The sequence below is a fragment of the Watersipora subatra genome, chromosome 2, assembly GCF_963576615.1.
Source record: "Watersipora subatra chromosome 2, tzWatSuba1.1, whole genome shotgun sequence".
NCBI lineage: Eukaryota > Metazoa > Bryozoa > Gymnolaemata > Cheilostomatida > Watersiporidae > Watersipora > Watersipora subatra.
Genome location: NC_088709.1, coordinates 7,105,102 through 7,177,190, shown reverse-complemented (window position 1 = coordinate 7,177,190; position 72,089 = coordinate 7,105,102). Strand labels below are relative to the sequence as shown.

The window sequence follows — 72,089 nt, the reverse complement described above, 5'->3', positions numbered from 1 at the left end:
GTAGGAACAGATTTACAGAGTTGGAAATCATCCGCGTGTCGATCGCAATACATCCTAGGAAACCATTTTCCATATTCTTTGTAGTATATATCAGCGATCTCTTTTCTAACGATATTATCCATAGGTGCTGAAAGAGCCATGTAGGCACTATCTGTATCCACCGCCACATACTGGAAGTCCTTTCTGTCGAAGTATCTAAAATAAAAAATTTCAATCCTTAATTCTTGTTATCTTAGTATTATAATACTCCCATTTCAAAAATTATCATTCAAATGTTTACCATTATACATATTTTTTCTAAAAGATACAAATGAGATTACTTACCTATCCATGAAGTCATAGTAGAACTCCAACATCCGAAGTTTAGCCAGTTGTAATATGGAGAATCCGATATGTACAGGTATATCCATTTTCATCTGAATAAATATATACAGTCCTATTAGATTCCTTTACATATATTAGCTCAAGTAAATTTTTCATTATGATTCAATTATATCAATAAGATAATAAATATATACTACTAACCGAAGGCTTGTGTTGAGTCAACTCATAGAAGCTATCAATGATTTCCTCCAAAGATTCAAATCTGTGTGATCGTATTCTCAAGGATGCTTCATAATCTCCTTGAATATACTTGACATTTCGATGTTTTAATTTCTCAGTGATTGTTTTCCCGTACGATGAATTTCCAATGAGTTTATTGGTTGTGGCTATCAACTCCTGGTCAGGATCTTTGTCACCAGCTCTTCTAGCATTTGAGACAGATTCTCCAAATGACTGGAAAACTCTTCTAGGGGTGTATTCTATGACTTGATATATTTTGGTTATAATCAATCCATGATTAAGATACCATTTTGCTAAAGTGGTGAGTAGTAAAATTTTTTCTCCAAACATACTCCCCACCAAAGTTCGTTGTTCTTGAGGTAGCATTCCTTCCTTTTCAGCAAATTCTTTCATACTTTCACTAAGATGATTTCTATTCAAAGATGTATTCTTGAAAACGGGGCTCATTTCTGAAAACTTTTCGTATAAGTTTTCAGGAACAGATATATCGCATTCAATGAATCCATATATCTCCCCTTTTATAATCTGCTGAATAATCTCATCCTCGGTGGCAAAGGAATTGGAAGGATAAAACTCTTCGTTGAAGATACTAATAAAGTTCTTAATCTCGGTGTTATCCTCAATCATCTTGTTCCATTCACACTCCCAGATTCTTACTAAACGATATCCAAGTTCTTTAACATATTCTTCCTTCTTTATCGTTTCCTCCAGAACTTCACTCATGGGTCGATTCTTATATGGATGTATACTTATTCCTTTGGTCTTGTTACAGTTATGTCCATGCCAGAAACATCCATGAAATTGAAACACTGTATTCGTTTCTTCACAATATCCATCAACAGGAAGATTATGTTGTCCAATTCTAAATTCTTTATCGTTGTTTTCATGTAAGATTTGAATATTGTCCTTCCAAGTCAAAAATTGTAACCATCCGTGAGCAGCCATGCTATTTTTTCGAGAATGAGTGTATGCAAATCCATTTTCGAATCGTCTTATTCTAGGGTTTCCAGTAGGCATTTCTTGCATCATACTCCACAAATATAATGCATTTGCATCAACTCCTAGAATAAGTTCACAAAGTTTGGATTCCTTTCCAAACTTTCTTTCTCGAATCAGTGTTTTCTTCGACTCATGAAGTCTGTGAAAAACAATGCTAGGTCCACCTACGATATTGTCCTTGATAGTAAAGTAAATATCTTTATCACTTTCCTTGATCAGACAGACAGGTTGACAAGCTTTGAAATGATGTGATGAGATTGTCTGATGATGAGAACTCATAGGATGAGGAGGCGAATCTGAAAGTTTCAACATCCATTTTACTGCCAATCCAGGAAGTGAAATGGCATCTTTCAACATATCGATTCCCATGGTTCTGTAAACTTCTTTTTGTTTTTCTACAGCTTCAACAAATGGTACTACATCGAGATTGTTGTACCATACTAGAAAATCTTTTAACGTTTTCATCTTCTCTTGTTTCCAAATGTTTAAACAGATTTCATAATCAGCATCCGAAATATGTTCATCTCTCAAAGAACTGTAAAAGCATTCTTTAGCTGGTAGAAACGGTTGTTTCAACTTCTCAAGATCATCCATATATTCATAAGGATAGAATCCTTTTTGTTGAGAGCATTTGAAAGCTTTGAGATACTTTGCATAGGAAAATCCTGGAGCAATGAAGTTGGAAATATCCAAGAATTTGAATCTTCTTGATTGAATACAGCTCATCTTGTTTGTTCTTTTCACTACAAAATCAAAATCTTCGTCTTCTGTGTCTTGAAGACATCGAAGTAGAGGTCCTTTCATCACATTCAGGTCGTAGTTTTGTGAATTAAATCCTAGAATCGGAATACATGAGATGAATTTGTCGAAACGATTAAATAAATGACAAAATTCCTCTCTTGAATGGTATACTCGAGGATTGGAAAATTTGCAGGATTTAAATCTTTCTTCAACTTTTCCTTGCTTTTCAGCTTTTGCCTTCATCAACTGTCTAATGTAGTAAAGTTTTTTTTCAAGGATATCCCGGGCTTCATCAGCAATTTGGGAAATATACTGAACAAAAGAAGATATACAAGAATCAGTATCTCCCTCACTTACAAAACACTTTGGATCCTTAAATCCGGGTACATTTGAACAAACTGATATACTCATCAATTCGTGTCTCGATGTGAATGTAACCGAATTGGAATTTGGTGGAAGGTCGGATTTTGGAAGATAACACTCGATATCATAGGTGATTAAAAAGGGATAATAAGTATCTTCCTCAGCCACGGATATTCCTATCTCTCGTTTCAGTTGTTCGAAAATTGTAGGTGTTGCCTTAAACTTTCCTCCTTCGAAGATGAAGTTTGTTACTACTTCTTGACTACATTTATGTCTATTGAAATTTCCTCTTTTTGTAAAGCTCACTTCACAGGAAGGACAACTAAACCCTTTAGTATAAGCATTAACATCCTTGATGAAACTGAAATGAGAGTTCTGCAAATCGAGGAAGAGTTCCTTTCCCTCTTTTTGGGACGATGTCCAGATGACTGTTGAGGTTTCATCAGCATTCAGAGAAAATACGGTTATACGGAGGTCTAAACATTTCTCAAGAGAAATTAAGTCTCCTAACTCAATTCCAGGAAAATTATTCATCAGAACTTTGTTGGATGAGGAAGAAGAAATGTGATTCGAGTACTTTTGAAATAGCACCTTCACAAGTTGCTGTTTTGGTCTTTGTCTGGTGCAACTACATCGGTTTGAACACTTACACATTACCTTCAATGCTAAACATCTGAAGAAACAGAGATTGTCTGTGTAAGGAGTGCAGCTACGAGGAATGTTATGCATAGTGATTACATGTCGATTGTTAAGAATGTGAGTCGGAAGATCTGAAGCCATTCCTATTTGCCCCATTCCAATCAATTTATAGAAATAGAATGAAATATTGGTAATTACATTCAATTTCCAAGCTGTATTCGGGCGTTCTCGAATCGCTATAGCAGCAAGATCTTGTCTTGTCAATTCTTCAAAGAAATTCTGTAGTTCCTGTCTTGTTGTAATCAGTTTTGCTTTTTTGAAAATTGTAGCATTATTCGATGAAGCATGAAAATATCTTAATTCTCCTGAAGTTTTATGTTCAAGAATGCATCCCACACTACAATTTAACTTAGCTCTTGTTTGTAACCCATTCCAAGTTGTCAACATCTCGTTCCATATTCTTTCCGAATGGTTTGGAGTTGGAAGTTCTGCTTGAGGAATATTTCCATTCCATAAATTTACGTTTAACATTTCAACAACTCTTCCTCGTCGTCTTTTTGTTTTCATAGCATTCCAATATCTTCTTATTAACTCATCCCATTCCTCATCATCATTAACAGGAATGATATCCTGATTATCTTGTTCTCTTTCATTTTCGATAGGAACGATGGGCTCGACTCTATCATTAATACCAACTAAATTGTCATCATCAGCGTCCACTTCATTTTCGTTTCTTTCGATTTGATTTGTAGGTTGATCAGATAAATATCTATTTTCTTCGAGTTCATTTGTATTTTCTTCTTCTGATACATCTGATTCATCGGATTCATCATCAGCAAGATTTCGAGTAATAGGAGTTACTGTTATCTTAGATCGACTAAGATCTCCTCTTCCAATTTGAGTTGAAGCAGAACGAAATGAAGAATGATGAGAAACAATCTTTACTTTTTCGAAAATGAAAGGGGGATTGGAAACTTGTATAATAATCGAGGCATCATCATCATCATCATATTCGTGATATTGTTCCGAAGAATCATTAGTTGATGTTGTAAACGATTCTGAACTTTCATTCGATTGGAGATGAATGTGTTTAACATGTCTTTTGAGGTTTGATTTTTTGTTAAATGAAGTCGAACATTCTAAGCAGATATATTTATTAGCTGAAACGGATGATACACTTCTTTCCCTACTTCTGCTTCTTTCTCTATTATCAATTGAAGTGGAAGGAGCAGAATTTTCCGATGAAATTAAATTATGCTCTCGTGAAAGCTTGAACATCTTTGAGGAAGATTTCCAGCTGCCAAGAATTAAAAATCTCATTTTACTATTCTCTCTACATTTATTCATTCATTAAAAATTTTTTCCACCAATTATTGTAAATCAACTCACCTCATCAGATTTGCTCCAGTCTCCTTCTGAATGGGAAGATGCCGGATACATTTCCTTGATGTATTCAAATTTCGGAGATATATAATCCAGTGAAACAGAGATAATCCAAAGTTCTGAGAGAAGATTATACATAGATATCCAAATTGTAGAATTAATCCAAACTTTTGTGAGATATATAATCTAGTTAGTTCGGAGAAATATAATCCAGTGAAACAGAGATAATCCAAAATTCTGAGTGAAGATTATACATAGATATCCAAATTGTAGAATTAATCCAAACTTTTGTGCGATATATAATCCAGTTAGTTCGGAGAAATATAATCCAAAGTTCTGAGAGAAGATTATACGTAGATATCCAAATTGTAGAATTAATCCAAACTTTTGTGAGATATATAATCCAGTTAGTTCGGAGAAATATAATCCAAAGTTCTGAGAGAAGAATATACGTAGATATCCAAATTGTAGAATTAATCCAAACTTTTGTGAGATATATAATCCAGTTAGGTATAGAAATAGTTCGAAAAAAACTCTCGATAATGGTGAGTCCATCAAACTTGGCTGTATTTATACTAGTCAAGTTCAAGGAGGTGGAACCTGCACAAAAGCTATAAATCACTTCTAATCCAACTTGTCTCACTCAACTTTCGCGAAATTGGATTTCGCGAAAGTGAATTTCGCGAAATTGGATTTCGCGAAATTACACATTATATATATTATATAGTCAACTTTCGCGAAATTGAATTTCGCGAAAAGTGAATTTCGCGAAATTGGATTTCGCGAAATTACACATTATATATATTATATAGTCAACTTTCGCGAAATTGAATTTCGCGAAAAGTGAATTTCGCGAAATTGGATTTCGCGAAATTACACATTATATATATTATATAGTCAACTTTCGCGAAATTGAATTTCGCGAAAAGTGAATTTCGCGAAATTGGATTTCGCGAAATTACACATTATATATATTATATAGTCAACTTTCGCGAAATTGAATCTCGCGATTTTCAATTTCGCGAAAAGTCTTCTGATATTATGGATGATGCAACTAAATTTATCAAAACTCATTAATCATTTGATGAGGAGAATTGTATATAACCAGCAGAATTTTACTAAAACGATATCAGTTCTTCATTCAAACTCAGAGAATTAACACACTACACAACTATGGAGGATAATACTCAATCTGGAGTGATAAAACCTGGATCGAATAGTTCAGTGAAGATGACGAAAAAGAGAATTTCACCTGTAACTCTTTCTAACACGACTCCTTCAACGAAGAAGAAGAAATCCAACCAAATCGAAACAAATTTGGAGCAAAGGGTAAAAGATGTGGCAGACAAGTTAAGAACATTAAGTAAGGCTACTTTAATGGAAGCAAAATCACTGCAGAGAATGTCAGATCTTTCAATAGGATTGATTATGGAGGTGACAAAAACGGAAGAAGCTCATTCGATCCATGGAGCGTGCTGTATCATTCACTTCAACTATGTGGAAAATGGGATTACTAAATCTACTGCTGTATTTGCTCCAAAACGATTTCTGGATGGATCGCTGTCTTATCCAAGTATTATGGTATATCTTGGATTAAAACCTAAGGCTAATGGACAGGGAAGTTACCATGACTTAAGAAGAGTAACAGAAGGAACCTCAACTCCCTCAGACATGAAACGTACTCTAGCCAATCTGAGATCGAAGAAACTTGAAAAACTTATACAACATTTCGAGATTCGTCATCTCAAGGAGTTCAAAGCACCATCTATTTTCCACTATCACAATGTTGGAGCAAGTGAATACAAAGATGGTGAAGACAATGTGGATGTGGTACCAACTGTAGCATTTTCAACCAAAGTTGATGGAGAGGAAGTTCAAGGAACTTTAACGATGCCTTCGAGATGTGCCCTTTCGTTGAAAGAAAATTATCCGGGTATCATTATATACAAGGGGCTAGTAACATCTCACAATACTCGCGAATACTACGATGTAGTAGTCATGGGACATGAAGAAGCAAGCAGATTTTACGAGAGTTCGGTACAATGCAAAAAGGATCCTTCTATCTCACTTATTTCCGATGACGATGAGTGATTGATGAACAACTCGATACAAACTTCGTTTTAAAGAATGTACATGAACATTTTCTTATATATATTCAATGTTTCATTTATACTATATTATCTTTATTCTGACTTATCTACTTGTACACTTCGTTTTAAAGAATGTACATGAACATTTTCTTATATATATTCAATGTTTCATTTATACTATATTATCTTTATTGTGACTTATCTACTTGTACATTTCATATATTTCAAGTTAAACATAAACTATTTTATTTTTATTGAAACGAAATGATGATGGAAATAATGAATAATACATATAAATATATCTTTTAAAGTGAATAATTTTGTAATAAAACTGATCTTTCATTCAACATATATAAAAAACCGAAAATAAAAAAAATCCTTAAAATTCTTAACCATTCAAGAGCTTCAACATTACAAAAACATCAAATCTTCAAAAAAAAAATAACTTTGTACATAAACACTTTCTCATATATATTCAACGTTCTCAAATATATAACATTCTCCACTTTGCACATAAACACTTTCTCATATATATTCCATGTTTCAAATATATAACATTCTCCGGAAAATCATCCCCTCGGTGTCCCAGATATTAACCCCCTCACTCATCCGCTAGGTAATCTCTCGCTCTCCTCGATAATCCGCGAGATCCACTCCGGAAAACCATCCAGCCCTCGATGTCCCAGATATTCACCCCCACTATTCCACCGATAATCGGCGACAATTCGCCCGATTAATCCGCGACGATTCCCCCGACTAATCCCGCGATAATCCGCGTTCAATCGGATGACTCATCCCCCGCTAATCCGATGACTCATCCACAGATAATCCGCCGATTACGCCAGGAGCGGATCCGTAACCCCTCGAATTCAACCCCCTACTCTACACCACAATTCCCCCCCAAACCCCAACATCTCATTCAACTCCACACGATTCAATCTACACCCCTAGCCAATTTAATTCACAACCCCCTTTTTCTATCCCCCCGCTGGATCCGTCACTTTTGTGTGTAGATCTGCTCTCTATATACTACTGTCAATTTTTACCTCTAAACTTGTTGTTTGCTGCAAATAAATGATTACACTTTTTTGGGCTCAAACACACCTCTCCTTCATTCTAAGATGCCTAAATTTCAAAAAGTTTTGCTAGCGCGGGGCCAGGTGAGGGAATCGTCCTGCGCACCCCCTCCCACTTTAGATATATTACACAAATTTTGCACCACAAACTTTTTTTCCTAGATCCACCACTGAGTAGAAATATTAAGTCGCCAGCATTTTACGAAAAAAAACTGGACATTTCACCAGTCTATGGCATTGTTTAATTGTCGAAGGTTTGTGTAATTAACGTAGACTGTTTGAGGCGTAGACCGATTTACAGGTACAAAAATGTGGTACACAGTTTATCAGCCTACGTTTTTGTGCAACTACTGAAGGTTATTTATTTATAAATTATCTAGAACATTAGCCAGATTTCTTTACATATTATCTACAAGCTAGGGTAGAACTACAATGCCCCTTTATGACAAGAATATTTGTTTATTTCACTCCAGTTTGCATAAAACTTCCAGACGCGTGAATGCTAATGCTTGCTTTCTGTTACATATCGCTGTCAAAACCATTCTACATTCACAACACAACCAACTTTCAAACTGTATATTACACGGCAGCTTGCCGTTTTACTTTTAATATTGCATTTCAGAGATACAATAAATATATTTCTTTATTGTTGTTGTTAGTTAAATTACGTACAGTAGGTTAGGTCTACAGCTTGAATTTAATATTTATCCCACGACCAAACACGAGCGGAGCGATTGGTTGGAAGATTTATGAAAAATGCACAAGGGCACGCAACTCCCGAAAAATTATCCGTTAACGGCCGTAACCAAACCCTTGTAACGAAATCTTATCAACAAATTTAACTATTTTTCTGTAAAGTCGTTTAAGTATAATAATGATACAAAACGCATATAAACCTATTTAAATATGTTACCAAGCCTTTGAAAGGTTACCGCAAATTCCTAAAACTAACCCATCTGATCGGATTATACATAAATAGACAGATTTATTTGGCCGAAAATCGTTATTAAAACTTGCTAAGCCTTACTTTTATCAAAGTTAAGACCGGAAATTAAAACGCTGAGCGACAGAGAATAGAACGATTAAGTCGTGCGCATTTCACGGAAAAAATAACGGGCACATTTCACCAGTCTATAGCATTGTCGATTTGCCGAAGGATTCTGTAATTAATGCAGGAATACTGAAATCGTTTCATTTTTGCCGATTTCAAAGTAACTGACATTTTAGACACTTTTGAGTACTTTGGTAATCTAACTGATGTCCAACGCAGTGTAAGTAAAGGAAATGACGATGATATTTTTTTCTAACGATTTTTATGAGGTTATTACAGTATTTAATTATAAGTTTGGATGACTGCAGAACAATGAACACGTAGTACAGATTTTCTAAAAATCTATATAAATATCACAACTCCTTGATATTGCTAGCTATGATGTTTTGAAATGTAAACAAAATTGAGCATTGGTTTTATATTATTACTATGTTAATAATATTGGTTATTCTAATAATATCAGTGCATTTTACTTCTAATGTTGGCCAATATTGCATTTCTCCTATTGCAGGGAGAGAGATATAAACATATAATCTTTTCCTTTCACTATTGCTATTTGTTGTAAATAATAACACCCACACGCAGTACATTACAGCTACCATTGCAGTTATCCTATTGCACTGCAGTGCCATTTGACTGTTAATATTGCATTTCTCATCCATCAGTACCCTTTCTTTTTTTCCAATACTTTGGTCGTGGGCTGTATGACAGTGGAATTTCTAGTCTTATTGTTGTAAAACATAAGTTTGAGATAGTACTAGATTAGGTCTGATTTTTATACAAACTTTTGTTTTGCATAATTGACCTTTTGAATTTCATTTCGAAACAACTTGACAACTACCATGAACATACAACCTCCCAGAACACCGCGTCGTCGCATTGGCTGTCCACGTGTCTCCCAATTATTACGGAGGAGAAATAGAAGGTCCTCACAGCAACCATCAACATCAAATGCTAATGTTCAACAACACGCTACGCAAAATAATAACAACAACTCATCTGATTCAGAGAATTCTTTAGTAGATGTTGTAGGCGAAGCCTACAACATCTACTAAAGAAGATTTTTTAGTTAGATGTTGTAGGCGAAGCCTACAACATCTAACTAAAAAATTCTACTTTTGTAGAATTCTGACCTTTTGTAACTGCTTGTTCAACAACCATCAGTACCCTTTCTTTTTTCCATTATTACTTTGGTCGTGAGCTGTATGACAGGGGAATTTCTAGTAAAATAATATAATAATAGCATTTACAAAATAATAATAATTTTGAATACCCGAATGCACAATAACCAAATAAAAGAAAACTAACTCTACGGTGAACGGAGACGTACATGAAAATAATCACAACGTAATAATCTATTGATAATGATAAGTAACATACGCACATGTAACAAAAAATATAGATAAACGCTAACTAAAGATGATATACTCAAAAGCAATTTCTGCCTTTGTTTAGACAGAGCCAGACATTGCACTTTTGGCAGTGTACAGTGCTCTTGCCATCTGTGCATTGCTTCCACTTCTCTCTTTTGCCTTTTAACTCTGGCCAATGCCCGAAATTGTATCTTCACATATCATCGCGAGGCCCAACTCTCGGATGCTTTGGAGCTGACTGCTTGGCTTGAGCAGATGCTGACCTATACCTCTTTTGATGGCGTTGACTTGCGTCAGACTGCTAGCTAGAATTGCCTGAAACTTGCATCTACTTAACACCTCTTTTGCAAGCAGTTCCAATGCTTGGCAGTCGTGATAATACAACAACCAAGCGTTGACCACACCAATCATGATAAACTTCCAAAATTGGTAAGTGTACCATCTTCTAGATCGCATTAGAAATAGATAGTTGACCAAGTATGAGTCCAGCAAGTCATCCCACCCATGTAACTGTTATAATTGCTAATCAAAGCTGGCATGGGAATTGTCGCCTGCTGCTTTCGCTTTTTATCCCAGCGCTTGGCCTCTCCAATAGGTCCGACAGCAGCCTCAGTGGATAGAGGATTGACTGCACGGTTGTCGTACCATCTTTGCTAGTGGTGTCGATTGACTTCCTATTTTTCTGTACACCGTAATGGTTTGTTTGTTCAGCAATGGGTGCTATGATGCTAATGAATTTTTGGAAGTAAAGCAAGGGAGTGACAATGTCTATATGTGGTGTTGTGTATAGACTTGTATACTCTACATCAGGTGCAGCAAAATATCGTTTCCTCCACCTGTAAACAGGTCGATTTTGCTTAACTCTTTTGTCTTGTTTGCGGGCTTCCGGTACTGCCAATTCATTCAATAGGAGATTGTTTTTTCCTCGTCAGTCGAGTCGTCATCCTAAAGTTTATTGATGACAGCATCATTTGCATTAGCAATTATGAAAAAGTCATTTTTACACTACACTTTTGATCTGCAATATCATTGAACCCAACTTCTGATCCGCAATACTATTGAAAGCCATTCTCTATGTGTACATGCTGCCTACATGTGAGTTTGTAATACAAGTATGTACATATCTTTAGCATCATTGCAAACAGAAACTTACAGGTATGTTTAGTTGATTTTGTACAGGTAAATTATCTTCATCATCATCACTTGCTTCAAACTCTCCAAAGTCATTTTGATCTTCCATCAATTTATTCTAGCACATACTGAACAGTGAGCTGCTTTTGTTTGTCTGTCATTATTATCTGAAAATTAGATAAAAATGTGAAACTAGCATTACACTGTCTTGTAAATGGTTGCACAACAGCCTTTCAGGGACTATGATATCTAACTTTCAGTCATCAGTAATATTCTAGTAATGAATGGCTGTTTTATTCGTTCACCAAGTCGCCTCACATTGGAACAAAGAGTGACTTGTAATTCCCAATGTGCCACTTTTGGCACATCGATATTTCCCTAATTGTTAAGCATAATAATTATATTATTTCTGAGATAAAATTATGATAGACTGAAAGAAGTAAAGCATAATCTAATGTAATAAACCACAATTGTTGTAACACATACCTTGAAACTGGTGAATGGAAGAGAAGAATATCAAGGTGTTCACAGGTACAATTATTTTGAAAGAATGGCCAACTTCAAGGACTAAAAAAAGAGCCTTTGTATTCACGCTATTGATAGGCTTAGCAAAGGTTCAAAGTTGATGTGCCTAATATGGCACATCAGGGCCAGGTTAGTTTATCACCACAATGTTAGTTTTTCTTGCCGGACTTGCTTGCACTTATACATATCATATATACAATTTTCGCAACATTCTAGTTTGTCATGATAGATAGCTAAAACTGAGAACAGGATTGCTGCTGAATTGGTTGGTGCATGTGTTCCAGTGTCGGTCTACCAATCTAAATGTCACGAGTTGAAGTATTGTTGAAAGTTTTCTTTTAACCTACATGTAACTTTGACTCCTGTATACAGATTAACGATGAACGAGAATTCCGCGATTTTTAGTAAAAAGATTTTGTTGCTTTGCCATATTGTAGACGTATAAAATATTTGTAATTAGTTTTACTTTGCATAATTATAGTCTTAGCTGTTATAAAAAAACAAGCACATCATTGCAGATGAATGTCGAAGATGTTTAGTCTCCATCAGCTTATTGTAAAATCATGGCAATCATGGTCTATAAAACCAATGAGATCGATGAATTAAAAGAAATAAAAACTAATGAAATGCAAACCATTAATAATGTAGTTAAGTTAATAATAAGAATAAGTCAAGTTTTTCTTTTTGCATGGCTAAAAGGGTGAGCTTTGAACCGATTAGGCAATTTACCTGTATTTTACCGTTCTTATAACGTAAATTTCCTATAACCTAAATGTTCTTGGAACGGATTATTGTAAAGGAATTTGACAGCCTTTACTTGACACGATCTAGATTATTACATTAACAAAAGATAATGGGTGTAGTTTCATTCAGTTTTTATAACAGAAGAAAATTCCACTAGCCGAGAAGCGTACGGCTATCTGCTCTGCCCGACGGAGTGAGCACTCTCCGTTATGTACAATAAACTCACCCGTTCCGGCTAACGGAATCGAGTAAAAACCGTATAACATTAGTAATAAACAGAATCGCTAATCCATTGGCAGGTTATAACACAGCGATAAACGAAGACATAATAGCAGGATAGTATATAGACAAATTAATAATAATATAATAAAAAGAACAACACAGCATGCAAGATATAACATATAAAAATATTTACACGAACTACAGAGTTTTGGCCCGGCTTCCCCCACATTATTTACATTGTAAGAGCGCCTACTGTACATAGAATAGAGTGTTAGCGGTACTGCCACAAAAAGGGTGCACTATACTACGTCCCAGACAGAGTCAAAGACGTGGTCATTCAGGCTAACGCAAACACTGCATGAAAAGATGATAAGCAGAACATTGGCTACAAGCAGGTAGAATCTAAGCTAAAAGCTGATGAAATTTAAACTAAGAGCTAATAGATCCTATAGATGAAAGCTCAGTGACCCCAGCCAAGAGCTTATCGAACTAAGGCCAAGAGAGCCGCAGGAATCATGTTAGGACTCATTTGGATGGTTCTGAGGTTTTTTCTGCGTTTCCTGTTTCCATGCCATTATGGAACACTTGTTAACTTTCCGGCTGTGTTTATAGCTTTATTTCTCGCTTGACTTATTAGACTCAGAGGAATTCCATAAGTAAAATGTTTAACAATCTTACAAGATAGTAAAGCATTGCAGATTTGCTCATAGGATTCAATGTTAATATTATATGGTAGGTTGGCAGGTGATTGAAAATTGAGCGCAGGTACTCTCTAGTAGTGCAAATACTAGAAGTGCTATGACATGACAATTAGAGGTTTTAATTCATAGCTTTGTTCAGATTGTTGATGACAGTTTTACCGTTGATTAGTTATAGAACTCAGGCCATTTATTTGTTGCGCACTTGACAAGTTAAAACAGGCAGAAGGCTTTACACTAAGGTGCCCCCATACTGATGCACAGCTAAAAGATTAGAGGACATGAGCCCTTGCAACATTTTACAAAAATTGAAGATGTACAAATATGGCAGTCTCCACCTTGTAACACTGTTAACACCTATGTAAGTCCACTTCTTGTTACACTGTTAACACTTATGTATGTCCACTCTGTTTTATTCTCAACTATAATGCATAAATCTCTGCTAGTACAACAATCGCAAGAACAGTGTAAGCTTATAATTTAGTTGATTGATTTTTAAACTATGTGAACATAATTACTGATTTTTTTTCTAACAGTTATCTGGGATGATTTTTCTCACCTGCCTTTGGACTTTTATCAATAGTCTGGAGTTGTCAAATTTTGCAGATCGCTCATTTGATTTAATTGCAAGTATCAGCCAATGCCCAAATACCCCAAAGTGCTTCATACATTTCGAGAAATCAGCTATAATTGTGACTGTGTGAGTAGCCTGGGTTTATGGCTAGCGTGTGTCTGCCGTTGTTGTACTATAAGATAAGTCTGGTACTAATGATGACAAGTAACTGAGGCTAAGCTAAGGAGTAGACTATATCCACTCACTCGCAAAAGTGCTAATCATTGGCTGCTAATTATACTAATACAGACCAGAAGGAATTTGGTTCTTACATTCAAGCAGTTGTCTAACAAACAGCGTTTCAGTCTGTTATTAACTGAATTTCCGTTTCTGATGATATATTTGAGCCTGGGATCCTTGGGATACGACTAAAGAAGGGTGTAAGGGTGTTAAAAGGGACTTCTTATTTGGTAATCTGCCCTTTTTCTTTCACTTTATCTGAATATTATTGCTACTATTTCTGTCACAATAATCTATTAACCTATTAAGCAATAGATCGCATCCCATCTCTAAAGATCCAGGTTCTGAGTTGTCCCATCTCTTTGAAAATGACTGATTACTAAAAAGGCTGAGTCTCATTGACCTGAAGATTGGCAGTATATTTAGTTTATAAATCATCCTGTACTTAATCTGATCAATTTATGATTCAATTTATCACTCCATTATAGTCAGAGGATTTTAAATTATTAAAACTGAGGGTCTCTCAGTGATCAACACTTATCTAAAGATTTATTAAGTTAATAGAAATAATGAAATAAATGATAATAAAGCAAAGCGTTGCACTAGTGATAAGAATAAATATTTTTGCATAACTGAACTTACTGAACAGTCAAAAGAAAATAACTCTTATTTTTTTATAATACAATACTCTTTCAACCCATTCTGGATTGAAATTGTACGTTTTCTTTAAAGGTTGACTTGCAACAAAATTCACATTGCAGTTATTTGGTATCAAAAAATTCACCATGTCTTACTCTGTTGTATTGTAGGCGCCAAACACGTGGAAATGGGATTACAAGCTCATAAACGCTCAAAAACGAAAAGCTGCCATAGATTGGAATCTCTTTATTTATTTGACGTATTCATTACAGTTTAGTTATCGTCTTGTCATGTGATGTTCTCACGGGAATTGAAAGGCCAATAAAAAGCTCAATAAAAAACTTATTGTAGCACTAGTTTATGACAAACACTTCGGGATTTACCGAAGACCCCATATCAAATATAGATGCTCGCTACTTTACAGTTTTCTTTCGGCTTGGACTAATCGTCAAGTCTTAATCTGATCATGTGACCCAATACTTTGAAAATAGTTTTTGCAGCACTTATCGATTATCACAGGTAACCAACAGGTTTGTCATGATTATCAGACAATGATATGTACTCATTCGAGCTAAGGTTGAAAAGTTTAACGATTTTTTACGGTAAGTTATAAGATATCAGTGCTAAAAGTGACAGCATTACAATGACGATAAAACAGACGCGTAAGAACAATAGACACGGTTTTATTGAATGCGTGAAGTATATTTGTAAAAATATTTTGACGAATGAGATTGCATGAAAGTGTAAACAGAAAACATCTTGTAACAAGTACGTCCCATTTGAGCCGTTTTGGAAAGCGAATTTCAACTACTGCGGTCTTGTGTGGCTGCGATTAACTGTTCGTTTTTTAGCTTTTAAGAGCTTGCAATCACATTCCCACATATTTTTAACCTACAACACAACAGAGTAAGACATGGTGAATCTTTTCATATCAAATAACTGTAATGTGAATTTTATTGTAAGTCAACCTTTAAAGCCATTTTAGTGGCAGTAGTAATTTGACTACTAGCTGGCAACTGATGTTCAAATATGAAATGTGTATTAGTCAAAAAGTCCCCTTTTCAAAAAAATTCCAAGTTTTCAATAAAGATCGGCTGATAGATGAAAAATGTTATATGAAACTAAGGTTTCTCTTTGAATGATTCATGGATCTAACACTGACAGGTCTGAATAACATGTAAAAGAGAAACTAAGATTTTGCCACAATGTATATTTATTTGGGTTTGACAAGGATCTGACAAGGATTTTAAATATTGTATTGCGGTTTGTATTTTTGTCAAAGTAAAGGTTTGAACACTTTCTTAATTTAATTAAACCTATATATTGCTATAATAGTATACAAAAATATTTATAATGAATGTAATGACATCTACTTTTTATTCTATGCTAAAATAGTTATTTTATGTTGGCACTAAGCTGTGCGAGATCAAAAGCGTTAGTACCATAAAAATATGAGCAAAAGTGATAGTGCCAAAATGATTGTGCTAAAAACCTTTATAGTCTGATTTTCTAATCATTATAGTAATTAAAATCATTAGCTTCATCTCCTAATTTTCACAAATTGCTCTCAAAATTATGCGCTTTACAGATTTTTGTCCATTATTTGAGTAAATAATTTAAAATTTGTGATGAAGCACGGAGGTTCTAGCAATAGACAAAAGCTACAAACTGGAAGCCTAATTAATCCAGCTGGACCCAATTATAAATCTTAAAGTTGGCATATACTTTTCAATAAATTATCAATTCTAAGAGCCATCTATATACAATTTTAGTGTACAGACAAGATAAAAAAGCTTGTACAGGCGTCAATTAAACTGAAGCAAAAATAATGTAAAGATATAAAAGCTGAATAAATAGAATCTCACATTACTAAATACTGGAATAATTAATACCATCCTTTTGAGGAACATCAGAAGCAAAACAGAAAATAATGACAAAATGACTAACATGCCGTTATTTATTTTATAATCATAACTTTAGTAGCTTAGTCACAATAGTGAAACATTTCCCTAGTGGTAACAAAGTCGTCAGCTATTATGGCTTTAGATAGAATAATTAGAAGTTGTATTTTTTACAGATGATATAATCAAAAACCTTGATTTAAATCTCCTTTTAGGATAGATTGTGGTCAAACACCAAAGTCAGAGGGTATCTGCAAATGTAATTCAATTTTAAATTTATTATCTCATGTGATTCTTAATGACTTTGCACAAAAACCATAATTAATAATAAAAACCATTTCTGGAGAACTAGGTCATGTCTTTTGTTGCTGGTTCAGCATGCAAATTAGGTATGAAAATATATATTTGACTGAAACAAATCAATAGCTATTGTCAAAACTAATAGAGTTGGGAAACTACAATGATAAATATAAATAATCACTCTCCTGCCAGGAAGTTTAGAATTGTTTATGTATATTGTCTATATTCTTCAAACCAACGATATTCTATTCTACTACTGATTAGACAATTTCATTGTACATGTATAATCATTTTGATAAAAACTGTAAATTAATTATATAGATAAGCAGGTCATTACTCACTCAGAGAAAAAAACTGTATACTGAACGTAAAGAACAGGACAATAAATAAAGTTTGTCTTCAGCATTGTCTCGGTTTCAGACTCATCCAGAACTTTCTTGCATTGAATTAAACACTTAATTGCTGAATAAAAATAGTTTTATATACTGACAGAAAAGGTGCATTTGTCAGTTAAAAAATAGTATGTTGAAATAATTTTCTATATTATGAGTTTCAGCTAAAATAACTATAACATAAAATAACCAATATATCTATATTAATATAAATCTCTCTGTTGCATCGCTCATGTAAATGCTTTGTAAGCTCGTAACAAGGTTCTGCCTCGATGTGGCTAACTTATGATATATATTTGAATCAGCTTGTAGATGACCTTTATGACCATAAAAGGAGATTTGAGTCCACAAACCATTTTAAGCAGAAAGCTGCTGTGAAAAGCGAAACTATTAACGCAGATAGTAAAATACTCACCATGTGATGTACCCAATGAGTAATTGTAACGCAGTACAGTGTATAAGCTAGCTTGAGTATGATAAGGAGTTTATTAAATCATCAGAATTGGTGATCCCAGCAACTTATGACACAGGTTGTAATGATAAGAGTATATGAATAAAAAATTCTAATTTACAGAGTAAGGCAATGCTTTCAGATGTTGAGAAAGTGTCTTTTAAATGTGAGTGGAAGGTGTGTTTGCCTTTGCCTCAGTATTTACATGTATATAGAATCTGCAGCAGTAAAACTATGTGATGAAACTGCTGAGTGGGTGAAGTGTGATAGTCAGACACAAAGATCTGAGATTATATTGGCTTCCAGTTTGTTTGCCAAGGGGAAATATTCTGGTATGAAGAATGTTTTTAAAAAGAATAACAAAGGAAATAATTATCAATTAGTCTAGAACCGCTGAAATGGGTTTGGGTGAAAAGTTGATTGTTATTTAACTAGCTATGACGTCGGTTAATGGGTTGTTGTCCTTGACAAGACAACAAGGTGTTCTAACTGAAAATGCACAAGTCCAGAAAATTAGCATAAGGCCCATTTACTGTGGCAGCACCGGCAAAGAAAGAGAAGCAACTGGTAATGTTGCAGTAGAGAGAAGACAGTAGCAGTGCTAAAATGTAACTATAATCACCAGTGCTGAATCTCGAGGTAATACCAGCAAAAGTATTAGTACTGTTTTTGCTACCTTTAAAATGGTAAAAGGTATCCATGTCAAGGGTGTCTGTGATTTTATTGCTGGTCATAAAGGCTTAGAGATGTTACTCTGAAAACTTTGGCAAAGGCAAGACGACATAAAATTAACTCCAAGCAACTCCGTTTTACATTAGGAGACTGTGGAAGAATCTGAGGTTGATTTGGGGCTGGCGAAAGAGAAAAAGATGAGTCAGCCATAAAACCACTGGTATTAGGTGTCATCTGTGTACTCACCACAGGCTGATCTCCCTGCTGCCCTGGTATCTGATTGTTTGTTCCAAGCTGCTGCTGTACTGCATTGCTGGAAAGCACACAATGACAGAAGCGCTGGAGAAGTTGACAGATGAACTATAAGGTCTGTCCTACTTTTCCCTTCTAGTACAGAAGGGAGAAAAAGGATAGATACCTGTAGCCTATGCTTCTCATTCACTGACATGTACAGAATATAGATATGCCAAAATCAAGACAGCTCTTGCAATCTGCTAGAAGTGTGAAAAGTTTCACTATTAATTTATCTCAAAATCAATATGGACAATAAGCCTTTGTTAGCTGTTCTAGTTAACAAATTAACAAAGAGTCGGGCAAATTACTCATAAGAATTCAGAGGTTAAAGCTGAGCGTGCTGGCCTATTCTTATACCATTCACTACACCTCAAGTAAGAAACTGGTCTAAGCTGATGCTTTGAAAAGATAGTTTATGTGCTGAGATATCACATCCCTTAGTTAGTAGCAATACTCCATGTTTCAAGGGTCGTATCTTCACTAAGTTTACATGGAAAATGGGATACCTGATCTTGATGCATTAGAAAAGTCGACGACAGTTAGTCAGGACAAGAGATTCAAATTATTTACTATCTATTTACTATTTATTATCTTTAATAAGAATAATGATTTGCAAGCTGATCAATGCAGCTACCACAAGACGCCATTAGAAAAGGAATATTCACCAGATCAGCTGTTGTTATGTGCTGCTAATGTTTGGCTGAGAGCTCTCTTTTATGAGCATTTTTAACAAACGCATCATGATTCAAAGTTGGTTGATGTCTCTTGATTGCATGCTAGAGCTCAGACAAGCCACGGATTTCAATCGCAAGCCTGTGATACTTCTGAGAGATGTGAGAGCCATTGCACGCTTCACGGAAGGCGAAGAAAGTTGAAGGCAACAAAATGAAACGACGACTAGCATCAATAGTCAGCACTACCGGGTAAGATCGTCTGATTGAAATGCAAGGTCATATACTTCAAAGGAGCTGTTGCGAAATTCGTCTGCGAGCTGCATACGGTGAGAATACCAACACTGATGGTGTGCCAGATTCTCGTTGTAGCGAGTTCAATCAACTTTTAAATCTGAAACAGCCTTCATGCCTAAACCCTTTTTCTGCCTTTCTCAAATGAAAAGCATTTTATTCAGGATACGTAAATGTATCTCTAAGTAGTCAGGCTGCAGTGGTACTTTAGACTACAGATGCAGAAGCTTTACAAACTGCATGAGTTGCAGAAGAACCTATGCATATGAATGTAAATACATTTCAGAGAGCAAGTGTCACGTATGCACCACAGGTAAGGAACATAAAGGTGTCTCTTAATAATTGTGTTTATAGACTATTGCTACACTCATGTACATTAAAACTGTTACATATGCTACATTTTTACCCTATGCTATGCTTTCGCAGCATTTATTTATGGATGTTCGTAGTACTGGATAATTCTTTAGTCAAGAACCTGGTAATGAAAATATCAGTTGTTTATTTGCTCCGCAATGATTTAGTTTACTCATACCTCCTTCTTTCGCACTACAATTTTTTCTTATCTTCATCTACAAACGCTGTCTAGTTTAACTTGGATTTTTATTCATGCTGTGCTCACACATTACATATGACTCTGCTTCTTCCGGTCTGATGGTTGAGAGACAACTATCCAAAATTGTTATAAAACCTTGGGTGAAGGGAATACTGTAAAAGGCCGCTTGATAGTAATGGGTGAGGAACAACTCCTAGGTGAGACCAGCAAACGTGAGAAGTGCAACAGGCGACAAAGATATGTGGCTTTGTTTCTGGCAGAAGCAGGACGTTTATGATTGCTTACAATTGTAAGCGACAGAGAGGCTTGTAGTCAATCCAAATTTTATAGCTACAAGCTTTCAAAAAACATAAATATTCTATGTCCATGAAGATACGTTATACTGCAATTCATTTTCTTGTATATTTTTTTGCAAATAGGCGTTCTTGCCATTCCCAAGTCAGACTCAATGTGCAAATACTCTATTTCTATTATCTTTTTTTAGCTTTTCTTCCTCACAAACAAGTCACATCAAAAAAAGAGTTTTGGCCTTTCCTACAAAACATAGACTCTGTACTGAACATTACAACCAGTACACTGTATCAGGCAGACTCATGTCTGATACAGTACCGTCATTATTTCCTGTTTTTCCATCACACATGAAAGTATGTATACTTATATTTGTTGATGCTATTATTCTATGTGATAACTTTTATTTGATATTCTGTTGTGGATATTTTGAGTATCCTTGTATATGTGTGAGAATTGTTGACAGCGTAATCTACTTTGGCCAGAATGTATTTGGCACCGTGTGAAAAGATTTTATAAAATCGTGATCAAAAGTCATCAACTATTTACTATGTGATGAAGCATTCCCAAGTCTCACTGAATAGTTATTAGCAGTGACCAAAGTTGATGACTTTGTGTTGTCAAGGATGCAACCCGAGTGGTCAAATTCTGCTGGTCATCAGAAAGTTCAGTTACAACATGACTTTTCAGAATTCCCACTTTCAGGTTCTGGTTTGCGATCTTTCCTAATGATAATTTCAGCTGAAATTATGTTTGTATCAAACTATGTCTACTTGTAGAGACACACAGTGCTAGAGATTATTAATCTCATCTCACCATTTTCTATCATTAGTGATTTACTTAGCTTGTACCTTTTGAAGTTTGGTTTAAATTTTATTACAATTAAAAGGCATGCACAGAGTCTTCTGTAGATACTGTGTGGACACTATTGGTATATGCCTGTTATACGTAACATTTAAATTGTGATAGTTGTTAAATAGTTGAAGGAACTATTAGTACAAACTAATACAAAAATCTAATTTGCATGTTTCTGCTCATACAAATTGATATTGCAGAATAAATGAGTTAAATTTTGATAAATTTTAAGGAAGTCCACACTCATTACATTTTACTCAAGTTGAATGCAAGAACATCACGATATGCCCGAAGTCGATTTGTGATTTTTTTCATCAACAAAATTAGTTGAGCAAAAGGAAAAAGCTGGAGGAGCGATGAAGCCCATAATACGCAATAGCATAGTTAGTCGTGGCGTTGGGCTTGTCGTCATCGGTTTTATTCACATGTTAAAAGATACAACCTGAGTTCTCTCTTGAAACTGGCTACCTTCTCTATGCCTTCAATAAACTTAGGGAGTTGATTCCAAAAAATGGCTTGTTGGAAATCCACCCTGCGATGGCCTGCCCGAGACAAAGATTGTGGGAGATTTAGGCAGGAATTTGATAATCGGGTTTAATGTATTGTGCGAGAAATGTAATTACCATGAAATCCTTGATGAGCTAAAAGTATTATGCAATATGAATATAGTTTACAGATAGGCAAAGTCATTCAGCATTTTCACCATAATTGACCATTGAAATGCTACTGCACTTATAAGTCTGAACAAGCCCAATTCACTCACTACATAAGTGGCAATTAAATATGATAGTGTTGAAAGGTTTTAAATGCCATGTGAATAGATTTACACACTATACCATTAAGCGTATTCCTGTTGATTGTCAGTTACATTACTTTTACATGCTTTCCTCGTTTAGCACTAGTGATATAAAAGCTTCATTATGTTCAAAATACTGATGTGAATTGTTATAAACTTTGGAGTTGTCCCTAACACTACACTGAGTTTGTCTCTTGTTAACAACCATCTTAGTGCTTAGTGTTTTGAAAATAGTGTTTTGAGATTGAAATTTGAGGAGTTTAAAATATACCTGTATGCAGTGAGTGGATATTTATACAGCACCAGTGAATGCATTAAATTCTTTAACTTGTGTGGGTTGAATGTATTCATCAATACAGTGGTAATGTAGTAATTTTTCTAATTGTGAATCTAAAAACTTAGTTTAACCTGGACAATATATTTTCATTTAAAGGAGTACTTATTGGAAATATAGATTTTCTTAAGAGTTTTCTTGTTAGGATGGAAACCATTCTTTGAAAATCTTAAAATGCATGTATGCCCGGAGTCGTGCACACATTCTTGTATTCTAATTGTGGTCGTCTAGTAGCTGAATTCTTACTAGGTTACTGTACCTTACCTCATTGAACTCAAAACCCCTGGAAGGGTCAATCTCATTAGCGAGTACGGAAATCCGGCCGGCGCCATGTTTAGTTGGAGTTGGAGTAACTTTCATTGTGTTCAATGTGAGAAAGAAATATAGTTTCAGATTTAACAGCTATGGAAGATCATGAATACACCGATAAATCAAAGGGACAGATTACTGAGATTAATACTCATAATTTATGTAAGAGACAGAAGGATGTAAGTGCACGGTGCTATTGCTATTCTATGAACTGCAAAAAGCGCAGGAATGGACTTGTAACGGAAAGGGCATGACATTTCACAAGTGAGCCACTTCTACTACTAGTTCTATTACTATTGCTAAGGTCTACGACTACTACTAGTTGTGTTACTACTAGTTAGTACTGCCACTAGTTAGTTCTACTACACTAGTCACTTGGTGAGTGAGAGTCGATCAGTGTCACTACTGAGTGTACTAGTTTGACTGTATGTTGTCGGTGATTAGATGAATTTATAAGGTAGTGAGTGGACTTTTTCCTCTTTCAAAATGAAAGTTTTTTATTATCTAAATTTCAAATTTTTATTATATCAATATTTAGGAACTACAAACCATCGCGTTATTTCTAAATAAATATTTGAAAAAATGTTTGTAGTGCCTATAATATTATTTATTGTTGTACCTAGATATAGCTAGCAGTAAGGAGGTAAGAGTAATAATAGGCTACTATTGCTATTACTACTGTTGCTAACTAACTACTACAGTTTCATTTTAATTTTTTAGATTTCCAAACAAAGTAACTGAGAACTCTCATTATTTACAACAGTATTTATTTTTCAATGTTGAATGGTGATCTTCAATGATTGAATTCAAAACATTATTGCCAAGCACAGTGCTGCTAGGTTGTTCAACTTAAAGTAGATATATCTAAATTTTCTTTCAGAAACCTCAAACAGCACACAAAAAAGCGACGGCTCACACAGCAAGTGCTTATGAACATGTCTGCAGCTTAGCAGAAGATGTTGATGTGAATTTCTCTAGTAATGCATCTGTGGCAATGGTTAGTACTTCTTTGCAGTATTTTTTCAATTTGTTTGTTGTCATCTCTATTGAAATAATCTAATGGATGCACTCTATTGTTGATCCATACTTGATAAAGAAATTTCCATTAAGCATTATGCCTAAGCTGTATCTGAATGACTTCCAGTGAAAATTGCCACATTTTCATTTTACATAGCGATATGATTGCATTTTGACCTATTTTATTTTCAGGATCATGACTACAGATTTCTGCTGTAGTCATGATCATAGCTGCATTGTTGTATCTTAAGGGTACTATATTTATGTGAATAAGACATTCATTTTTGTTGATTTTATGTAATTGTTATAATTGATGCTTTTGTTTAGGTGGTTGGAATAATAATCCTACTGTTACTCAGTTTAAGGCTACCTTTCACAAACTTATTAGCAAATGTGGCGCAGAATCAGATCCTGGTAAGGCAGGTGATGTTACTGCTCAAAATGAGTTTCTCATCATACAGGCTACTCCAGAAGTTGATCAGTTTGTGGAGCTCACAATTATTTTAGATGACAAACTTCTATTATAGGTAACAATATAGTCTATATAGCTGGCTACATTGTGCAAAAGCTAACTAAAGCTCTGTCATGTGACATTTGCCATCAGTCGCTGGTTACCACTGAGTCAAGTATCCAGTACCGACATCTCTATACTCTACTCGAGCTACAAAACAATGGAGGACTAGTGCATCCATCAGACGGTGTCATCAGGATTATCCTGGCTGCAGATTGATACATTCATATTAATGCAAAGTGAGATCCACTCCTTTGTGTGGTGTATGCTATCAGTAGTGTAGGATCTAGTGATGTGCTATGCTTTGGAAAACATCTTACGAACACAACAGATGGCATATCCAACCACTGCTTCATTGATTAAAAGCCTTATTCAGTCGTTTTATGATTTTCGACAGCATCATTATGTTAAAATTGTAAATTTAAACTGCAAGATGTATCTTCGCAGCATAAAATAGTAAAGCAGTACTTACTTTTTAAAGACCAGTAACAATGTAATCACTGTAATATTCATCTGTAGCTGTTGTTGTACTGCTATTTTTAATCTGATTTAGTTCTAAGAAACTCTGATTCACCTTGGCTCAGTATCCAGTGATATACAAATCTCCTTTTACACAGTGTCTGTGATGTGTATGTATAGGTTTAATCATCTGATTACACTAATTCCTGCATTTCCTTGTTTGCATTATTTTGATTATCCACTATTACAACTCTTTTTAATTTCCGTTTAGTTGTTGCAGTAGCTAATTCCATTTTTCACTGATACTGTATTATACATATCATACATTCATGAGCTAATATCATGTAAATCTTGAAAACAGTTTCTGTTTTGGCAGTATATGTATTGTTTTTATTGAAATATTTCATGTGCTAAGTTTCTCCATTATGGTTTATGCATATATAATATAATCTGTAATGTAATGGAGCAGTTGTTATTTGTCTGAATATATCATTTGCTGAGTTTATGCATATGTAATACAACAGTTTGTATGAATAATACGGTTAATGAAAACCTATTTTACATCCACTTATCATTTATTATACCCTGCTCCATATGTTATAAATAGGTTTTCTTCTATCAGGGCACTCTAAACGTTGTGTAGGCAGAGTTTCCATTAACACCTAGGTAGAAAATGCCATTCAACATGTACATTTCTGTCATTTTTCACTGTTTGTTCACATACGGAACTAGTACGTGATTAGCTCTCCAATATGGCGCATGCATTACTAATCGCTGTCAATTTAAAAGTCACGTGATTGCCATTTTAGGGGTTTTAAGTTCAATGCCTTACCTACTGTACAAATTTGATTTAGCTCTCCTGTTAATTTTATGCATAACGGACAGAAAAGCATAGAAAGATCACCCCAAATTTTCTCTCCTGCTTTTCTGGTTTCGAGTCAGGTGTCCTCGAATTTTAGGTTTTTTACGTAATAGTCTGGTGGCCACAGGGCATTATCGTGTCAACAGGTGGCAGAAGATGGGGTCTATGGTAGCTTGACACTTTTAACATGTTTCTAATTTATACATTATCAATTTAGTTTCATACCGCTATTTTAGTTGATAAGCTAAGAGTAATTGGCCATTAAATGGTGAGTAGTTATACAAAAATAAATTTTTTCTTACGCCGTGAGCAGTCAGTCGGACCAGCTAATCAGAGCCGTAGACCAACATTTACGTCATGTTGTAGTACGGGGATATTAAATTAGCCCGATATCATGTAGGTTTGTAGTCAGTTTCCTGTCTCGCCGAGCGACCGTCGGCGTTTGTAGTAATGATGGAAAACTTTAATTTACTAATTATACCGATTTCCAAAGCTAGCTGTCATGGATTACATAATTCAATATAATCAACTCCCACATTCTAAAAGATAAAAGGTTGTTCAACGCACTAACACGTTCAACACTGCATCTTTATGGCAAGTCCGATTCTACAAGTGAAGCTGATGCCACATCCAGGTTGTTCTCATCAAGGGCATCTTATGAAAAAAACCTTCCACTAATAGGGTTTTCTCCGTCAGCATTTAATGAGGGTGAATTACTAAGCAGCAATACAGCAGTGGGAAATTCAACCATTAATGGTGCCCCCAGATCCCACAAACCATGTCTGGAGTAAAGACGATGATGAGATTTCTGGGCAATGCTTTCCTGATGAGCAAAGAGCTATTCCTAGGCAGCTTGTCCAATGGACCAGTTGCTCATACAAAAAGAGTTTGCACAAGTCTATGCGGCTGTGTAGAGTGCAGTAATGAAATGACTGACGAGATTGAGGATGGTAATCAATTAGACGGTGATGATGAGCTTCAAGATTATAATTATGTAATAGTTTTATTAAATACTTTGCAATATGCTTTCTAGAATCAATTAACAGTTTTTGATGTATCATGATAAACAGACTATGTAATCTGGTAAACATGCTATATAATAATCATACAAAGTACTAAGATACCCATACAAAGACATGATATAAATTAATCATCCAGAAAGTTGGTCGTCATCGAACACTGCACCATACTGGTTACATTCAACATTTCAACCATACATGGTTTCAAAATATTGCATGGTTTTAACATGCTACCAGTACAATAAATCTAAAGCTAAGCCAGAAATTTCGCATATAAATGTCAGTTAAATAAAAAAGAAATAACATGTAGCAACGGAAAGTACTAAGATAAGCATAATAAATACTTTATGCTTGTCACGTGCTGCCCAGCAATACAATAATTTCATTTAAAAGATTAAGTTTACATTAGATTCGTTAGTTAGTCTGCATCACAACCAGTGTACCCAATGAGGTATACAGTATAGTCTGTCAATCAGTAGCTGTACAGGTATCAATGTAACAAGTATGAAGAGGGTTTCTGGCAGATCAGTGGCTAAGGTGATGACGAGAAATGTTTGTCATATCGAGTCCCTGGCGGCCGACTACAATGTAAAGAATCACATCCATTACAATGAATTCAAAATACAAAATGATCATATAGACATTATAAGAGCTGACATACATTTATGGTGCAATATTTATTGATCATAGCCTACCGGAAAAACGATCTATTAAAGCATGTAGCAATAAATTTAAAACTTGAAAATAGGAAGAGCTACAAGACTGATTTGAACGTGTACGCAATGTGCATAGCCCTACATAAAAGTAATAAATGTACCCCCTTTAGCTTTAACCACAACAATACTTAGTTAACTCATACATCGCATACTTCTGCAAGGTAATAATTGATATGTGAGCGCTATAACAATACAATATAATACAATTGATTAAAATACAACAAAATATGTATCAATATATATATAATATCACACAACATAATGCAACATATCAATCCTATAACACAATTCAAATCAGTTCAATACAACATAATACAGCTATTATAATACAATACACCAGAATATAGTGTAATAACACAATACTATAGTACTGATAAGTTCTGCATGACACAATATAGTAACTTAAAACTAACCAAACCATCAGTTAAATAACAATCATACGGTTGCATGAAGGTACTACACTTTGTGTTGATATTGGTTTGACGTTTCAAAAAGCAATACAGTCTCCAATTTTGTAAATAGGCGCGCTAAGTCTTAATAAAAATCAGCAGAGGCATGCTATATTACAAATAGTCCAGTATTACTGGTTTATTAAAAAAATACCCAATCTAGGTATTCTATTTATGAAGCCCAGTAATATAAGTAGCTTATAATGTTATGTAGTGCTACCGTCTTAGCCTAAAAATTAAACAAATTGAATTAAGCTATTGAGTGTATGAAACACTGAGTGTCTAAATACACAGCAACAATACCTACGACAAAGAGTAGTTTATTGTAGTTTGTAACCAATATGTAAAATATAGACTGAGAAGTTTGACTTGAGAGTTTGATTCATTATAATCAACACCTATCACTCATTGATCCAGCTGACTACAGTAAACAGTGAAGGAAACACAAAATTTTCAATAAAGCAATGCATTTAATCTTTAATTAATCATAAATATTAAGTAAATGAGTTTGCTATCATCTCACCTTAGTTTTTTTCAGGGGTTTGAGATTCTTTGCAACTTGAGAAGCTCTTAGTTGTTTCGACTCACTAGCAATCTTCCTCAAGCATTCAGTGTGGCATTTACATACGACTAACACTGCGAGTTGCGATCTGACTGTTTGTAGATGGTGCTCTACATCTCATAAAACTTTGGATTATCGTTTTTTCCGTTAGTAAAGCTTTGTTGACTTCTTAGCATGCAAAACTTGATTATAATGAATTATGTAACCGATAATAGCTAGCTGTGGTAATCAATTTAAATAGAAGATACTAAATTTGCTCTACTACTAACCAACGTGGACGGCAGTTTCTAACAGAGAACAGCGGAAACAGACTAAGGGCACAAATGTTATCGGTGAAAGCAAATACGCCCCGTATTAAACAAATGCATAGATTTATGTTTACCTAGCTGATTGGCTGATTTGGCTAATTGCGCATGGCGCAAGGGAAATCTCATTTATGTATTTCTACCCATCTTTTAATAGCAAATAATCATTGCTTGACAAGAATAATTCCGGTAGGTATAGTAAAAATGTTATGAGATGCTTTATTCTATACATTAAACTTAAAATTCGTTATACCCCATTGTCGTGCCTCCTTGGCAAAAAGACGACACAAAAATGCCCTGTGACTATAACAGCGTCTAGCGCGGTCGAAAGGAGCTTATGATATTTCTAAGGGCGAATAAAAGGTTTATACAAGTTTGTGCGAGAATGTTTTAAACGCGTCGTGACGCCATTGAATATATGACTGTTTTGAATTATTTTTAAATGTTTTTTTCCTTTAATTTTTAAATGTTTGTAACGTATTTCTGAAAATCACTCTTTAATAAATTTTTTAGCGAACACTTAATACGAGGTTTGTTACCGAAGAACCTAAAGACATTGAAAAAACGCTCGACCTGCCGCCGAGCGTTTTTCCAACCTGCCTGAGAATTGCTTCTCAGTCTAAGTTGAGTACATGTACTCGGGAATTCCCCTACCTATCGGAGCCGCAAATTCAACCGATTTGAGATAGTTTTTTTAGTAAAGAGTTGAAATAGATTTGTTCATTGTCAAGATAGCTACTTGTTCAACTGTGATCAATAGTTTTATTAAGGATCTTAGAATGTTCATGCATGTTTTGATAAGTTTTAAAGTTCTTTTTTGAATAATGTCCATGCAACGCGTATTGTGTTAGGAACGTTGAGGGATTTTTTAGTAAAGCTGAGAGGTTTTTAGTAACGAATTTTGTAATAAAAGAGTTCTCACGCCTTTCCTTCTTTCTAGAATGATGTAGTGGGAAAATTTTAGATTAGATTAGATTTCGACTTCACTATTGACTATTGTGAATTTGTTGAAAGTGTGCCTCGATGATATAGCATCGTGAGAATGTCGAATGTTGTACTTTGCTATGTATAACGTGAAGCAGTTTGCGATATTTTTTTACAATCATGTAATTAATTAACCATATTCCTTAGCAACGTACTAACGTTATACATTTCTTGCTCAGTTAGTCAACACAGCTGACCTTAACAACATAATTTGCATTTTTTTAATTAGCTGCAAATAGCTCATAAATTTATACTTATTTGGTCGGTAATAACATTTTTTACATTTCGGCTTCTCACTTACAACACATAAGATGTTTACGTGTACTGTATTGCTCTATGCATGACATATAGGTGATATACAAATAACATGTATCTGTATTTTCTATTCGTTGTAGGCAATGACAAGGGCTCTAGAGCATTCCAATATGCCAATAGAGTGCGGGTATTGCATGATGGAAGGTGGTCAGGTGATTGATCCAAGGACACTCCCATGTCAACATATTCACTGTTATCCATGCTTGGTGGGAGGCTTTGACACTAATAGGATAGTTCGATGTGGAAAATGCAAGTAAGTTTAGCTGGAATGTGCAGATATGTTTTCTGCTGGTTAAATTTCTACGTTGTTCCTCCCTATGTCACTCCTTCATGAGTGTACAACATCGTTTAGCCACAGGCTTATAGTAACTATTTTACATTTTCACATGAGAAATTCACCGATAGCTGATGTCAGGTAGTTTTAGACATACATTTACCTGTATTTAGATCTATCTTGAAACAGATTTTGTTAAGTCAGTAACTGTTATACACTGACAGATAATCACCTTTAAAGATATAAAACATCATAAAACAAATGTGCCAAATATTTCATGCACAATACCTCTGTCTGAGAATGGAAAACAAGAGGTGAGTCAAAATTAGTTATTATTTTTTTCTTTTGGAAATGTGTGGAGGTTTGCCTTTCACTATTGATAGTGGACTCCGCTATTTGCTCCATCCGAAATTGAGAATGCATTCAATGTTCCAATTTAAACTCTACACACTGGTCATGCAGTCAGGTTTGGTTTGTATGTTAGTTATAAGCATGTTTAAAGCTTTTCAATTAAACTGCTGTTGACTAGACTCCAATTCATGACTCTTAATATATAAACCAACTGCTCTACCAACCAGCTCACCCTGTTTACTCAATCTGTAGTACTAACATACGTACTTGTAGTAGAATCTTCAAATCCATTCTGAAACTCTGCTTGCATATTGGAAGTCCTAATTTAAACTAATCAGTGTGAGGAAATTAATAAACCTGCCGTCTTTAAAACAGATGACATTCAAATTCAAAAGTGAGTATTACTAGCTAACATTATATATCATGTTCTGGGTGTTTGTATCGCATGGGCTGTTGCATATATTACTATTACAGAGATGTTTTTGATGTGACATTAGCAAGACTCCCATCTGCCATAAGAAGACAAGACGACTTACACAACTGTGATGTTTGTGTGAAGAAAGGAGAAACCAATGAACTGGCTGTAACCTATTGCTGTGACTGTAAAAAGAAGATTTGTACTAAACATGTTGAGGTGAGTTAACTCATCTCAATTTCCCATATTCAACATATTCATATGACAAGAAACTTCTGTTACTCACGCATATTTTATATTTGATTCAATTTTACTCTGAGCTGTTCTCTTGGCTTCACTCTTAGGGCTTTCCTTAAAATTCTAAACTATTTCATGTATTTGTTTCAACTGTAAACTATAGTACCTTATTGGTGGCACTGGCGCTTTATTTGTACAAAATCTGTGGGTTTAAAATAATGAATCTCAAATGTCAGAAGTGACTAGTTGTAATTACTTGAGATTATGATAGTTCAATAGTTGGCCATACTTCTGCATCTTCAAGAATTTCCTCTTTCCATGCCGGATTCTTGCAGAAAATGTTAATTGCAAAAGTAAATACCTGAGTATATTCTGTGCTGTTTTAGACTCATGAGGAGTTCTATCCTGACCACATAGAACTTCTTAAAATAGAAGAATATCAACAGAAATCAAGGATGTATGATGTAAGGAAATGTACAAAACACGAAGATAAACCAATCGTAATGGGGTGTTCTTCTTGCTATAAAGTTATTTGTGTGGATTGTATGGATGGTACCAAAGATTGTGATGAAGGTAGTTATCATTGTTTACTGATTATATGGGTAGTACCAAGGAATGTGATGAAAATAGGTGTCATTGTTTACTGATTGTATTTGGAGAATGTATAATATTGTGGTTTCGTTTGTGCCATCTGTATGTCAATCGATAGTTACATTAGAGCATTGGTTCTTAACCTTTTTTGCCCCATTCCCCTTTTTCCAAACCTAAAGACATAAATTGCCCCCCTCCAAACTCCTTCAAATAATGAACTGCAACTAGATAGTGAACTTTATTTACGTATATAACTTATATACATATATATACATGTATATATGCATTTATTAGAGTCATATTTACATGGAATATTAAAATTGAATGTATATTGAAACTCAATATGTCTATCATTGTAAGACACTCAGCAGACTAGTGCGATTTCTGTGTTTGTTTGGAGCTGACCAGAATTTTGATGTTAGAAGTTGTTGTAGATAGGGCACACCGTAGGTCAGCTTCTACTTCTAGACGGTTTCTAGATTTGCTCTTTATGGTTAGCATTGCTGAAAATGCTGACTCGCAAAGATATGTGGAAGCAAATGGTATGAGCATCTTGAAAGCGGCCAGGCTTATGTTGGGATACAATCTTTGGGCCTGAACCCAAAAGTGCTCTATTGATAACTCCTTGAAGTCATCTTTTAATGCAGAGTTGTTTGTAAGCTCCAAAAACTCCTCCTGAAGCTGTTTCGGAATCTCATGGACATTGCGCCTGAAAGGGTCTCGGGTCAGGCGCATCAATTGTTCTGTCCTAGGATCTAACTTTGTAAAATATCTCTCAAACTCTGCTATCAAGCTGTTCAAGTGGTGCTTTATGTCGGTTAGCAAAGAAGCGGAAGGAGCTTTCTTGTCAACTAATGAATGCAGAACTGGAAATGAAACTCGTACATTCCCAGTAGCCAGTCTTTCCACCCAGAGTTGAGCTTGTCCTTGAATGCATTGATACTATCAGTTACATTCAACACATTTCTGTCTTTACCTTGCATCTTTGTGTTCACTTCATTTATTGAACCAAATACGTCAACCAGGTAAGCAAGACACTGATGGAAGCTTTCCACCTGCATTGAAGCCAGTAGTTTGGGTTTGTTGTGAGTTTTCAAGAACTCATTGATCTCTGCTCGTAGATTGAAAAAGCGCAGAAGCATGTTACCCTTTGATAACTATCGAACTTTGGTGTAGAATAATAGTGATGAGTGCACAGCATCCATATCTTTGCATAACTTGTGGAAGAGACGTGTTTGCAAGGCAGAGCCTTTGATAAAGTTTACTACTTTAATCACTGAAGAAAGGTGCTCCTTCAATCCTTGGGGAAGAGTTTTTGCTGCTAGCGCTTGTCTGTGAATGAAGCAATGGGTACTCACCACTAAAGGATTCTTTCCTTTTACCAACTGTGCAAATCCAGCACGACAGCCAAGCATGGCTGGAACACGATCAGTGCAAACTCCAATTAGTTGGCCCCAGTCCAGATGTTCTTTGCTGAAGAAGTCGGAAACCAGGTTCATAACATCAGCAGCTGTGATGGTCTCTGTTAGAGGACGGCAGAACAGAAATTTTTCTTCAATTGTCTCTCTGTGTACATAGCGTGCAAACACCGTCAGCTGTGAAATGCTAGCAACATCAGTGGACTCATCAAGTTGAATGGCGAACATGGGAGATGGCTTGATCTTTTCAATTACTTGCCTCTTTATGTCCGCAGACATAAGTAGTATATAGAGAGCAGATCTACACATAAAAGTGACGGATCCAGCGGGGGGATAGAAAAAGGGGGTTGTGAATTAAATTGGCTAGGGGTGTAGATTGAATCGTGTGGAGTTGAATGAGATGTTGGGGTTTGGGGGGGGAAATTGTGGTGTAGAGTAGGGGGTTGAATTCGAGGGGTTACGGATCCGCTCCTGGCGTAATCGGCGGATTATCTGTGGATGAGTCATCGGATTAGCGGGGGATGAGTCATCCGATTGAACGCGGATTATCGCGGGATTAGTCGGGGGAATCGTCGCGGATTAGTCGGGCGAATCGTCGCCGATTATCGGTGGAATAGTGGGGGTGAATATCTGGGACATGGAGGGCTGGATGGTTTTCCGGAGTGGATCTCGCGGATTATCGAGGAGAGCGAGAGATTACCTAGCGGATGAGTGAGGGGGTTAATATCTGGGACACCGAGGGGTTGATTTTCCGGAGATTGATATATATTTGGTTGAATGAGAGATAAGTTTTTATTATAAAATATAAACTATAAATGTTACAAAAAACTCAAAATCATTCTGTCATTCGTTTTAAAAAGGAAAGTTTTGGAATACATCTTTCATCAATTTCTGTGTCACATCGAAGAACTAAAATAACAGTTGATTTTCCCAAAGAATTGAGAAACTGAACAGGAAGTAACAAATCTAATCCTTCATTATTTCCAATATTATCATATATGAAGGTATCTTTAGGTGTAGTAGAATTTGAAATAGGTTGAAGATTACAGATAAAGTCAATATCTTGAAAATTCGATCCTGGAGGACATTGCAACATTGAAAGAGTAGAGTTATATCCACATAATTCTCCTCTGTAGAATAATTTGAAATCAATTAGAATATCGATTGTGGAATTTTGAACTGAATATTCACATTCAGAATATGTTAGAACTTGCTCCGATGAAGCTGACACTATAGGATTAAGGTATAGGTTTTTTCCATCTGTTTCATCTTCATTTAGTAGTTCTTTACACGCAAATCTGTGATTGCCTGGTAATGGATAACCACAATGAATGTAGTCCAATGGAAATATTCTTCCGCATGTTTCATTATTCTTGTGATATAAAGTAGTTTCTTCGAATGGAAGTAGTAATGAAACTTCAAATTCATTGAGTGTTCTGCTTAAGCAGTTATTCGCATCGGTAACATATTGAATTCTTTGATTTCCATTTATTATTCCCGTAAAGCGTAAAATGAGAAATATTATAATGTGCAAATTCATTATAGTCATAGTGTCTTTTTAAAATACTACTCTCTTGACTGAAGTAGGCAAAGAAAATGCATAAAAAAGTATGTCAATATAATATATATAGTTCATTCTTCAAAATTATCTTGAAATACTATACAAAAAAAAGTTATTCAATTCTATTTGATGAGTCAATCCTTCTTGGATATAAAGTGATTAAATATAAAGAATTATGCAAAGTCTAACTGTGATGATTATCAATTCTTCCCATTGATATGTAGGAGTTCACTGAAGTAACGATTTGTAACATGTTGATCATTGGCTTCTCCTCTCAAATATGGATAAAGTCTTGTTTCGGTTAATATTATGTTTGAAGGTGTGTTCCAATCAAGTGAGGATAATAATGATAGTTGGACTTTGTCACTCCTTGGTCCGATTTGAGCAGATTCCAAACACGTTCCAATATCGAGTTCGGCAAAAGTCTCATGAAGTTCTTGTCGAGTCAATCCTTCATTTCCATATCGTATTTGCATTATTCTAATACAATATTGACATCCTCGAGCTCCCTCGAAGCATCCACACCGACTTTCTAAATATGTTACGAAACGTTTATAGATATAGAATCCGATAACATAGTAAAAAGTTTCTTCAGGAACTCTTCTGATGAATTTTTTTGTGTTTTTCTTTACAACCACTCTTGATAATTGTCCATCCTTAAGATGAGCTGGAATAAACTCCTCTAGAAATATAACCGACATTGTTTCTGTTTTCTTCGTTTTTTTTTTTTTTGGTTCCTTCACCAACAGAGCTAAATTGAAGAATGGTGGAGAAATCTAGAGGAGTAGACTTAATATCATTCCGAATCTTTTTATTTTTATTTTCATCCAACAGATTTTTCATCTATAATTACATCATCAATTTCATGCTCGATTTCCTCTTCCACGCTTTCTCCGATTAATGGAAATTGTGCTATATGAATGAGTCTTCTGAAGAGCAGTTGTTTCGTTTCATCACGTTGAGTAGGATGAGTCATGTAGTGCCGAATTCTATTCCAAAACACGGTTTCAAAAATCGTTTCTTCCATCGTTTTAAAATCGGTCGCGATAAATCTGTTAATCCATTCTAAATCAACCTCTTTTCCAATTTTACCTTCTCGAATGGTAGCTTCAAGATCAACCCATTCAAAGGTCATCTTCAAATCTGAGGGTGTTATCGATATTTCTTTTACACATAATGTTGATTCCAAACATTCCCTGCATTCCAACGCACTGCAGACACAGTTGGACTTTAATCTTTTCAATGACACAACTTTTCTAAAAGCAGCTGTTCCTAGAATGTAGTATAAACATTCCTCGGTAAGATGTGTACGAATTTGTTCATTTTTGTCAAGATGAACCAAGATGTTATCTGGGATTATTTCTGCAACCTCGAATGGAACAAAATCTTTAATCAGAATGTTTTGAGTCATGTTACTATGAGAAAGTCTACATTCGAAATGATTTTACATTGGATAGTATATTGAATTTATATGAGCTTAGTTATATATTATTGATATTGTATATACGAAAAGAAGAGCCAATGAAGAAAATAAAATTTTATAGTAATAATACATCGAGGAGCAAAACTCTACTATCATATATACTTAACAACAAATTCACTTCTAAAAATTATGCTAAAATATATTCTGTGCTCACTCCATCGTTACATACTCTTCTTTTTGAATAAAAATATGTTAATCCAGTTCTAAGTTGAGTGTATGAGAACACTCTATTGTCTTTTTTTACAAAACCTTTGTTTACCCCTTCCTTAGGAGATCTTGAATGTAATACTTTTAAAAAAGTGTCTTTTGTAAAACTATTCGTAGTTTTACTTAATCCTTTACTGCTATGCTTTGTAGAATGAGTTTCATCATTCCAGCAAAAGTAAGTCTTAGAATTTAAGGCTACTATTCCATGTCCTGAAAATTCTACTTTGAATAAACCAGGAGTCCTTATATCATATTGATATACTTCTTTGCAACAATTTTGTAATTCCCACAACTTTGTAGGAACAGATTTACAGAGTTGGAAATCATCCGCGTGTCGATCGCAATACATCCTAGGAAACCATTTTCCATATTCTTTGTAGTATATATCAGCGATCTCTTTTCTAACGATATTATCCATAGGTGCTGAAAGAGCCATGTAGGCACTATCTGTATCCATCGCCACATACTGGAAGTCCTTTCTGTCGAAGTATCTAAAATAAAAAATTTCAATCCTTAATTCTTGTTATCTTAGTATTATAATACTCCCATTTCAAAAATTATCATTCAAATGTTTACCATTATACATATTTTTTTCTAAAAGATACAAATGAGATTACTTACCTATCCATGAAGTCATAGTAGAACTCCAACATCCGAAGTTTAGCCAGTTGTAATATGGAGAATCCGATATGTACAGGTATATCCATTTTCATCTGAATAAATATATATACAGTCCTATTAGATTCCTTTACATATATTAGCTCAAGTAAATTTTTCATTATGATTCAATTATAGCAATAAGATAATAAATATATACTACTAACCGAAGGCTTGTGTTGAGTCAACTCATAGAAGCTATCAACGATTTCCTCCAAAGATTCAAATCTGTGTGATCGTATTCTCAAGGATGCTTCATAATCTCCTTGAATATACTTGACATTTCGATGTTTTAATTTCTCAGTGATTGTTTTCCCGTACGATGAATTTCCAATGAGTTTATTGGTTGTGGCTATCAACTCTTGGTCAGGATCTTTGTCACCAGCTCTTCTAGCATTTGAGACAGATTCTCCAAATGACTGGAAAACTCTTCTAGGGGTGTATTCTATGACTTGATATATTTTGGTTATAATCAATCCATGATTAAGATACCATTTTGCTAAAGTGGTGAGTAGTAAAATTTTTTCTCCAAACATACTCCCCACCAAAGTTCGTTGTTCTTGAGGTAGCATTCCTTCCTTTTCAGCAAATTCTTTCATACTTTCACTAAGATGATTTCTATTCAAAGATGTATTCTTGAAAATGGGGCTCATTTCTGAAAACTTTTCGTATAAGTTTTCAGGAACAGATATATCGCATTCAATGAATCCATATATCTCCCCTTTTATAATCTGCTGAATAATCTCATCCTCGGAGGCAAAGGAATTGGAAGGATAAAACTCTTCGTTGAAGATACTAATAAAGTTCTTAATCTCGGTGTTATCCTCAATCATCTTGTTCCATTCACACTCCCAGATTCTTACTAAATGATATCCAAGTTCTTTAACATATTCTTCCTTCTTTATCGTTTCCTCCAGAACTTCACTCATGGGTCGATTCTTATATGGATGTATACTTATTCCTTTGGTCTTGTTACAGTTATGTCCATGCCAGAAACATCCATGAAATTGAAACACTGTATTCGTTTCTTCACAATATCCATCAACAGGAAGATTATGTTGTCCAATTCTAAATTCTTTATCGTTGTTTTCATGTAAGATTTGAATATTGTCCTTCCAAGTCAAAAATTGTAACCATCCATGAGCAGCCATGCTATTTTTTCGAGAATGAGTGTATGCAAATCCATTTTCGAATCGTCTTATTCTAGGGTTTCCAGTAGGCATTTCTTGCATCATACTCCACAAATATAATGCATTTGCATCAACTCCTAGAATAAGTTCACAAAGTTTGGATTCCTTTCCAAACTTTCTTTCTCGAATCAGTGTTTTCTTCGACTCATGAAGTCTGTGAAAAACAATGCTAGGTCCACCTACGATATTGTCCTTGATAGTAAAGTAAATATCTTTATCACTTTCCTTGATCAGACAGACAGGTTGACAAGCTTTGAAATGATGTGATGAGATTGTCTGATGATGAGAACTCATAGGATGAGGAGGCGAATCTGAAAGTTTCAACATCCATTTTACTGCCAATCCAGGAAGTGAAATGGCATCTTTCAACATATCGATTCCCATGGTTCTGTAAACTTCTTTTTGTTTTTCTACAGCTTCAACAAATGGTACTACATCGAGATTGTTGTACCATACTAGAAAATCTTTTAACGTTTTCATCTTCTCTTGTTTCCAAATGTTTAAACAGATTTCATAATCAGCATCCGAAATATGTTCATCTCTCAAAGAACTGTAAAAGCATTCTTTAGCTGGTAGAAACGGTTGTTTCAACTTCTCAAGATCATCCATATATTCATAAGGATAGAATCCTTTTTGTTGAGAGCATTTGAAAGCTTTGAGATACTTTGCATAGGAAAATCCTGGAGCAATGAAGTTGGAAATATCCAAGAATTTGAATCTTCTTGATTGAATACAGCTCATCTTGTTTGTTCTTTTCACTACAAAATCAAAATCTTCGTCTTCTGTGTCTTGAAGACATCGAAGTAGAGGTCCTTTCATCACATTCAGGTCGTAGTTTTGTGAATTAAATCCTAGAATCGGAATACATGAGATGAATTTGTCGAAACGATTAAATAAATGACAAAATTCCTCTCTTGAATGGTATACTCGAGGATTGGAAAATTTGCAGGATTTAAATCTTTCTTCAACTTTTCCTTGCTTTTCAGCTTTTGCCTTCATCAACTGTCTAATGTAGTAAAGTTTTTTTTTCAAGGATATCCCGGGCTTCATCAGCAATTTGGGAAATATACTGAACAAAAGAAGATATACAAGAATCAGTATCTCCCTCACTTACAAAACACTTTGGATCCTTAAATCCGGGTACATTTGAACAAACTGATATACTCATCAATTCGTGTCTCGATGTGAATGTAACCGAATTGGAATTTGGTGGAAGGTCGGATTTTGGAAGATAACACTCGATATCATAGGTGATTAAAAAGGGATAATAAGTATCTTCCTCAGCCACGGATATTCCTATCTCTCGTTTCAGTTGTTCGAAAATTGTAGGTGTTGCCTTAAACTTTCCTCCTTCGAAGATGAAGTTTGTTACTACTTCTTGACTACATTTATGTCTATTGAAATTTCCTCTTTTTGTAAAGCTCACTTCACAGGAAGGACAACTAAACCCTTTAGTATAAGCATTAACATCCTTGATGAAACTGAAATGAGAGTTCTGCAAATCGAGGAAGAGTTCCTTTCCCTCTTTTTGGGACGATGTCCAGATGACTGTTGAGGTTTCATCAGCATTCAGAGAAAATACGGTTATACGGAGGTCAAAACATTTCTCAAGAGAAATTAAGTCTCCTAACTCAATTCCAGGAAAATTATTCATCAGATCTTTGTAGGATGAGGAAGAAGAAATGTGATTCGAGTACTTTTGAAATAGCACCTTCACAAGTTGCTGTTTTGGTCTTTGTCTGGTGCAACTACATCGGTTTGAACACTTACACATTACCTTCAATGCTAAACATCTGAAGAAACAGAGATTGTCTGTGTAAGGAGTGCAGCTACGAGGAATGTTATGCATAGTGATTACATGTCGATTGTTAAGAATGTGAGTCGGAAGATCTGAAGCCAATCCTATTTGCCCCATTCCAATCAATTTATAGAAATAGAATGAAATATTGGTAATTACATTCAATTTCCAAGCTGTATTCGGGCGTTCTCGAATCGCTATAGCAGCAAGATCTTGTCTTGTCAATTCTTCAAAGAAATTCTGTAGTTCCTGTCTTGTTGTAATCAGTTTTGCTTTTTTGAAAATTGTAGCATTATTCGATGAAGCATGAAAATATCTTAATTCTCCTGAAGTTTTATGTTCAAGAATGCATCCCACACTACAATTTAACTTAGCTCTTGTTTGTAACCCATTCCAAGTTGTCAACATCTCGTTCCATATTCTTTCCGAATGGTTTGGAGTTGGAAGTTCTGCTTGAGGAATATTTCCATTCCATAAATTTACGTTTAACGTTTCAACAACTCTTCCTCGTCGTCTTTTTGTTTTCATAGCATTCCAATATCTTCTTATTAACTCATCCCATTCCTCATCATCATTAACAGGAATGATATCCTGATTATCTTGTTCTCTTTCATTTTCGATAGGAACGATGGGCTCGACTCTATCATTAATACCAACTAAATTGTCATCATCAGCGTCCACTTCATTTTCGTTTCTTTCGATTTGATTTGTAGGTTGATCAGATAAATATCTATTTTCTTCGATTTCATTTGTATTTTCTTCTTCTGATACATCTGATTCATCGGATTCATCATCAGCAAGATTTCGAGTAATAGGAGTTACTGTTATCTTAGATCGACTAAGATCTCCTCTTCCAATTTGAGTTGAAGCAGAACGAAATGAAGAATGATGAGAAACAATCTTTACTTTTTCGAAAATGAAAGGGGGATTGGAAACTTGTATAATAATCGAGGCATCATCATATTCGTGATATTGTTCCGAAGAATCATTAGTTGATGTTGTAAACGATTCTGAACTTTCATTCGATTGGAGATGAATGTGTTTAACATGTCTTTTGAGGTTTGATTTTTTGTTAAATGAAGTCGAACATTCTAAGCAGATATATTTATTAGCTGAAACGGATGATACACTTCTTTCCCTACTTCTGCTTCTTTCTCTATTATCAATTGAAGTGGAAGGAGCAGAATTTTCCGATGAAATTAAATTATGCTCTCGTGAAAGCTTGAACATCTTTGAGGAAGATTTCCAGCTGCCAAGAATTAAAAATCTCATTTTACTATTCTCTCTACATTTATTCATTCATTAAAAATTTTTTCCACCAATTATTGTAAATCAACTCACCTCATCAGATTTGCTCCAGTCTCCTTCTGAATGGGAAGATGCCGGATACATTTCCTTGATGTATTCAAATTTCGGAGATATATAATCCAGTGAAACAGAGATAATCCAAAGTTCTGAGAGAAGATTATACATAGATATCCAAATTGTAGAATTAATCCAAACTTTTGTGAGATATATAATCCAGTTAGTTCGGAGAAATATAATCCAGTGAAACAGAGATAATCCAAAATTCTGAGAGAAGATTATACATAGATATCCAAATTGTAGAATTAATCCAAACTTTTGTGCGATATATAATCCAGTTAGTTCGGAGAAATATAATCCAAAGTTCTGAGAGAAGATTATACGTAGATATCCAAATTGTAGAATTAATCCAAACTTTTGAGATATATAATCCAGTTAGTTCGGAGAAATATAATCCAAAGTTCTGAGAGAAGATTATACGTAGATATCCAAATTGTAGAATTAATCCAAACTTTTGTGAGATATATAATCCAGTTAGGTATAGAAATAGTTCGAAAAAAACTCTCGATAATGGTGAGTCCATCAAACTTGGCTGTATTTATACTAGTCAAGTTCAAGGAGGTGGAACCTGCACAAAAGCTATAAATCACTTCTAATCCAACTTGTCTCACTCAACTTTCGCGAAATTGGATTTCGCGAAAGTGAATTTCGCGAAATTGGATTTCGCGAAATTGGATTTCGCGAAATTACACATTATATATATTATATAGTCAACTTTCGCGAAATTGAATTTCGCGAAAAGTGAATTTCGCGAAATTGGATTTCGCGAAATTACACATTATATATATTATATAGTCAACTTTCGCGAAATTGAATTTCGCGAAAAGTGAATTTCGCGAAATTGGATTTCGCGAAATTACACATTATATATGTTATATAGTCAACTTTCGCGAAATTGAATTTCGCGAAAAGTGAATTTCGCGAAATTGGATTTCGCGAAATTACACATTACATATATTATATAGTCAACTTTCGCGAAATTGAATTTCGCGAAAAGTGAATTTCGCGAAATTGGATTTCGCGAAATTACACATTATATATATTATATAGTCAACTTTCGCGAAATTGAATCTCGCGATTTTCAATTTCGCGAAAAGTCTTCTGATATTATGGATGATGCAACTAAAATTATCAAAACTCATTAATCATTTGATGAGGAGAATTGTATATAACCAGCAGAATTTTACTAAAACGATATCAGTTCTTCATTCAAACTCAGAGAATTAACACACTACACAACTATGGAGGATAATACTCAATCTGGAGTGATAAAACCTGGATCGAATAGTTCAGTGAAGATGACGAAAAAGAGAATTTCACCTGTAACTCTTTCTAACACGACTCCTTCAACGAAGAAGAAGAAATCCAACCAAATCGAAACGAATTTGGAGCAAAGGGTAAAAGATGTGGCAGACAAGTTAAGAACATTAAGTAAGGCTACTTTAATGGAAGCAAAATCACTGCAGAGAATGTCAGATCTTTCAATAGGATTGATTATGGAGGTGACAAAAACGGAAGAAGCTCATTCGATCCATGGAGCGTGCTGTATCATTCACTTCAACTATGTGGAAAATGGGATTAGTAAATCTACTGCTGTATTTGCTCCACAACGATTTCTGGATGGATCGCTGTCTTATCCAAGTATTATGGTATATCTTGGATTAAAACCTAAGGCTAATGGACAGGGAAGTTACCATGACTTAAGAAGAGTAACAGAAGGAACCTCAACTCCCTCAGACATGAAACGTACTCTAGCCAATCTGAGATCGAAGAAACTTGAAAAACTTATACATCATTTCGAGATTCGTCATCTCAAGGAGTTCAAAGCACCATCTATTTTCCACTATCACAATGTTGGAGCAAGTGAATACAAAGATGGTGAAGGCAATGTGGATGTGGTACCAACTGTAGCATTTTCAACCAAAGTTGATGGAGAGGAAGTTCAAGGAACTTTAACGATGCCTTCGAGATGTGCCCTTTCGTTGAAAGAAAATTATCCGGGTATCATTATATACAAGGGGCTAGTAACATCTCACAATACTCGCGAATACTACGATGTAGTAGTCATGGGACATGAAGAAGCAAGCAGATTTAACGAGAGTTCGGTACAATGCAAAAAGGATCCTGCTATCTCACTTATTTCCGATGACGATGAGTGATTGATGAACAACTCGATACAAACTTCGTTTTAAAGAATGTACATGATCATTTTCTTATATATATTCAATGTTTCATTTATACTATATTATCTTTATTCTGACTTATCTACTTGTACACTTCGTTTTAAAGAATGTACATGAACATTTTCTTATATATATTCAATGTTTCATTTATACTATATTATCTTTATTGTGACTTATCTACTTGTACATTTCATATATTTCAAGTTAAACATAAACTATTTTATTTTTATTGAAACGAAATGATGATGGAAATAATGAATAATACATATAAATATATCTTTTAAAGTGAATAATTTTGTAATAAAACTGATCTTTCATTCAACATATATAAAAAAACCGAAAATAAAAATCCTTAAAATTCTTAACCATTCAAGAGCTTCAACATTACAAAAACATCAAATCTTCAAAAAAAATAACTTTGTACATAAACACTTTCTCATGTATATTCAACGTTCTCAAATATATAACATTCTCCACTTTGCACATAAACACTTTCTCATATATATTCCATGTTTCAAATATATAACAATCTCCGGAAAATCAACCCCTCGGTGTCCCAGATATTAACCCCCTCACTCATCCGCTAGGTAATCTCTCGCTCTCCTCGATAATCCGCGAGATCCACTCCGGAAAACCATCCAGCCCTCGATGTCCCAGATATTCACCCCCACTATTCCACCGATAATCGGCGACGATTCGCCCGACTAATCCGCGACGATTCCCCCGACTAATCCCGCGATAATCCGCGTTCAATCGGATGACTCATCCCCCGCTAATCCGATGACTCATCCACAGATAATCCGCCGATTACGCCAGGAGCGGATCCGTAACCCCTCGAATTCAACTCCCTACTCTACACCACAATTTCCCCCCAAACCCCAACATCTCATTCAACTCCACACGATTCAATCTACACCCCTAGCCAATTTAATTCACAACCCCCTTTTTCTATTCCCCCGCTGGATCCGTCACTTTTATGTGTAGATCTGCTCTCTATATACTACTGACATATCATCGATCCTCGATTTCACTGTGCTCTCTGAGAGGGATAAATCAGCTATCTTTTGAGCGGCTGTGTCTCCGAGAATAATTTTAGTACACTCCAGCAGACAAGGTTTAACTAATGTTTCACCAATGGTGTGTGGCTTCTTATCTCTGGCGATATTGTAAGACAGAGCATAGGATGCCTCGGTAATGGCCTATGCCTGGATATGAAAGCTGCCAGTGGATTCCAGTTTTGCCCACTTGAGTTCTCTCTCTTTAGCTTCAAAGAACGGCTTTGATTTATCCATGTGTTCTGCATGTTTATTTCTTAAGTGTTGCTTAAGTTGATGTAGTTTTATGGAGTCATTAGCGAGCACTTTCATGCACAAAACACGTTGTGGTACTTCAATGCTGCTTTTAATCATACAAGTGAATCCATAGTTAAGGTAAGAAACATCATATGTTCGTCTTTTTGTCTTTGACATTTCCAACACCTACAATATGGGATATACAATCAAAATATTTGAATGCTTTCAATATCGACATTAGCAAAACATCATACATACGTTAGGCTACAGAGCAAATTGTCCAAATGTTATACGTTTATGAAACCAAATCGGTAACTGAAAAATTAATATTACAGGTATGTATATGCATGTAGTGTAGCAATCCTTACGTTTTCCACAGTTTTAGATCTTGGTTTTGTTGAAACTACTGAAATTCATTCACTCCTCGCTGCCTTTTATACAAAAAAAATTGGTGCCGCAGAAATCCCTTTGGCAAACTGCTAAATTCCCCCCTGAAATCCCAAATTCCCCTTTGGGGGGAGGGAATTCCCCCCTGGTTAAGAACTACTGCATTAGAGAATATTACATGAACTTCTTTGGTAGGCTTTATCATCATGTGTAACAACCATGACAACCAATGGCAAATAGTTCAGAACTTATTTCCTCTTGTTCATTATAACAAGAGAACACATTAGTCGGCCCTTTCATTTACTACAGAATATTATTTGTTTTCCGCTGCTAAAGCTTCAGGTCTACATGTAGGGTTGATCCATCAACCAATGTCCCTAAAGGAACTGATAAAACTGCTGAAGGTTAAAAAGGATGAAGTGAAAGTTGAGGCGCAGGTTAAAGATGGAGAGTTGTCTGTTCTACTCAAGGATGCTACTAAAGTACTCTCAGAATATGAAAGGAAAACAGAGAAACTGATTAAACAGCTTCATAGTACTAGAGATGAACAGGTAAAGACTGGAGTACTTTGTGATACAGTAGCCTTAACTTTATAGTCAGAAGTTATTCATACCATTGTCTTCCTCATCATTCTCCTGGAATTCAACAAATTCTTAACAGATTATGTTAGAGAATATTACATGAACATTTTTTGTATGTTTTTTTCATGATGTGTAACAATCATGCTAATCCATTGAAGTAGTTTAGAAATGATCTTCTCTTGTTTATTATAACAAGAAAACACAGGTAGTCAGACCTTTCATGTACTACTGAATATTAGTTGTTTTCTGCTGCTAAAGCCACCGATCTACCTGTCTACCAGGTAAGAAGATTGATGTAATGAATAATGGAGGTTAATAATAACATAACAAGGTTTACTTGTATGTGAGCCTATTTACCCCTGTAACAGAAAGGTGGGACCTTGTGTTAGTGTTGCTATTTAACTTGGTTATTGGTGACATTTTATCATTTTAAAGACAGCACATCTGGCGTGTCTGTATAACAAGTATGATATTTTTATAACAGCAGATGTGAACTAAACTTTGTATGTCAGGTAAGCTAAGAATATATAGACATGATCAACTGGTTGGTCATGTAATCAGTGGTTAGTCATGGTAATTCTACATATATTTTGTGTGACATACTTGTTACATCGCAGTGACCAAATGCATAATCCATTAGCTTTTTCTAGTGTATTATCAAGGTCAATAGCTCATTTTTCTTATTGTAAATAGATTAAATATCTTATTAGAAATAAATTTATTTTAGTCGACTTAATCAAGGATAGGATATAGCTCATTGGCTTATTTTATTTTCAAGAATTTTTTTTCCGGAAACATGATTTGTTGTTGATAAAAATTTAGCATGAAGTCATTTAACGGTATCATTTTATAGCTTTCAGAGTTACATAGAAAATATGATGACCTGGAGAGAGAACTACTAGAGAACAGAAGAAAGTCGAAAGAAAAACTGGTCGAATTTATGGAGAGAGAAGTTGGACTCAGAATGACAGAGATAAACACACTACTGCTCATACAGGATGCTAGGTTCAGAGATGCCCACCAGGTAATTGGAATTATCTTTCCACGGACTTGTAGACCTGCTTGGAGATGCGTAGCTTATGTGATGCGATGTTCTGTAATGATGTTTACTTTTGATATCACTGCTAGATATTTTTTATTTGTCATCCTGGTTCTGCGTTCTTATGTAATTGGCTATGAAGGTGGAGTTTCTCTTTGCGCTGTTCAATCAGTCAGCTTTGTTGCTTTGTCTTCCTCAGCTTATGTACATGACAACGCATCTCCTAGAATTTGATACATAACTTACCATATTATATATCTATTGCTTAGGTTGACTTAGCAGAAGGCTATGCTGCTACAGCCAATGAACTCAAAAGGTTTATTAGTGAAGATCTGCCTTCTTTTATACTGACCAATCAGAAGGCTCTTTCTACTCTAGGTAATGTAATATATATACAGAATGTCTGAGAGTTCATCAGAAATGAAAGCTGTAAGATTACTATATACTTGCTAGTAGTAAGTATGTTGTTAGTTGTTTAGCGGTTTTATCAGAATATAAGCAACAGAACGGTTCAGTTGTACAATGCTAGCTGCTTTAAGAATATCGTGGAATGAATTCAAGTTAGAAAAGTTATTAATAAGCACATACAGTGAGTGTAGTCTGTTTCTGTTTGAGTCTCTCACGTCGCAACTCAGCCGGTCACAAAAAGACTTTATTTTAGAGAGACTTCAGTGATTGTACTTAGATGTGGTTTCAGTTAGAGTTGTCTGCTGGTTTGATGGCAGCAAGGTCTGATATTCTGTTTCTATTTTTGTTATTCTTCTACAGCATTTTGTTCAAAGTTGTTCATAAAATGTTTCATCACTTCTTTCTTGGAGGCAATTGTGCCTTTATGTTAAATTATGAAAGTTCAATACTTCTGGTTGTTATTGTTGATTTCATTTAGCTGTGTTTGTTCATTCATTCATAGAGTTATTTTTAGAGCTACTCGTAAGTAGTAACATTTCAGTAATTCACCAGTGATTTAGTAGACTTATACATAAAAAGTGCGGAACCACTTAAATTTGTGATTAAACTGAAATGCCTCTGCAAAATTATTTTGCTACAACATCACATCGTGTGCTGAATAAGATCAAATATTCCATATAACCAACATGTGAGTCACTCCTAAGTACTATATTAGATTGTCAAAGAGGTTTTGTGCAATAGGTGATGTATGGGTAAAATTAATGTTTGTGAATCTCCAATTATTGGAAACTCTCACCTATTCATCTTCCAACATATGGCTCTATACATACAATGGTGACACACTTTCATTATTTGTGACTTTGACATTAATATCATTACTAGTAGAAGTTTGCCTCATCAGTTGAATTGGAAGTGAGATTTGTTTTTTGTTTAGGGTAATTTTAAACATTCTACGCTGATATACATAATTTCAGGGGCTTATTGTCATTTTATTACATGTACATTTGATTGGCTGTAAATTTAACCCATAATTATTACAGAGTTCACTTAAAGATGTAGTTGCGTCAAAATTTAAGTTGATCTTAAAAGAAAGCATTTTTTTTTCTCTATCAGTTGATATGTTGTTTGTTGTGTTACGCGATCGCATTGCCAAGATATTTGAAGATTAAAACCGAAAAAATCTGATCGCCGTAAAAACGCTCAGGCCACAAAAACGTGCCCAGCCTCGCCAAAAATGATGTCACGCGTTTGGCAGCCTGTCTCTATCTCTCGTATTCACATCGGCTATTTGCGATAGAAGTCTAGTCTTACGCGGCTCTATTGGCATATATCTTATTTTGTATTTGCTCATGTTGGCTAGAATAAAATTTTAAATCCTGCTACAGATGCATTATTATGAATGTTTAAAAGGCCTCAAATAACGAAAATTGAAAATTTGTTCTACTCACTTTCTCCAAATGTTGTGTAAACATTTGGGTACCGACTACCAATTCTACCGGTCTACGGTAATTCTGTCAAGTCACTTTATGTAGAACGCGGTCTTTGTATCAGCAGTTCTGCAGCTACCCATATAAACGATATACAGCCTCCCATAAGCCCCGCCCACATTATGTCGCCTATTACCTATTGCCTACGTACTAGTTTCTTACTAGTATTCTTACCGAATACTAAATAATTGAAATAAGCAAGCCACCTCTTTGAAAAGAATATAGACAGGGATAGAGTTTTAAGGATGAGAAGTCTGCTGCAAACTGGATTTGAACTCACATTCTCCAGTTCTGCGGACACCCATATACCATATCCGATTCACTACAATATTCTGCAAATCATGTTTTGCATTATCTTCAACAATATTATTTTATTATATAATTTTTACAAGCAAAAATATTTTCATCTCGGCATAAAGCTTTTATTAAAAATATTCATCAAGTCGTGGCCACTCACATAGTATTAGCTGATACAATAAGACAAATTCATCTACTGCAACAAACTCAAACAAAACATCATCCAGCACGCATTCAAGTCTCGCTTTCTCCTTTATGGCAGTTTCCACACTGACAAAGCTTCTTCGGCTGGTGGGACGACATAAACATTCTGTAATCAGTAAAACAAGTAAATGTAAACAAAGTAGATGCAATAAATATGTCATTCATAGATATGTCATTCTAAAGCGTATCTATTGACAGCTTCCAAATTGGGAGTTAAATAGATTGCGAGTGTAATTTTAAAAACGAATAAACATTTAATAAAGGCACAAGTACGCCAAGCCAACGATTCGAAGCTTTGTTTCTGGAATATAAAGATTTGCAATGATCAATCGATTTTACCCACTTCCTGCGAGTGAAAATAATTTGTAATCATTACTCTAATTTACCAAAGAAAATTCGAAAAAATTATTATAGCTAGGTAAAACGGCAGATAAGCTATGAAACGATGATTGGAGATAGCAAAGAATTATCATTTTATTAATTAGTATATGTATTTATGACTATAAAAAATATTACATTTACTAAAGTATAGAAGACTCTAAGTTAATTTACCTCCATTCTGTCTTCTTCTGCAGCAAAACTCTGCTGACGCCTGTCAGCTTTGGCCATAGGCTGTCTACTCTAATCTTTTACTAAAAGTTGCTCAGATAACTCTGAGTAGCGGTCGCTCGAACTTGAAGCCATTTTAAAACTATGTATAACTTAGTAATTGTTGAAACGCGTTGAATCAGTAACGATGAGAATGAATTCTCTAACGATGAGATTCTTCGAGATCACAGACAACGCGTTTTACGAGTGATAACATTTATTACGGCCTATATAAAAATTTCGCACGCATGATTGGCTAACGAATCGACCTCATATTTATTGCTCGTGGTTTCGTTTCAGATACCTTGCTTGTGACGTCACGAAATAGGCACCCGCTAGAACGTGAGCTTTTTAAAAGAGGGCCTCATTCAAACGCATATATCTCTGGACAGGGTTGGTCTACAAAGACAAAAATGGCATCAAATTGTAGCTGATGTTTTAGCCTTTTATGGATCCTAATTTCATTTTTGACGCAACTACATCTTTAAGAAAATAGACCATGAACCTGCAAATTTCCATCACATTTTTAAACGATCCACAGTGACACTTTACTTCTCCAATTAGAACTAGTCGTTTGGCTTGGTGATATAAGAATCTATTAGTATAAATTTGAATATACAATAGAACATGCAATATGTAACAACATTCTACCTCAGAGGCTCTGGCTTTCTGGGGCATAGCCACTATATTTTGTACTGTAGGCCTTGCCTACTTCGTCTCAGGTGACGGCGGTTTTTCCCGACACTGCCAGCATCTGGCTGATCACATTTCCAGCCAGGTTGTCTATTTTCGCTCAGTGCGATTGAGCCTTTTCTCTTTTCTTGTCCAGCAAGACCAGGACATCTTTCTATCAACCAGATAATGCAGTGACTGGCCGGTGCCTCAAGTATCAAGGCGAGACAGCAGTCATCCGCTTCTTCCACTCTCTCTATAAGAGGTTAATATACAGCCCCGAGGTGCAATCAGCTTGGCCCAGATGAAATGTTGTCAGGCGCCATTATCCAGCTGCTGTATCTCCTGCCACAGCGTCTTTATCTTTCTCACCTGTTGACTCAATTATTTGTTTGACATGAAATGGAAAGTAACCTTGTCCGTGTCGACTCATAGGGTGCTGTTTGTCAACAGCTGGCTGGCCCTCTTCTGCACAAATTTTGCCTGTGGCCGGCAAGATGGCTCTAGGATCCGGACAAAGGAGTTGGCAGGGCTGGTCTGGCTGGGTTCCCTTGGCCGGTGTGTCTTTTCTAGAGACCCATGCTTTTCCTCTTTGGCTAACAGCTTTAACTGAACCTTGCGGACTCGGTGAGTCGCGGTTAAAAACTTGCTCCTTTAGAGAAACTTGAAAAACTTGCTCAATTGGGGTCAGTCTATGTTGTACCTTATGTCTCTATACTGGCCATCATCCCATCTCCCAAGTTGCTGCATCACCTGGTCCCTGGACACCTGCTGTCACGCCCAGGGACACACAAAGACTGCATAGTGCAGAAGAACATGGTGCCGACTCCTCTGGTTTTTGGCCCCATGGCCGCAGATGCTACATCACTCTCTTTTATCTTTCAGTGCCACTGGCACTCTATCCCAGATTTTTTGGAAGATGTACCTTTTGGTCTGCACTATAGACTTTCAAGCTGGCTTGGTATCTAATTCCAATCCAATTCAATATTTAGGGCAAGGCTATCAGTGGAGATATCCTCGGCCTTTCGATGGCTGTTGGCAGAGACCTGGTCGTCAGTTCCGCCTAGGTTCTAACTTTTTGTTATCCGGTAGACAGTTTTTTCTGGCTCGGTGCACTCTCTTCTGGGAAAGGGCAAGTTACAGTGAGAACTCTTAGCCGAATTCTCGAGGGTTTGTCATGAGTGACCTGACCGGCTTCATGTCCTCTAGCCAGTAGAGGTCTTCAAGTATTTTCAGCAGTGCCAACCTGGCTGAAGGGGGATGAGGCGGCTTAGCTGGTCATGTCCAGCCAAAACCATTGTCTCATTTAAGGGGCGATGTGCAATGGTTTGTACTAGCGTTAGCCGGAGGTTCGAATGCTGGCTGGGTAGGGCTCAACAGGAACATCAGCTTCCTTAAAAGCAATACAATTGATCTTTTTCGTGCCAGCCTGGCCTAGACCTTCAGCAACTCCTGTCTCTATCTTCTCTGGGGGCCCTCTTGCCGTTTCCAAGTCAGCAAAGATCATGCTACTGCACACTGCATCAGACTGCTTGCTCTAGCCTAGAAGGCACTCAAACCATTCCTTCTCATGTCGTTAGTGGTCCTAGCTGGCTTAACATATCCTCGAAAGAATGGTTAAGCTTATCTTGATACGGATTCATTTCGTAAAGGTTAGTAGGTAGTTGTGTTTAGCGAGTTGTATTGCGCAGATCTGGCTCAGTAGTAGGCCGTGGTAGAAATAAATTTTCACAAAATAGTCGTATTTCTTAGCGACTTTTTGGCATCATTGCATTACTCTGACTGGATTGCACAGGATTAGGCCATGCAACTTTTTGGCACGCCAATATCGATAACATTCCGGTTTTTAGTCATCTTGGCGGGCTGAGGGCTGTGCCATACCATTGCTGATGCCGGCTTTCTTGAACTCGTCAAGCAAACTGGATGTCTCCAAACTTTAGGGTCTTTTTCTTTGAGAATTTTTGTAACCAGCGTTGCCGATTTTTCCTTATGCTTCTTTGGCCCGTGGTTTGTTCAAAGGGATTTTAAATGTCCATCTTTGGAAGTTGGAATTTTGTTCTTTAATTTAGCTGGTGTTTCGTATCCTTTCATGCAGGTCTAGTTACCTTCATGCTTGGGCCCCTCTTCTCCATCATGGCTAATCCTCAGCCCAACGCTTCTGGGCTTGCATGGTAGGACTCGACTCGGCCTGCACCCTTGATTGATGACTGACTCTGTGGCTCTACCATATAATTACCATTATGCGTGATTACCATACCATTATGCGTGGTTAGGACAGGTTTTCACTACCTGGTATAGTTCCTGGCTTAGGATTGTCTTTTTGTCGTCTTCGCTTATTGACCATACAGAATCAGTTGCCTCTTAGCTGATAGCTATTCGCACCTGGTGGAATGTGCTGTGTATCTACTCCAGCTTTCTTTGCGTTTCCACCACATACTCAAATGGTGGGAGGAACTTCATTAGAGGATGTTGATCTTCTAGCTGATCTAAAAGCCGTTCCTACCGCCCTAGCTTGAGCATGGTTGTTGTCTCTCCCATGGCTGAGTGTGACATGTTTCGATATGCCCTCATCAACTGCAAAAACCACACATCACATTCTTCCTGGCCTTGGTTTAACAGCAGCCACCCGAACGAGTCATCCAACTTCATGTTATGCTGCTCAGCAACTTAGTTCTGGGGGTGATACCAGAGGGTGTGTAACTTATCTACACACCACGCTTTGTACAACTTTGCCATCGATTGACTCTTAGACTGGGTCTCTTGGTTCATGTGGATCTGTTCTGGCAAACCCATGTAGCAGAACACCTATTCGTTATAGGTGTTGGCCCTAGCTGATACAGTGACTTCCGAAAAAGCCATTACATCCTGCCACTAGGTGAAATAGTCTGTCAGCTCGAGAGTCCATTTGTTTTTCTTCTGCGTCAATGGTAGGAAACCTGCAGAGTCCACTGCCACTTTTAGCCATGGCCAGCCAGCGAACAACCTCTGCCTTCTTCTAGGTGACTTCGTCACACCATGTTTTGCGGTTTGGCACATCTCGCGCCCTTTGATCAGCCCCTCATCGTTGCTGTCAGACCTGGCTAATACAGGTCTTCATAGTGGGCCAACGCAAAGCATTCACCGCCCAGTGGTTTCCCGGACAACAGGTAGGCAAAAGGCACATCATTTGGATTCATCATAGGGGGTGTCTTTGCTTTCATCACTCTATTCAGTGGTATCCTAAGGGATTGCTAGATCTCATGCAGTTTCCAGAGTTCCTGCTTCCCAGTTCCAACCGTTTTTGAGTCAGCTCTTTGCTAACTAAGATTAACTGGTAAATAGTAGCTACTGATTTCCAGCCTGTAGTTCTGCCTGCTCCCTTCCATGGCACCTCAAGTCTTCACTCAAGCTGTGTCAAAAGATCTCTGGGCAGCCTTAGTGGACCCAAGGACAGCCTGTTCAGCTGCCACTTGTAGTGCAAAGGGTTGGCCCAAATGGCCAGTCGTGCCTTGCCCGAACCTTGTGACACCTTACATGGTTTTGAGGCTCTCTCGACTCCGTATGGTAAGGTCTGGTTTTTCTTAGCTAGCTCCCTTTTGATGTGTCCACCATTTTTCAGCTCGCGTGGTGGCAGATTTCACAGGTCTGCTTGCTCAGCCCATCGGCATTGCTGTCTGTTTTTCCGAGGTATAGCTGGATTCCCCAAGATCTCCAGTCACCGAGCTACTTGGCTGGCAAGCTCTTTCTTCTAGCACAGCCACAGAGATTGTGGCCCATACAAAAAAGCCAGAAGCCTTTGACAGTCTTGACCACCACCAATAGCTTTCTATAGGTTACCCAGTAGTTCTTTTTTGCAGGTGCCAGGGATTCACTGCAGTAGGTCGTCAACCTTTCAGGCTTGCACCTGATACAACGGCGCCCTACTCCTCATCCGCTAGCATCTGTATTCAGTATGTATGGTTGACTAAGATTGTGATACTCTAGGATGGAAGCAGAAGAGACGCTGCCCTTGAAACTCTCAATGACTGTCTGCTTTTTGTCCACAATTCTATGGCTTTCCGCTGCTCGGCTGCTTGTGCAAGGGCCGAGCCGTGGTAGCAAAGCTCAGGATTTACTGACGGCAATACCCTACTGTACTCAGGAAGCTTTGCAGCTCTCTGAAACCCTGTTCAGGGCAGGCCAGTCCTGGAATGCTCATGTGTTCTCAGAGTCAGTAGCCACCTTTTCTGTGCTAACCACATGGCCCAAATAGCAGACTTAACACCGCAGAAGTTTGCACTTAACTGGTTGGAGCTTGAGTCCCATTTCCTTCAGCTGTTGAAACACTCCTTCAGTCTATGCAGGTGATTGTCAAAGTCTGGTTCAATGGTGCTGATGTTGTCCAGGTATAACAGCTGCTTTCACCAGTAAAGTTTATGCAGAAAGTGTTCCTATACATCACCGTAAGATGGCAGGGGCTGAAGTCAGGCCAAAGGGTAGAACCTTCTACTTTTAGATGGCTGGATTGTGTTGAAAATGCTGATTTCTTGTGTGCGTTGAGACTTTTAGAATGGCTGCTGGCCAGGTCCGGTGTGCTAAAGAATCTGCTGCTGAAGTGTTTTGGGGTGTGCCAAGTTAGTGCACTCTTCCCACCAAGACTGTTTTTAGGGTGCTGGATTCAAGCTTCCCCAAGCCCTGTAATTGTTGTGGATAGCCACAAGAAGTTCCTCCCTTCCTGCTCCACTCTTGAAGTTCTCTAGGCATTAACCTACACTGGCTCTATTGCTTCTGACCCCTACTTTTATTGGTGCCGATTGGCACGCCTGTTGCCGAGGCTTCGAATGCTGGTGGTCTTTGTGCAACCAGTAGTCAGCACTATAGTTGCAGCCCCTGATTGTTTTCCCCGTTCAAAAATTTCTTGCCCAGCCAGTTCTCCCGGACCTGCCCCTTGCACTACAGTTTCAGTACAGGTTTTTGGCTGGGGTATTCTCCTGGGAGCTATGGTGCTTGTTATGCAGCTACATGCCGCATAATATAACTTGCTATGTCAGCCATATTGGGTCTGGTAGATTGCCGTAGGCCGTCGGACCAGCTGTTCTACCCTAATAGCAGGCTCTTAGAGAGTGGTTTTGTGCATTTCTTTGCAGGGTAATTAGTTCTTCCTGAGCCTACCTGTGCCGCAGACTGAACTGAGCTTTGAGTGCGTCAAAGACGGCTTTGACTTTGTTAGCCTAGGCTACAGTTTTCCATATTTTCTGTCAACGCATTTTTCAGGTGCAACATTATGGTTGTCTCTGTCTACCAGTTGACTCTGCCTACTTCCGATAAGCGACTTATGAAGTATTTCTTGTCCTCGTTACCTGCGTATTGAGACTATTTTTCCAAAAATTCGGCCAGATGGCCTGTGTTTCTCCGCACTTTGGGCACACTGTGTAGTCATGTCTCTGGGTTTTCACTTGCGATCTTACCCTTTAGAGGTTTAGAGGCAGATTTAAACTTTAAAGGCAGCTCAGCTTTCACCAGTATGCAGGGTGTTTTGTTTCATGTCACTCAGTCTCTCCCAGTGAAACAGGGAAACAGGTTTCCCTGTTTCAGTTGCGGAAGGTTCATTTAGTAGTTTGACGGCTCTCAGAGCTGGGCAACAAAGTTTCTCACTGCTGCCACCAGTGTACAGAATCCACAGTGATTCTCTACTTTTTCACCTAGAACCAACCGCTTGTTTGAGTAGTATAAAAGTGTATTTGCATAAAAGTAATGTATAAATTTGAGCACGCAGTAAGTAACAACAATCCACATCAAATGATCTTCATGCTCTGGCTTTCTGGTGCTTAGCCTTTGTCTTTTATACTGTAAGCCTTACCCAATTCCTCTTGGGAGCCAGGCGGTCTCTTCAAGGCCGGCTGGCTCATCGCTTTTTCAGCCGAATCATCCAATCCTCATCTTGGCCCAGTGAGAATGAGTTGTTTTCCTAGTGGCTGGGTAGGACTGTCACTGGCCTCTGGCTGACTGTTGAGTGCTTCTGGTGTTCGCCAAGATTGTTGTCTGCTGGCTTCCTCCTTACCTACAGCATTGGAGAGCAAACCCAACCTTGAAGAAATGGTATTAAGAGTAAATAATCAGAGTTGCTTCTCAAATATAGAACTAGTATTTTACTAAAATTATGATGTTAAAACTGATATGTACCCTAGTTTTTTAGTCACTTGTCAATTGTGGTGTTTGTTCTGTACACATTTGTAGTACAGCTAATGGTAAAGTTAAAAGTGGAGAATATTTGTGACCACGTTATAATGTTGGTATCTGTTTATCTGTCTTTATATATCTATAGTCGAAGCAAGAGAAATAGAGTTGAAGATGATAGATGCTGCCGCTATACCTGTCAGCCAACTCCTTCCTCCAACATCCCTTAAGTTCAAGAATGTAGTGGACAATGTAGGACAGTGCTATACAGTATGTCATTATGAAGGATTCACATATGTAGGTGGGACAGGGTCAACTGTGTATAAGATAAATGAGTCTGACAGCTCAGTTACTTATTTTTCACTCATAGAGGAAGTGAAGTGGATCAATGGACTGTGTCTATATAACAACAGATTGTATTTCTTAGCACATCCAGGAAAGGTTGTTGTAACTGATTTGGATGGTAAACAAATTACTAGCTGGGTTCATCCTGATAAATCTACTTATGTTAACAAACTGGTTGTTACTGGAGGGAAAGTACTAGTCCCTGTTAGGTCTAACAAATGTCTCACAGTCTATTCACTAGATGGACAGGTTATTAAACACATACCTTGTCCACAAGATGGTGACTGGCTAGCAATGGCTCTCTTTGCTCCTGACCATGAATCAGTTGTGGTATCTTCACATGGCACGTCAACAGTGTTCAGAGTGAATATAGAAACAGGGAAGGTGATGTGGACTTTTACTTTGGTGACTCAACCAGGTGGAGTAGCCTGCTATACAAAGAAGTATATATTGGTGATGTCTGCACACTCAGATCATACAGAGATGCACATATTACACGCTGATACTGGTATGTAGTAAGTTCTACTGTTATCATGTAATATAATATTATACTATTTATAGAACCTGTTACACTACTAGATCTTCACTGACTGATAGGATTCTTATATTATATGTCTCTAGTCTTACTAATTGTCTCTTTAACAGGTACAACTTGTTACATAACTTCACCTTCACTGACTAAACACTTTACTTTATTATTATTGTATTATATTGTGATGGATGTACCAAAGTAGTCTGTCTCTTCACACAGGTGATTATATTGGTAAACTGGTGGATACAAAGAAGAGGGTTTTCTCTCAACTGCTTGACTTGTGTGTAACAGGAGACACTCTTATAGTACCAAGAAGACAGCAGGAAGCAGTGTTGTATTATCAACTAATGAGTGAGTGACGGAATTAAAAATAGAACCGCTCCACAGCTATAGTCCAGCAGTATGATTATTAATTAAATGGTATAATATTATAAAAAACTATTTGCTGCTAGTTTTGAGATTCTTACAACTATTACCACCTGACAATTGTACTACTCTATAAATAGAAACTGACGGCTGTAGTTCAGCGGTCAGTTTGTAGCATCGTAAACTTGAGGATAGTTGTCTTTATATCATGGTTATTTTCTTTTGATATTGAAATATGGTTCTCTTTTTTAAAGTACAATAATTATATCATCAACTCTCTAACAGAAATTTCATTATGTGGAGGGTGACAAGTTGTACAACTAACTGGTACACAATTAATCATCCTGTAACATTGTCAGTACTTTTATGTGTTTACAAGATGTCAATATTAACAAGTGGCGGAGCAGATTCATACTTTTACAAATTTATATTGTTGACTGTTACATTCCAATCTGACAGCATCTAGTTGTCCCTATATAACTCAGGATTGCTATGTTATAAAGACCAAACTAACCATGAAAGTATGCAAGCTCTTTAATAATATCATATGCACAGAAATCATAGGGTTAGCAAAAAGACATGCTAACCCGATTGTTAAAAATAAATCACCTTTGTTAAAGATTGAAAGGAATTCTATGCCAGATACCATAGCAGCACACCCTTGTCTCACTTAGATTTACTTCAAAGTATTAAACTTAAAGACTTGACTCAGTAGAAAACCTTGTTCTCAGAGCTGATCACACATCTCAATGCGTCAGTTTAAGCAGTAAAACCAAAAGTATGCAAAACGTAAAAACGAAGTCACTATCCCTCTAAAGCCCCACCTGGGGCGAATGGCATTAAGACAAAGAAGTATGCAAACCTCTGGTGAAAAAACAGAGTAGATATCGAGTTTACAACACTAAAAAAATTAGTAGTGGGGAAAACTCTCAAAAGAAGATTATACATGACATCTCCCTTTCCTTTTGTAAATGAAACACATGTCTATCATGATAACACACGCATTACGACAAGCCACCATGATTAGCCTTAGAACTACTCTTAAGATTATTTCAACTCCTGTAGATTACATAATCATCATGTGATGCTGGTTTATCCCTACTCAACCTTGGATTGTTGGGTTGGTGATCACCATGGCTAGATCTAACTATATCAACAGAGCAGAGAGGTTCCAGCATGCAGGGTTTCTCTATTGAGTTTACTGACTGGGTATCTACATTCAGTTGGTGTATCATCACAAGCGACTCTATCAGCAGTAATACAGTTGATATGTGAGCCTGCATTGATATCTAACTGATATGGATGTATATCTTTCCTAGTCCTTCATAGTGACTAGTGTTTATCAGATATGACCATTCACCAATAGACCTGACTACCTGTTTTCACTTACCAGCTGCTGTCTTAAACCATGTAAGCTGGTCATTCGATGGTGTACCTTTCTCACCTTTAGCATGGCTATCATGGTAGAATGCTTTGAAACTGTTTGTGTTCCTTAGCTTTTCTCTTAACATTTTTAGCCTTGTATTGTTCCACAAATGCAGTATTGAAGCCTCTTTAATAACTAATTGGGTGCAGGAATATCATTGGATGTTGGCATATTTCTAATGGGCATGAGCCTAATCAACCAATCTCAACCTTCCTATATACACTTCTTCATCACAGCCTTCACTGTGCCAATAGTTTTTTTCTACTTAGGCATTTGCAAGGGCTTGCAGTAAAGAGCTGAGACAGTGTTTAATAGCGTGTTTTTGACGGTATTGTTTGAACTCTATACTGTGAACTGTAACCAGTTGCCTGACACTAAACAGTCGCAACTTTCCAAATCAGAGAACACCTCTTCCAACTTGTTGATCAAATCTTTGCTTCCAGTTCTTCCTACTTAATTTACAATTGGCCACTTTTACTAATAATCCACCAGCGACATGTACCTCAAATAAAACAAATCTTTACCTATTGTATTAAATGGTGTCTGTCAAACCGGAAATGATTTTGTAGACTCTTTAGCCTTCTTCCTTTTTAATTTTACTCAAGACTCACATGATATGCATTTGTACTCAATTCTATGTCTCATCTGAAGCCATCTGAAAACAGAGACACAAGCCTATTAGAGACTCGTTTTGTAACGCTATGGTGACCTGAGTGACCTGACTCAGGTCACCATAGCGTTACATAGATAGACTGATCATACTTTCCACAAACTAGAAAATATGATCAGTCTATCTCCATAGAAAAGGACACACAGCTGACCACACTGAGGGTGTTCCTAACATACTAGATCATATATGCTTGACTGACACAGCTTTTTCTAACTTGACTATCCTTAGTGAACATAAATCATGACAATACCTAGGTGGCACGGTCTTTATTAATGGAGGTTGCCAATTGACATTTGAGAAGACCTTATTACTACTTATCACCAACAAACAAAAATGGATCAAAGGATCACCATGAAGATCTTCCTTTATGTCTATGTTTTTTATGGTTCTTAACTATCTTCGCATTCAAGCTATATAGGATGAGCTAGTAACTGGGTCTTCATAGCAGGCAGTCTTCGGAAAAAAAGTGTATTTATGTCTTTCTTCATTAGACCTAGCAACCGCAAGTGGTCAGTTTTGACACTATTTTTTCAAGAGCCAGCGTATATAAATGTAGTACGTAAATCTGCCGTAAATCTTTTACATAACTACTAGCAACTCCTTCTCAAGTTGGCTATACTAAGTTTGACAGCCAATGAGTAATTTTGCAGCGGGTTCTATCTGACAGCCATTTTGCGTGGCAACAGTTTTAATACATTTATAAACTCTCTGCACTAAACCTAATATTTAGATTCAACTCATTATAGCGTAGCATTTTTCTTTACTCTTTTGCCCCTGTAAACTGCATTCTGTTTTTACACAACTCTCTCAATGTACTAGTGTGTTGTGAGAGATTGAGCAAGAACATCACCAAGTAGCTTACAAACCTATGAGTCTGCACACCTTATTTATCATCAGGTACAGTAATATTCAGTACTACTTCTATAATGGAACTACAAGCTTAGATGGTTGTGGCTGGTAATTCATATCCCAAAAGGCTTACCAGTTGTTTGTTTATACCAGCTTTGTTAGGATCTGTTTTGCTACACCTCTCCATCAGTTGTTTCAGGCTACAATTATGAACTTCCTGTGCCATGTACCAGTAGATTATTAATGAAAGTTACATCACATTTAATGCCACCAAATGAATCAACCGTTGTGTGGTGAAAAATGTCACTGATATTACAGATGCTCATGCTAAACTTAACATGACAATATTTTCTAAATTTAGTTACAAAACTCAGCAGTTTTGAAGACATTTGATCTAATGGTATTTGAAGGAAGCATAGTTTGCAATCGGGAGAAGTTCAATGCTTAATACCCACGACTAAAAATTACTGTTACTATTATTGCTATAACTAATTGTATTACCATTAATTTTAATATTTCTACTACTATCACTATTGCTATTACTACTGTTACCATTCTTCAGATAATGATTGCCTAGTTTACTCAGACCTTTTACATGTTATTAATTCATTGTACTGGCAGTAGTGAGACAGAAATTGCTGGCTAAACTTTAGAAACCAAACTTTATTTTAGTAATCTTCGTAGCAGTAGTTGTGTGTATATTTGTATTTAGCCGTTTACTATCATCTTCCTTGTGTATTAGATAACATTCTGCCTCAACTTATGTAATCCTGCCATTTTCCTTGTATATTAGATAATCCTTACCATGACTTATGTAATTGCCATCAGGAGTTTTGACCACAATAACTTATGTAATACTTGTTGTTGTCATAGGCCAACCATGTAAAAGGTTGGCACTCTTTCCGTGATGGCAGAGTAGCCCTTGACTGCGACTGTGCAAGTTATAAGAATATATATACTAAAGCACTCTTTTCTCATGCATGATCATTTCGAAGCCTGAAAAAGGGGAACTAGCTAGTGTGCCCTGAAAGACTGGTAGCATCTTTTACGTTGGTGGCAATGGTGAGATCAAGACGGATTCGAAAGCTACACTGAAGCGATTCGGTTTGGCTTTAATGGATATTCTTTGCCTGCCTTAAAAGTGGTGGTTGGGAGAAGATTGAAGTAGATGGAAAAGGGCTAAAGCCTTGAACTGTGCCGAGACCAAGCTTCGCGCTGGTTAGACATCCCATCTAGTTTTCGAGGACTAATCAGTACATAGCCATCATAACGTGATCTCCGAATGAAGGTTGAGAGCCAAACGAACGCTCAGCTGTACCCTGAAATTATTGAGATTCAGTTAGAGTAGGAACATCAAATCTGGGAGTGACCGGACAAAGGTTGGACCCCAAGATTCGCACTGGTAATACCTTACGCCTACACAGAGCCCCGAAGTTTAAAGCAAGATGTACCACAAGGCATGCAATGCCTACAAGGACAGATAGGCTAGCAGACGCCCTCAATAGGTTGTTGGCGGCACCACGGATGCAGGCACCACATTTCTGCGCTTCCCAATACTCCAGTACAAGACACTCGGAGTATTTTATTTCTACATTTTAGGAGATGGCATGGTCTAATGGATGAACAGAAGCCACTGCTTCTTTACATCTGCATGAAGCCTTTAAAGAAGAAGCTAAGAGTTGCGGACAGGAGCAAAAAGTAGAGGGCATTTACAATGCCATCTGAGCCCAGTTCAGGCTGTCTGATCGACAAGCACAGGTCAAACTCAGCATCCCGAAAAAGGTTAGTCAAACCTCACTGCAGGAGCATGCAATGAAAATTGAAATACTAGTGCGCATCGTGTACGCGGAGCTGCAATTTAGGAGGAATCTGGCCAAGGAGCAGTTTACAAACTCTTTGAACCATGTAGCTTTCCAACGACACTTACTGGCCAAACCAACACCGACACTAGCTAATGAGTTACTAGCTAGAAACTAGCTAACTATTTTCTACTAATAAAGCCAGTCAGGATCTTTGCAGCATGACCACTTACAGTGCTGCAGGAGCCAGAGGAAGAAGTAGTGGAGGCCAGGCCATTTCAGACCTCCGAGCTAGGACAGTTGGTGCTATTTATGAAGCAACTGACAGAGCAGGTTAAGAAGTTAATGGCTGGACTGACTTTCTCTTCCAAGCATGATGCAAAAAAACTCTTTCCAGCCTGTTGGGAGTGGGAAAGCTGAGCCATCTTTTTCCTGGCTTGGTATGGTCGACATGTCTTCCTACTTAGGCTGATTCCTCATATGCCCAAGTGAGACAGCATTCGGCCGGCTTTTTTCCCTTCTCCATTAGAGACCAATATACAGCCCCGAGGTACAATCGGTTGGGCTCAGAGGAGATATTGTTGAGCTCCATACTCTAGCTGTTGTATCTCCTGTTGCAGCATCTCTTCTGTTGACTCAGTTATTAGTCAGAAGGGACATGATCGGTAACATTGGCAGTGTCCATCCAGAGGGAGCTGTCTGTTAACAGCTGGCTGGCCTTCCTGTGCTGAAGCATATGAGCTGCAGCAGAAAAAGGCTGCAGCTCAAATGCACTGAGTGGTGAGCTAGCACTCAAGGATTTCTACGAAGGAGTCGGCAGGTCTGACTGGGTCCTATCGAGATGGTGTGTCTTTTCAAGAGACCCATGCTTGTCCTCTCTGGATCACCACTCTGGCTGAACCTTGTGTACCTGGTGAGCCGTGGGTAAAAACTTGTTCCATTTTTAAAACTTGTGAAACTTGTTCCATTGGGATCAGTCTATGTGGTGCCTTATGTTTCTGTACTGGCCATATTTGTGTCACCCATGGTGCTGCATTACCCGGTCACTAGATGCATTGTGTCACATGCAGGGACACTCGAAAATGGCATAGTGCTAGAGAACATTGTGTCGGCCCCTCTGGTTTTTGGTCTCATAGCCGCAGATACGACAATGTCACTCCTATCTTGCAGTGCCGCTGACACTTCCAGGTTTCTTGTAAGATGCACTTTTTGATCCGAACTATGGACTTCCTAGCTACTTTGGTAGCTACCTGGTTCAAATCAATCCTGAGCATCTTTAGAGCCAGACTATTGGCAAAGATCTCCTCAGTCTTTCGATGGTTGTTGGCAGATCCCTGGTGGTCAATTCGGCCTAGTTGCTGACCAGGGGATTTGGCGAACGTTTTCCCTGACTCGCTGCACTCTTCTTTAGCAGGGGCAAGTTGCAAAAGGTTTGCAAAAACCAGATGCTTCAGGTTTTGCTATGTGCGGATCAGCCGGTTCCATCTCCTCTAGCCAGTTGAAGTCTTCATGTATCTTCAGTTGTGCCGACTTGGCTGAAGGGGTCAGCCGACTTAGTTGGGCGCGTCTAGTGGAAGGCATCATCTTTTGCAAGGTACAATGGGTTTGTGCTAGCCTGAGCCAAAGGTTTGAATGCTGGCTGGTTTTGGCTCATCGGAAACATTTGCTTCTTCAAAAACAGTACAATCGATATTTTAAGAGCTAGCCTGGTCTAAACATTCCGCAACTCTGGTCTCCATTTTTTCTGGTGCTGCCTCTGCTTTTTCCAAGTTAGCAAGAAGCATGCTGTTGAACTCTGCACCAGACTTTTTGTCCTAGCCTAGCCGGCTCTTAAACCATATTTCTTTGCACCGTTAGTGGCCTTGGCTGGCTCAACATATCCTCGAGAGAATCGTTACGCTCGGCTTGATGCATATTCATTTTGTAACGGGGTCATATCCAGCTGTGGTTAGCGAAGTGTATTGTGCAGATCTGACTGGTGGTAGAAATAGATTTTCACAAAGTTTCCATTTGTCTTAGCACCCTTCTGATGTCATTGTATTAATCTGACTTGATCGCACGGGATTGGGCCGTGCAGTTTTTTGGCACACTAATCTCCATAACAATCTGGTTTCCAAGTCATTCTGGTTTGCCGAGGGTTGTGCCATAAAGTTGTGCCAAGAAAGTCAGCATCAGCAATGGTATATACCATTGGTGATGCCAGTTTTTTTAACTGGCCTGGTAGACTGGATATCTCAGAACTTCGAAGTCTTTTTTATTGGTGTTTCTGGAGCCAGCATTGCCAGTTTTTACTTGTACTTGTCTGGCCTGTGAATTTGGTCTAAGGGATTTCAAGGGTCTACCTTCAGAAGTGAGAGTTTTGTTCTTTTATCTAGCTGGTATTTTGTGTTCCATCCCCCATGAAAATCTTGCTTCCTTTATGCTTGAGCTCTTGTTTCAAGCATGACTGGTTGTCGACCCAACGCCTCTGGGCTTGCACGCTACGACTTGAGTAAGCCTGCATCCTTGATGGATGACTGACCCTGCAGCTCTATCATATATGTGTGGTTGGGTCAGGTTTTTAAAACCTGGCATGGTTCAACAAATCTGATTGGCATGTCAATCTGGCGTAGGGTTGTCTTCTAGTCATTTGCACATGTTGACCATCCAAGATCAGTAGTCTCTTGGTTGATCTCTATTCGTGCCTGGCAGAATGTGCTGTGTATCTCCTCCTGCTTTCTTTGTATTTCTCCCTCATTCGGCCACCGTGGCCAAAAGTGGTAGTCAAAAATGGTGGCCAAAAGTAGAAGCCACATTTCCACCACATTCAGCCATGGCCAGCCAGTGTACAGCCTCTGTCATACAGATGTCTTTGTCATACCGTGCTGTGCAGCTTGGCACATCTCGCAACTCTTGATCCGTCATCTCACTGTTGCTGTCAGACCTGGCCAATACAAGTCAGGCGAGAGCAACTGATCATTTTGTTTACTCCAAAGTGGATCAAAGCATGCGTTTGCCACCCAGAAGCTTCTAAAACAGCGGCTGAACTCCGGCCTTTCATTTCCAACTGTTTTCTTGTCAGCTATTCAATATTCGAAAGTACCTAGTACATGGTAGCCACTAGTGCCCAGTAGTTTGTAGATTTGCCTGATCCCTTTCTGTAGTATTTCGAGTTTTTACCTGAGCTGTGTCAAAAAATCTCCGGGCATTCTTAGCTGGCCCTATGCCAATGCCTTCCCAGGTGACCCCGCCTACAGTTTTCAGGCTTTTCTCGGATCTTTGTGGTAAGGTCAGGTTATTTTGCTAGATTCTTCTTGACGGGTCTGCAATTTTTCAGCTCGCACTGGCTGCAGACCTCACAAGTTGGCCTGGTCAACCCAGCGACATTGCTGTGTTATAGTTTGGCCTGTTTCTCCAAGATCAAAAGTCTGTCAGAATCTCCACTCACCGAGCTACTTGATTGGAATGCTCGTTCCTCCGGCACAGCCAACAGAGCAAAGCTTGGTCTGCCCTGAGCAGGAACTGTGGCCTATACAAATAAAGCCGGAAATGTTTGACAGCCTTGACCACTGTTAGCAGCTTTCTTTGGGCTATGCAGTAGTTCCTATCAGCAGGTGTCTTGAGGCTTTTTCAGTCTCATTTGCTTTGCACCTTAAACTACACCGCCTCCTCATCTGCTAGCATCCGTATCTAGTATGTATAGCTGACTGAGATTGGGGTACCCTAAGAAGACAGCAGAGGAGATGCTGTCTTTCAGGCTCATAAAACTGCCTGTTCCTTGTCTTCCTACTTCCATGCCTCTCCCTTGTTCATCTGCTTGTGCAAAGGTCGAGCTGTGGTAGCGAAGCTCAATATTCCTTAACGGTAATACGCTAATGTACCCAGGAAACCCTGCAGCTCCCTGAGGCCCTGTTCAGAACAGACCACTCCTGGTTTCCCCTTGCCTTTTCATGGTCAGTAGCAATTTCTTCTGCACTAATCACATTGCCCAGATAGCAGATTTGATACTGCAATAGTTTGTACTTGTCTGATTTGAGCTTAAGTTCCACTCTCTTCACCTAGTAAAACACCTCTTTTCTGTGCAGGTGATTGTCAAAGTCTGGTGAAATGATGCTAATGTTATCCAGGAAGATTGGCAGCGTTTGCCTGTAAAGCTCATGCAGGATTTGCTAGATCAACCTCTGGAAGGTGGTAGGGCTAAAGTCGTGCCAAAGGGCATGACCTAGTTTTAGAGGCTGAATTCGGTTGCAACTGCTGATTTATCCTGTGCATCAATATCCAAAAGCACCAGCCAATAGCTATTGACCAAATCCAGCATGCTAATGCATCTAATGCTAGACAAGGTGTCAAGACTTGTAAATGTTGAGAAGAGGGTAAGTTTTGTGCTCGGTTACTGTATTCAGATGTTGATAGTCGGTGCATAACCTACACTTGCCATCCTTCTTTTAGACCAACACCACAGGGTAACTCCAGTCACTTCTGGCTAGCTCGATGAGCCCCTTTTGCAAAATATATTGTATCTAGTGCTCCGCCTTGGGTCCTAGCCGACAAGGATGGGTTTGGTATATGGGTCAGTTTCCTTTTGTTAATGGAATTGAGTGTTTCACTTCGAAAGTCCGGCCCACATCTTCTTCCCCATGCTGAAAGTGACTTGGTACTATGTCAGAAGGTCGGCTAGTCTGTTGGCCTGTTGAGACTTTTTTGCAGTTTTTTTGGACTATCTAAAATAGATTCTTTAGGTGGTTTGGCATTCCTAACTACTGTACTCTGAAACATCTGGTCCTGGTAGGAAAGGGACGGTTTGTCATCTACCTGGTGGTCCTCCACTCCAGCAAAGGTGGTTATGGTGGTACCAGCTCGCAGTGTTAAGGGATACTTGGTGAGATTTATGCACTGCCTGATTATGCTTTCTTTTTATTTAGGCTGGTTTAAGCTAGTAAGTTATAGGGGTTTCCCAGGCAGCCCTCTATCTGCCTTAATTAGCAGTAGTTCCGCATTGCAACCCAAAAGAATGGCCCTCTCAATTCAGGTTGGCACCCCAGGTCTCTCATCATCTGAGCTTTGCTCAACTGCAGGCACTCGTATCTGTCCATGCACATCAGCTATCTTCCATCCACGGTAATCAAAGGCTGCTGAAACTTCATTGATCGACCAAAAATTGCATCCCTAGGATGACATCTTCACTTATATGGCTTGCCACAAAGACATCAGTTTTCCCATCCTGTCGCCATACTGGCAGCTGGATGACTCTGTAGAATGAAGTTCGGGTCATTTCAGCCAAGAGACCATGGCTATTGCTCTCCTTTATTTGACCTCGTGTGGTTTTTGGAAGTCAGTGAAAGACAAGCTTATTTATCAAGTTTGTGGTGCAACCATCTTAAATTAGGAACTGGATGCATCAACCCTCTAGTTTTTCTGAAAGAAAATGACTGGTTGAGTGGCCCGATTCATTGCTTGTGTCTTGACTGACTCTGCTCTATCTTTGCTTCTGATGGTAATTGGGACTTGTCCAGACTTTTTCGAGCCTGCCATTTTCAAGGCAGGTGTTTGGTTCACCTGACCAGTCAGTAGCCTGGTGGCGACTGGAGCCATTCCTGCCTCCAGTTTCTGCCAGTTTACCCCATTGGTGCAGTCTACTCTTGGCTTCCGTGCCTGAAGTGTTTCGAGTTGTGACCAGTTGGTCCTTTATCCTTTTAACTAAGGTTGTATTCAAGGTGCTGTGCTCAGGCTTCCCTCCAAAGCCTTGTAATTGTCGTGAGTAACCACAAAGTTTTATCGTTTTCTACTTCACTCCTCGTTCTTGAAGTTCTCTTGGCATGTGCCTATTTTGGCTCTGTTGCTACCGACTTCTACTGTTATTGATGCCAACTGGCATGCCTGTTGCCAGGACAACAAATGCTAGAAGCCTTTTGCAACCAGTAGCCAGTTACAGTCCTTGATCATTTCCTCGGTTCAAGGATTTCTGGCTCAGGCAGTTCTCCTGGACATGCCCCTTGCTCCACAGTTCCAGCACAGGAGATATTTTGCTTGCGATACCTCATTGGAGCTGCGGGACTTGTCCTGTAGCTGCCAGACTTGTTTCATTAGCTGCTGCACCAATAGTGCAAGCTGCCTAATGAATTGGTCCTGCACCACCCCTTTCTGCCTGGCTCCCGTTTTTGTCTAGAGGAACACTACCAGCTCTCACTGTGTCGTTAAAAGTAGATGTAGGTATCCCCAGTAAATGTAATTTTAGGTAAGGGTTGCTAAGCATGCTGCATAACTTCCCTTTTACCATGTTGGCATGGTGGGGTCAGGTAGATTGCCGTCGGCCAATCAGACAAGCTGTTTCACCCTAACGGCAGTCTTCTAAAGTGTGTTCTATACGTTCTCATGTAGGGTACTCAGTTTTGCCTGAGCCTACCTGAACGTCTGGCTAAAATTAACCTTTTGTGCGTCAAAGCTGTCTTCGACTTTGTTGGCCTGGCTACAGTTTTCTGCATCTTCTATCAGCACTTCCCTTAGATTCAACATCGCAGTCTTCTTCGTCTACTGATTGGTTTGGCAACTTCCCACAAGCAGCTTTTGAAGTATTCCATGTACTCGATACCTGCCTTTTGAGACGCTTTTTCCAATATGTTGGCGAGATGTTCCGTGTTTTTCTGCATTTTGGGCATGTCGGGTAGCCATGTCAGGGTTTTGTCATTATCTAGCTTACCCCTTGAAAGTTTAGAGGCAGGTTCCCACTTTTGAGGCTGCTCAGCTTCCATCAGCCTGCAAGGTGTCTCGCGTCACTTGGTTTCTCTGGGTTTTCCTGTTGCTACTTTTAAGGCAGTCGCGGAAATTCATCTAAGAGTTAACTGGCTCTTACAGCTCAGCTACAAATTTTCTCGATATTATAAGAATATGTTTGTATAATAGTAACGTATAAAATAGAACATGCAGTTTGTAACAACAAGCAGACTTCATGCTCTGGCTCTCTGGTGCTTGGCCTCTGTGTTTCATACTATAAGCTCTACCTACTTGTTTTTGAGCCAGGCGGTCTTGTCCAGGCCATCTGGCTGGTTGCTTTTCTAGCCAAACCATCTATTCCTCTCGGTCCAGTGATACCCAGCCATCTTTCTACTGGCTAGATAGTACTGTGACTGGCCGGGTGCCTCTGATGGCCAGCCAAAATTGTAGTTTGCTGGCTTCCTCTGCACATTATCTGCAGTATTGGAGAGCAAACTCAACCTTGAAAGAATGATATGAACTACAAATAACTGTAGCTGCTTCTCAAGTATAGAATAACTAGTAGTTTACTAAAATTAAGGCCCATGTACATTATCTCTCAAATCAATTTTAGCTGTGCAATAGACAGCAACGACTTGCTGTTTGGGGGGTCATTACCATTGATGAAATGTACAAACAATGAGTATTTAGATGTGAGTGACTGCTAATCAAAGACCAATTAGAAATTATTAAATTGCATTAGGGATATTGCGGGTCTTCTTGTTATCTTTTAATTATCTGATTACGTAGTTTTTCGCCATACTTGCAAATATGAAATGACATCGATTTTCACAAATGCTGAAATTAGATTTGATGCATTCAACCAACATCCAATCAAGATGCTAACAGTTGTGATCATCAGTGTCAAAATTACTATGCTAAAAATACTTAGCAAACCATGAAATCATGCAAGATTTTTAATAATATCATATACAGAGAGCATAGGGTTAGCAGTACTACCAGAACAAGGGGGCCCCATAATATGTCTCAGACAGAGTCATGGACATGATCACTTAGGTTACAATAAACACCGCTTGGAAAGAGTGTTTTGAACATTTGCTACAAGCAGGTGGAACCTAGGCTAAAAGCAAATGATGCCTAAGCTAAGAGTTAATAGATCCTGCCTAGAAAGCTCAGTGACCCTAGCCAAAATCTTGTAGAACCAAGGCCAAGAGAGAGTCATTTTAAGTTTTGTTCTCACTGTACGTACTCAAAATACAACCACACTGAAGGTCTAGTTGTGGTCTTCCCTGTCCATCACAAGTGCATTCTGTAATATCTGCTATTGCATTTAAAGCACTTGAGAATAAATTCTGCCTGGACAAGATTTGTTTCATTTCTGTGGATATATCGGGTCTATCACACTGACCTGTTAAAGGTCACAATTCACTGTCATACACTGTTTCCAATGTGTAGATGGGGCAGATTTGGGTTGCGCACCCATGCTATAAATGTTTTAGTTGACATTTGCGTGTTGGGGATTAATACAGGTGCTTTGTTAAAGATTGAAGGAATTCTATGCCGGGTATCATAGCAGAGTAATCCTGCCTCATGTAGATTCATTTCAAAATATTAAACTGACTCAAATAATTGTTGTACAACAATGACAGAATTAATAGTTTGAGTGTAGAAAATCTTATTCTTAGAGCTGATCACAATTCTCAATGCGTAAGTCCTATCAGTAAAACCAAAAGTATACAAAACATTTTGTGGACAAATGGAGTAAGTATCTATTTTACAACACTAAAGAAATTAGTTGTGGACAAAGTCTCGAAAGAAGATAATTCTAAAATTCATGACATCTCCCTTTCCTTGGATAATGAAACAAGTGCATATCATGATAAAACACGCATAATGGCAAACCACCATGATTGGTCTTGGAAATACTCTTAGGATTACTCCTGTGGATGACATAACCCTCATGTCATGCAGGTTTATCCCTACTCAACCTTGTGGATTGGTGATCACTAGGTCTAGGTCTAACTAGATAAACAGCATGTATGTTCCATGATGCAGGGTTTTCTTAATGGATCTTCTGAATGGTTATCTACATTCTACTGGTGTATCATTGTCAGCATCTCTGTTAAAAGGAACAAAGTTGATATGAGAGCCTGCATTGATTTCTATCTGATATGTGTGTATATCTTTCTTATTCCTTCTTTATTCACAATGACCAGTGTTTATCAAATATGACCATTCACCAATTTCAACCT

The 72,089-nt window shown here is 37.4% G+C and overlaps 1 protein-coding gene and 1 long non-coding RNA gene across 2 annotated transcripts; one reads left to right on the top strand and one right to left on the bottom strand.

Annotated features, from left to right (window-relative positions):
* Positions 1 to 30,448: 30,448 nt before the first annotated feature.
* Positions 30,449 to 58,811, top strand: LOC137387115 (uncharacterized). The gene is made up of 8 exons (XM_068073420.1): positions 30,449 to 30,593; positions 31,440 to 31,599; positions 32,004 to 32,190; positions 46,104 to 46,300; positions 47,184 to 47,354; positions 47,639 to 47,747; positions 57,309 to 58,013; positions 58,257 to 58,811. Exons 1-8 carry the CDS (start codon positions 30,451 to 30,453, stop codon positions 58,394 to 58,396), a joined length of 1,812 nt encoding a protein of 603 aa, XP_067929521.1. The 5' UTR covers positions 30,449 to 30,450; the 3' UTR covers positions 58,397 to 58,811.
* LOC137388748 (uncharacterized) lies at positions 36,789 to 37,992 on the bottom strand. The gene is made up of 3 exons (XR_010978015.1): positions 37,702 to 37,992; positions 37,499 to 37,590; positions 36,789 to 37,368 (listed from the first exon to the last, which is right to left on the bottom strand). It is a non-coding gene; the product is annotated as an uncharacterized lncRNA (long non-coding RNA).
* Positions 58,812 to 72,089: the final 13,278 nt, after the last annotated feature.

Excerpts from the sequence above, each read along its gene's own strand:
- LOC137387115 (XM_068073420.1), top strand. The coding sequence starts at position 30,451 with ATGCCAATAGAGTGCGGGTATTGCATGATGGAAGGTGGTCAGGTGATT. Across the intron at positions 30,594-31,439 it reads GTTCGATGTGGAAAATGCAA|AGATGTTTTTGATGTGACAT; the intron begins GTAAGTTTAGCT and ends TTACTATTACAG. Across the intron at positions 32,191-46,103 it reads TACCAAAGATTGTGATGAAG|GGTTGATCCATCAACCAATG; the intron begins GTAGTTATCATT and ends GTCTACATGTAG.